Source organism: Thermobia domestica, chromosome 1, assembly GCF_964235325.1.
Source record: "Thermobia domestica chromosome 1, izTheDome1.hap1.1, whole genome shotgun sequence".
NCBI lineage: Eukaryota > Metazoa > Arthropoda > Insecta > Zygentoma > Lepismatidae > Thermobia > Thermobia domestica.
This window is the reverse complement of record NC_137454.1, coordinates 345,816,945-345,889,033: the sequence shown is the minus strand read 5'-3', so window position 1 is coordinate 345,889,033 and position 72,089 is coordinate 345,816,945. Positions and strand designations below refer to the sequence as shown.

Sequence of the window (72,089 nt, the reverse complement as noted above, 5' to 3'; positions counted from 1 at the left end):
TAAATAAGTATTTCATTAATAACCCTATATTTTATTATAAGTCATTTCTATGAAAAACAATTACAACGGATAGTTTATTTTTGGGGTCAAGGTTTTTTCCCCGACAATTTTCTCGAACGACAGGCGATTTTGTTCAAATTTCGCAAATAAATATTTCATTAATAACCAAAAGTATATCTTAACTCATTGTTCGAAACAATTCACAAGAAGTAGGTTACTGCTGACGTGTTCTTTTTGAACGACTTTCCCAAAGTGACTCATTTGATTTTTTTCATATTTCATAAACAATGATTGCATTAATTGGTCTATTATATGTCTAATGAAAATGTGCTCAAAGTGTGAGTTAGTTTTGTAGTATGGATTTTCTTCAATCGAAGTTTTTTATTCGATAATCTGACATTCGATGTATTTGAATAATACGATAATTTTATTCGTATTATCCAAATACACACTTCAGTAACAACTGCGGCCTAACACAGTTAAGAAATTGAATTGAAAAAGTTTAGTGCGGTGGCCCTGTAATTGAATATTTTTTGAGGAACTCCCTAGCTTTTTGTGGTAAACTCAGGCTTTTCTTTTTCGAGCGACAAAAGAGAGAAGAAAATATAGTGATTGTGAAAATAATATCAAATTCAGATTTCAACGGATTTACATGTTTCATGGCGTCTACATACCGAAAATGTGACTTTTCGACACCCGTCCTTCCGGTCCGTCCGTTCGGCACACTTTTATATGCACTCGCCTAGAGGCCATACCGTTCAACTTATCTACACCAAATTTTAAACTTAGGGTTTACTTAGTATTCTTACAGGAGCTTTTCCATTTTTTACTACCACCTAAAATAAGTGTGGTTTACAAACAGCCGAAAATCGAAAAACGCTATTTTCTCAAAAATGGTTTTAACAATTTTGTTTATTTTTCATTAATCAATATTTAATTAAGAACCCTATATTGCAGTATCAGATATTTCTCTTAGAAAAATTTACGAGGGGTAGTTTATTCTTGGAGGTGACTTTTTCTCGACGATTTTCTCAAAAAAGACCCTGGCGAATTTTGTACACACTTCATAAATAAATATTTGACCTTACAACATGGTATAAGTCAATTGACCTGAAAAATATATGAGTAGTAGTTTATTCTTGGACTTGAATTTATTTCCAGTGATTTTCACAAACACGACCAGTTGGCAACCCTGTATATCGACAACGAAGCTGAATTCGAAAACTGCAAGAGGACCATTTGTCTCCTTTTGATGTCACGAATCACCTCCCGAAGTTTGTGGACATCTTTCAGGTTCACCCTTAATGAAGCTTCTTTTCGAAAAGTTAACTATTAACTTTAGGCATTGTTTATCTTTTTTTTAAATCACAAATGTCGTTATTAATTTTAAATCAGAGAACTACTTCTGAGAGAATAGATCTTGAAAAATAATTTTAAAACTTAGACTTTTGTTTTCGAGACATTCCAGACAAGACGAGACATTTTACAAGCTATCTCGTGTCCAAAACATTTGCCTCGTATTATCTTGGATGTCACAAAGCGCGTCTTGTCTCTTTCTCGAGACATGTCTTATCTCGTCCGCATTCGTTAACACTTGGGAAGGATTATCTTTCTACTCAAAGCATTGTTTTTATAATGGTTGCATATTTATGATAATTGCTGTCCACATAAATTACAGTCCTTTCAGTTGAATTAATTTTTATTATTATTATTATTGAAATTGCAATATCTAGTTTAACGTTGGACGAATATGCACCTACGCTAAGGGAGAATGATGATGAATGAAATGGTGAAATGAAGAAAGTGGGAGGAAAATGGAAAATCTCAAGAAAACACATACCCATGCACACGGTATTTGTCCACCTCAAATTTCACTTGGCACGAAGTGGAAACGAGCCACGGACCCCCTGCACCAAAGGTTCCTGCAATGCTTTATTATTATTATTATTATTATTATTATTATTATTATTATTATTATTATTAATAATAATAATAATAATAATAATAATAATTGAAGCGAGCTTAACGAGTTTCAACCGTACGACTCAACCAACGTTTGGGTGCCTGTTCGTTCGTCTGCTCCTCTCATAAAAGACATTTCATTTTAATGAAACTAGTAAGTGCCTTCTTTTAGCTCTGCGAAGTAACTATTGCTTGGAATATGAATCTGCAAAACATAAGAGGTAAAATTAACCAAATGGTGCAAGTTTCCACTTATATATACAAAACAATTTTGCAATATCAACTACGTGAATCTTGTCCCATAAAGAAGCCGAAACCCCTACACCGAAGAGCCCTCCGAGATTTGATCATTGTCCACACGGACTGAAATTGTCATTTGAAGCCAAGACTTTAATATGAAGCCAATAATTTCTTTAAAATAGACGGAAAATTCGTAAGTTATAAGCATTTTCATATTTTTGCCTTTTCCCATAAGAGAGCCGTAGCCCCCTATACTGAAGACCCCCCCGGAGATTTGATCATTGTCCACTCGGACTGAGTTTGTCATTTGGAACCAATACTTTAATACGAAGCAAAATATTTCTTTAAAATAGACGAAAAATTCGAAAGTTATAAACATGTTAATAATTTTGCCTTTTCTCATAAGGGGGCCGTATTAGCCTACACTGAAGAGCCCCACGAGATTTGATCATTGACCACTTGGACTGAAATTCTCATTTGAAACCAAAACTTTAATATGAAGCCAAAAATTAAACTTTTACATCAATTTAAACTGACTGGGTTCCAGTTCCCCCCACTATTGTTTAGTTTAGTTAAGTGGTAATTTGTGACAGCTTCACATCATCAAAAGAATGTTTCACTTCCCCTCCCCTCCCCCAGGAGTTCGTGCTGGATCCAACACTGGAATCAATAGACACTCTTCCTATTCTTTTTGTCACCCTTGATTGTGTAGGGGCTCCCTCGTACAAATAAAGAAGCGGTAATATTACAATCAAGGGGCGCTATATATTAGGTATTTTTTTAGTTACCTACCCCTAACCGCACAGGGCCATCTTTCGTAGAATAAAAAATATTACGTGATATTCCAATCATGAAAGGGGAGAGGATGCTGTAAATATATTTCTTATTCATTTTGTCTGTCCTGCTTATCAAAAATTACTTTCTGTTGGAAGGCTACTGAAATGAGAGGGGCAAAATAAAAAGTCGTACCCCCTCCTACATGGTTGCTCAAATAAGTATTAAAGAAAGCATTTTAAACTAAGATATTTAAGATTTAAACTAGGAAACTAAGATATCCTACAATATGTAAGGATGGCATATTCAGGATTATTATTATTATTATAATTATTATTATTATTATTATTATTATTATTTGAATGTTTTTGGAGCACCGAAATTTTGTGAGACGAACAATGATATGTAGAGGTTTAAGATGGGTGGTCATAGAGAAGGAAAAACCAGGATTTTTCTCTCTCTGACTCACTAACGTAAAGATTATGTGCTGAAGGTAAGAAGTATCATCATTCTACAATAGGTTGCTTTTACGTAGAATATCAATTACTTGAGTTCTCCTCCTTCGGTCTACTTACCTTATGTAGTAAATTCAAAACAATTTCAATTCAATACAAATACATTGTAAAACGTTTCCGTGATTAAACATCTAGGGAAAATTAAACATTTAATAGGGAAATCTGTTATCAAAATATCCAAACACGTAGATAGAAGACTATTTAGTGAGAAATATTGTGAAACTTTATAAAATTCTCCAAATTAGAATTAACATTTACTGGGAAACATTCGTTATGCGCCAGCGAGCATATGGTGAGCAGTGATCATAGGGGAAATAATTACGAAACTGTTTGCAAACAAAATTAGGGACGCTAATGCAAGTGCGACAACAGCATTTTTTCTTTTTTTGGTATCGTCATGAGTTTTACACATACGTTACAATTTGATTCTTTCCCAAATAAAAAAATAAAAAAATAACCGTAGTGTAGTGATAAAAATGATAACGGCACTTCCACGGGATGGAACCCGCTACCTTCAGCATACAGACTCGTTGCTTTAACTAACTGAGCTATTTGTTTTTTTACGTGAACTGAGCCTGTTCCGGTAAAGACGATATTTCATTACGATCGTCCTACCAATTCGTCCTTTTCCATAGATAATTTCCACTATTTGCTCTATCTTTATGTTAATACTTAGCATATATTCATATATTTGGAGTTTGCAGATAATGCATATAATAAGACATACTAGAAATATTCGTTAAAAGTTTAGTTTGTAGATTTAATCCACATTTCTCTCAATGACATAGATGTCACTGCTTCGTGTTGAAATGCAGAATTCCCTCGTGTTCTTGAAAATTTCCCACTTTAGCAGAGTTGGTAATTCTAGAGATTTCTGTCGATTTAATGTTTTTTGCTTCTAATTGCTTTATTTTAAGCTAATATCTAACACAAATATTAAAAACGGGTTTGTTGTTAACCTGTCCTGCTGGGGAAACCTTCCGAAATTTCGAACATATAAAGAAAACGGAGATATTTTCAAAAAACTTCAAAATAAAGAGACGCGTCATTTATTTTGCTCATGGTAGTACATGTAAAATGTAGCTTTTGTGTTTATTAAATGCATGCCATCTACAAAGCTAATATTGAAACCGTAATTGAATAATTGATATGTGGTATTATAATCCACCAAGAAAGTACCTTCATTTCTATAGTACTATATTATGGGGTACATCTAATGATGTGAGGTGGAAAATATTCCACTATGTTTTTACAGAAAATTTACCGTTCTGAACAAATATCAATGATCAAGTAACAGTTCTCATTAACTATAAAGTTGATTGATTTCATGTATGGAAATATAGAAATGTTAAAAAGTGCAAGATCGTTTATTGAACCTGAAAATTTTCATGGCTCAGAAAATTTCCGGTACTATATAAGAATAAGTGAAACAATTTTTCATGAATCGAAAAATTTTGTCGTGTATGAGAAAATTTAAAAACCTATTATAAGTCAGAAAATTTCCATCATTTTAAAGCAAGAAGTAAAACAACTTTTTATGAATCGGAAAGTTATTTCTCTGTAGAAACAAGTGAAATGAATTTTCATGGATCGAAAAAGTTTCGTTACGATGTAGAAACAAGTGGAAATTTCTTCATAACCCGGACAGTTTTGAATACTATGTATAGTGATTTAGGTGGAAAATTTCTCACTATATTTAACTGCACATTGAGCTATAAAATGGAATTCTTGTAGACGAAAGATAGACAGGAACAAATTATAATTTTCCAATTAGCTTTCAGGAACCGGAAAATTTTCTATTATTTCCAATTGACAAGTAAACATTTACATAGTGTTTCTCTCTCTCTTTCTGTGTATATGTGTGTAAAGTGCAAGGAAAATTAATCGAGTTCGTAGATTACAAATACCCCATCCAATTGTTTAAATTGTAACAAGAAAACGAAAAGACTTCCTTTGTAAATTTATCAGTTATTTCGAAAACAGAAAACTTCACTATTTCTTTACATATACGCCTGCCTGCGTAATGAAATAACTATATGAAACATAAAAGTTTCAGTTCCTTATGAAGATTATTTTTGTGACAGAAAATAAGAAGAAATACTTTTATTGTATTGTATTTAAAGTTATGGAAAAACATAGTCTTAGGCGTATTAAATTAATAAATTATGATTTTGTAAGATCAAAAGTGAATTCTGATACAAGAATACATTGAAGTTTCTGAAACAATTTTGCAGAAATGAAGAATCGTTAGATTTACACTTCATGTAACTTTCTTCAGACAAAATTTATTAAAACAAATTTTACAGCTAAACAACGATGTAGGAATAAGTGGAGTATGTTTTATTTATCGGAACATCGGAAAATTTACATCACTGGCTACATCAATACTCTCTACATAGTCTCTTCTTACTTCGCGACCTCAAGAATTTACTTTATATTATCCTCCCGTGCAGTGATGATTTCAGGGCATGGTTCGGGATGAATTTCCTTTCCGGAGCCACGGTCACCAAACCTGGAAGGCCTGAATGTGTATGTTTACTTGGATCTTTGCTTGGATAAGTGAAAACGAAACATGCAAATCTGAACGCCTTTCCACAAACATATACCGCATTCAGTGCACAAGGAAGTCAAGTCCAGCTTTTGTCATTTTTAACATGGGTCATCTTTAACATCTACCACTGCCACTTTTTGAGATCTTCTATCGTCGTCTATGTGGATTACCAATATTTTAGCAGTACTACGTTTCACCTTCTGTGTATTGAATTTCCATGAGAGGAAACTTCTCAAATCACCACTGATTGAAAGTAACTCCGGTAGAAAATCTTCTAAAATCACCATTTTCTCCATAAAAATCAACGTAAGGGTCAGGATATCTCAAGTTTAAAAAAACTAGTATCTGGTACGAAGGCTAACAGATTCGATTCCATGATATCTGAGCTTGAAGAGGACAGCATGATGTTTGTAGGTTTCTACAAAGCTGCTCCGTTTCCTTCCACTATTTTATAATATTCCACAAAGTATTCACATTGATTTACAGTAGGAAATTATTCGTTTCTTTTAGAATAAAAGTCATAACCCTTAGAGCTTAACTTGAATATGTAAATTTTGTTTCTTTCTCGTCTTCTTGGGTAACCTTGGAAAGTATGACTGTATTATCCATCAGATTATCTATCCTGTCTTCCTGGAACATCATGATATTATCACTATGATATTGTGTGGTACAGACACATAGTAGCAGGGTTCGATATCCTGGAGGGAGGAGAGATCTCTCACTTAATAGTGAAGAATTCATTTAATGATGAATTTTACATCAAAAGTATTAATTTACAGGGGAATGAATAAAGTGGCAGTATTGTCAGAAATTTGAAAAGGAACAACAGTTATTTATTTATAGTTAACTTGTATTTCATATGTGACTAACCGGAGAGATACTATTATGGTGAGAAACAGTAAACAATTACTTAAACAAAATTGAAACGAACTATACGCTACTCTTTATAACATGCAGATCCTTATCATTTTATTGAAAAGCTCTGGAGTTCAAAACGTGTCACATATCTGAGGTGATAACGGTCTAGCGACGGCTAAAGCACCAAATGGTTGGTGTGTTAGCACAAACTCCGTACTACGTAAGGGATAGCAGAACGTAGTATGTAGCAAATTGAGCAGACGGCGATAGCGTCGTCTATGATTTCTAAAGAAGGCAAATCGTCGGCACTTTTCTATGTCAGCGTTGCGAAATTGGCAAGTGTGATGGGTATGTCCTGAGGCACTGTGTTCAAGGTAAAGTCTTAAAGAACTCATAGCAGAACCACTTCGAAGAAGACGAATAGGGATTGGAAGGACATCCAACAACCGCTATGATAGGTCCAGTAGAGTATTAAAGCGGTTTGTCACTCAGAACCGTCGTGCGACTGTGGTGCAAGTAACATAGGCACTTAAGCAGCACCTCTCACAACATGTGCTGACGAAAGAGTCCGCTGCGAGTTACATCATATGGAGAGCTCAACAACAATAAAACTTTAGCATAGCACAAAGTAACTGGTGCTGCAAATATAGAACATGGACCACTTGTGTCTATCTGGATATGTGTAATGTGATCGGATTAGTTGTCACCCATCTTAATATATTTCAAACCTCGGGTGGTGTTTATGCTTGGTAGATGCTAAATAAAGATTATGTTCAGTGGTGTCTCCGCCCAACCGACGGCTCTGTGATGCTGTGGGCCACACTATCCTGGTTTTCAGTGAGCTCTGTGGTAACGATTTCCGATAGCGTCATTACGAGTAGTTATATCACATTTTAAGGGACTTGGTACAGATTTGTTCCCGAGCAATAACGTCGTATTCAGGATGATAATGTGACAATTCTTACAGATAGAGCTGCTCTGTCATGGTTTGAGGAGAACTGAGATGAGCTTGAACCCCCTTCTTAAACCGTAACATAATTAAACATCTTATAGTGCATTTCGGTGACACGAGCATGGAGCAAATTTTCGCTTTCATCCTCTCTCTCTTACGAAACTGAATGATACACTGCACAGAATGGTGTAGTACATCTTCTAGTATTCACGACCCATATGTCTCCATTCCAAATCTCATCAGAGCTGTTGTGAGGGCTGAAGAGGGTCGAATGACATATAAATCTGCTAAGTTCAATTTTTTAAAAGTTTGATTAAATTGATATGGCTCTCTAAAATATATACAAAAATATGTCTTAAAAGAATATGAGATTAAATGCTTGAACCCCTTGATGAAATTCTGAAATTCTGCGTGCGCCACTGGGGACGATAGGTGGTACATGAGTTGAGTACAATTTACAGATAAATACGAACGTCCCCCTGTGTTTCAATGTTTTTCTCTTTACGGTAAAGTTCAATTCTGTGTTGTGATGAGCAGTAAATTCTTCACGAAACATCATACTTCCTTCATCATTCCTTGGTAGTTAATGAATCCACACCTCATCAAAGACATTACTGATGCACCAGCAAGCAATAATGATATGTGTTTTGATAGATTATTCATTATTGTGTCTCATAAACTTCTTCTACCTGACCAAACGACCAACGTAACTGCTTACGTAGAGCAATTAAAGCTTGAAGAAGAACCGAAGTCCATGAGAGATCATTTGATCCCCTCTAATTATGATTTGCTCCATTTTCTCGATGTTAACGATTTCAACTTTCGATATTTTGAATCGTGAACTGAACGAATTATTTGTTTCGAATGTTGTTAAGTTCTACTAGTGTGTCCTCCTTAATCTCTTCGAGGTTTAAAGATATGTTATCGTTGCCGACGGAGACTATTTCTAATTTTAACAGGTTTGTTTTAGTATGTATTATCACCTTCCCCATTGCAAGGTAAAAATTCGAGAAAACTTTCTTGTATATTTAATAATATTCTGATGTGGGAGCACGAGCTTAAAACACTCATCTGTGTCCCATCAAAAATAAAATCCATAATTCAATTACTATTGGTTGTTAAGGCCGTGTCTAACGTTTTCAGCTGAGATCATCAATCTCTATATAATAACATGGTGAACCTCTTTCCAAAATATTATGAAAACTATTTGCCTTATGCAATTCAAACTTTCTCCAGATGTTAGCCTACCCCAATACTAAATGTTCACTTTCTTATTTTTAATCTAGCTCTTATAGTTCATTAATATTACTTTTTACAAATAAATATGACAGCTTTGGAAAGCGGATTTCTTTCCTGTTCGTGAAGGTGCAGATACCTAATCCATTCACACCATTGTTCCTCAGTGATCTTCAAAAAGTTGGTAGGGGAGGGAAACAAGTTACGAAATGAGATAAGATCATTTACCTAAAAATGCGGAGAGTGCATATCTTCGAAGTTATGTTCGTTGACAACCTGATCATATGGTGGGAAGAACAAAAGGTTGCGGGAGGCAAGACTGGCTGCTGTCAGAAATGAGACAATCTTATCTATCTATATATTTTTCTAGTTGTATTTTGTAACAAGCCTTCTTGTCAAACAGTGTGCGCTTTCCCTATTTTCCTATTTCAACTATTTTTGATCCTAAATCTTGATTCTTGCGTGGTGGAGAAAGGAGACACGTCAGAGGAATCACAAAACTAAAAGCATTATCATAAATATTTTGCTTTCCAAAATAAGGAATATAACTTTAATAAAATAAAACTTTAAAAGAAATATCTGGGTAGATGAAAGAACAAATCATGGCATTTCATACGTGTGGATAACAGTAATAGACATATACAAAATAAATAAATAAATATTATAATATTTCTGAGGGTCTAGATTATTTGGATCCGATAGTGGTATTCCAAAGATAATCAAGTGAAACATATATATATTATCAACTCAATACCGTGTCGTGCCTTTATAGCTGGGATGTAGTAAACTGTTGACACGATATAAGCTGCTTCTGTCTATTATCCAGAATAGACAGGAATGCGATAATGATTATATCTCCACCAACCTACAATGTAGGATTTTATGCTTACCATGCGAGAGTAAAAAAATTATTAATATCTGAGCATTTAAACTACGCCATGTTAACTTATTACCGTTGGAGAGAGGTAATAATTAATCATGGTCTAGGCATTTAATTCGACATTTATTATCTGTAATTTATAGAGCTAAGTGTATTATGTTTGTGATGTTTAATTAAGTGAAATTGCTCGATCACATTCGTCAAACTGTTGGTGATTCAATCAGTTGAGAGTAACCAGAGATGCATTACAACATACCTTTGATGTTTTACTGGATTCGAACTCCTGGACTCGAAGTTCGTAGTCGATGTCAACCACAGTGGATGGGTTTCCACTGGAACTCGGTGTTGGTCTCCTACAGACTGGTTTCCCAGAACTAATCTCCATGTACGGATCCCTCGAACTGATCCTTGGCAACTGATCTCAGACAATGGATCATCCGCAACTCCTCCCTATTCAGTCCGACATAACCTTTTTATGTCAATTTGCTTCATGATGAATTTGTCGTTTCTTTCTTACCAAATTTCGTAGTTGATACATCTCTGTGCTGAAACCGTAGTTTCTGCATTTTCTCTCAGTGACCAAATCTCCAGACAGTTTACGTCTGCGATTTTCACAATTTTACCTAATTCTTAGAATGTGTTGTTGTGAACATACACCATACAAAAGTTTACATTTTCGTCTTGCTTCAGTGTTTGTTTATACTGTTATGACACGTGCAGACTCGTGTCTGTTACTTAATTAAAACAACAATCATAAGCACTATGTAACATTATGTGATACTATGTCTGTCTGCAAGATTACTAATTTCTGTCTGCAAGCCAATTCATAAACAATACTTTAATTTTCATCTTTTAGCCAAATTAATAAAATAAATGAATTTTGATATTGAATTTTATCTCTGAATTTGGAGTACCGTGACAATATATATATAAATGTGTGTGTAGGGCATAATGTCTTGAAACATAAATTACCACAACGGAACAATAAAATCTCGAGACAAGAGCGAAAGAAGTCTTCGAGGATCGGGACGTGACGAGACCTATTAAATTTAGGAGACGAGACAAGAAAACCTTACTTCTCGTCTCGTCTCATGGAACTATTTGAACGAAATAGATAGATTCTTGGTTGTAGTGATTACCTGGCAGATATTGGAGCAACATTTTTTTGACATGAATAATAATGGATTTTGTGGCATACCAATCTGCAAGTGTTTCATCAATCTGGTGCTATTGTTGGGGCATTAGCCAAAAACAGAATACTGTACAATGCATTAGGTTATTATTTAGAAAGAAGTGAAATCTTTGTGTTTTACGTCCCACGATTATGCCGACTAGGCTAAAGGAGACGGTGATGATGAGAATGAATGAAATGGTGGAATGAAGAAAGTGGAATAAAATAAGAAAACTCACGAACATGATGTTTGTCCACCACAAAGCCCACTTAGTGCGATCTGGGATCGAACCGGGAGCACACACACACACCAGGAGGTGAGCACTCTACCACTGAGCCACCGCGGTCGCCGTTATTCTTTAGGGCATAATAACTTGTGTAAATGAATCTTTGAAATTCCCATATTTTTAATCTGCACGAAAATAAATTTGATGAATAGTATTTCTTCTACCTGGGTGTTTTAAACTTCCAAACTATTCTATGCAAAGGTTTCGAAAGTATAATAGAACGGCTATGTCCGTCTGTCTGTTAACATGTATCACACCAAAAGCGGCAAGAGATATCGAGAAGGGTTTTCTGGAATCGATTTAGTGTCCGAAGAATAGGTTCCATCTCCTACGTCAATCTTCTATATAAATCGGAAATAATAGAGATGGACCACTTACGGGCCATAAATGAAAACTATATAACCTAGCAACAAGCGGTTTTAGGGAATTGATTCAACGGCTTTAGAAAATGTACCATCTCCAATCCTATCTCTCTATTGAAAACCGGAGATTTTCTGAAACTTTCATACGTCGTTAACTCCAATAGGCCTCTACAGGTAACTATTCCTGGAGATGTATATGTAGAATCAATGGAAACTTGAAAATATGTGAAGAAAGAGAAAACAGACTTTGTTCTTATCATCTGTCAATTTGCATTCCATTGGTTTCTTCATCTCCGGAGACAACCCAAAGTTCGCGCACGTGACCTAGCGGGGGAGAGAGAAACATGAAAGAAACCTACCTGCTTAGCCTCCTATCTGCTGTTGCAAAATGTAGCCATTATCTTACACAGCTTTTAAATGGAAGAAAATTAATTTTCAATTAGCGCGCTCTAATATTACCCTAGCAAGAAAAAGTAAAAGTGAACATGCAATATTAATACTAACAAACATTTGGACGAATTTTGAAATGTATAAAGTAAATAGTTTTCATAATATTTTGGAAAGAAATATGCCATGTTATTATATAGGGAAATCCCAACGCATTCCGAGGGTTGGACACAGCCTTAAGGCAGCTACACTGTGTTGTAAAATGCTTTAGCATTAGAACTTCAGAGCAAAGTACAATTAACACCAAACACAATAAACTGCTTACACATTATTTTCTTACTCTTTGTTATTTTATCAATGCCTATTCCCAGTGATTGAAACTTACCATTTCGCAATTGATTGCGTTCCATAGTTTTTGTCCTCACTACAGGGACAAGCAATGTGTACCATGAATAAATAAACTTTAATGTTGCCATCTACTGTTCGGAGAGCTACACCAATGTCCTGGAAGTATGAGGGACTAAGGATCTTCTCTTGAAGATTGCTTTGTCCGACATAATTGTAATAAAATCCTTATTGATGTCGTGTTAGAATATTTCGGGTAAAACTTAATGCCTGCCTCTCCGCCTTCTCAAATCCTTTTCATTGTTATTGTTATTATTGTTAGACATCCAGTATAAAATGACCTCTGAGCTGTATCTGTCGATTCTTAAATAAATAAATCGAGTCCACTGACTACACCTAAGATCAAATGGGTTTAAAATTTCTGTTCCCAGGAGTGTTCATTACTCGTTTTACTTTTCCCTTTTCCGTAAGGTAGCTGTATTACTAAGTCACAGTTCTGGTCACGTAAACCGAAATTTATTTTTCTTATTAAGGTAGTAAGTTATGGAGGATCACTATATTCACGTCGAGAAAACGGGCTTGCTTCGTAGTTTGGGTTATGATTTTTTTTATTTGAGATATATATGCTCTCAAAATACTCTAGTGAGCGTAATTAAAGACACACAAGATTCCAGGAAGTTCTGACTCACTTCATCACATAACCACAGCCATATTTCACCTTCAGACCGACTGCTCATTGACTAGAAGCAGGAGACACAAGCGAAAGGAGAGAAAGACAAGTGAATGCGGAGAGAGAGCCCCATGTGGATTAACCGTGTATCTGATTCGTAACAGTGGGTAGGCCTTTGCCTAGCACGTCTTCGAGTGAACACGCTATAAGAGGCTTTGTTGCTTTGCTCACCCTGCTGAATCTTGGCTCGCTATTCCACCTTCTGGTCAATGTGCTACCAGCCTAAGAAGGAGATACTTCTAACAATAACCTTCGATGGGCGTGATTCATATAAACATTCCGTGCTGTTTTAAATAAGTTTAAAAAAAACAGCTGTCGGATTATATTAACTATTCTAATAATAGCAACCCAGTTTCAGTGGCGGATCTAGAATGTAAAAACTAGGGGTACCCAGCCAGAACACAGACTATGATAGATATATCATAAGTTTACTGTAAACTATATAAATGATAGCTTCAATTATTTTTACACTCAAAAAACTGGGCGGTGGGCAGGCGCCCCCGGCCAGTGTCTAGATCAGACACTGCCCATTTTGAATGCTTTCAGCACCATTTTCGTCATATTAAAATATCGTTGGTGAGGATAAGCGCCTTAGCAATTACAACACGACCTCAAATGTTCAGGATATGTGACTTGTGTCAGTTTGTAGTTGTCGCAATAGACTATTATTCAAGTGTTATTTGAGTACCACAGTCACTTTTGCCGCATTCTGTCTTAGGTCAGAAGCGGTTCCTGTCTGTAATATTTAGTAATATTAGCATTTACATACCAATATTAATTTAATGCATCTATATTTTCATTACTTAATTAATGTTGAATCAATTTTAAAATAGTCTTTCATAAAATGTATTTTTTTTAAGGAATCACAACTCATTTCTACACACAAAGAGGGACGTTGCAAATCGCGTTCGTTTGTCTTTACATTGTAAATTAGAGCACTTTCCTCAGCCTTTAAGCAAGCAATGAAAGATTGTAGATATCTAAGGGGGAAAAAAAAAGAATAACGGGGGATACTATACACTTCGATGCAAACTAGTCGGATAGAGGAAGATTTTCAAATCCTCCCGCACTTACACAATTGAGCCTTTTGTGCAAAAACGACGGATTAAGGAAAGGCATTACATTTATTCTAAGTGTATGATGGCTTGGAACTTGCGTAAATTTGTCCTCACTACTATATTTATTTATTTTTATGATTTTGGTAACCTCCGGAACAAATAAAGTACAAACGATGTGTACAAATAAGAACTAACAAATTACAATATTTGTATCATTAGTACTTTATGCCAGCGTCAACGTTGCCCCCAATTAGTGTCTTGTTTATATCTCCGGATATAATGATGCACAACTGATTACGTTTCTTGCACAAATGATCACAAATAATGGACTAACGACCGGTATTATTTTCGGGAGTCAGAAGTCCACCGTGAATTTGCCCCCGTGCCTGTTTATGGAAATAATATAAAGTTTCATCTGAAAAGACACCACTTAAAATTTGAATGTAATTTTTAGCCCTACTTCCAGTTTTTGGTTTATATTTTCGAAATTATTAAAGCACAAACTAGAGTATCTTGTCAAAATAAGCACAAACGATGGAATAAGGAATGACACTATTTTCATTGATTGTGCTTGAAGTCGGGTGGCCAAGGTCACGCATCTTTCTTTCTCTAATATTTCTGGTGGCAGTGTTGCCAGGATGTATTGAATTTTGTATAGTGTGACAGCTGAAGAATGTATTATAATGAGCAGGGTTAGGATTTCTAGGTGCAATTTTCATGGCAAAAAGGGAGGGAAAATGTGCTAAAAAAGCCAAAAAAGGGGACAAAAAGGTGCTCTTTCTCTTTATAGCCCATAACTCATTATTTATTAAGAAATTGGAAGTTTAAAAAAGTAAAAACATGTTCGTATTTGTAACGCAATAGTGTAAATTAAAAACCTGTTTACATTCTAACTCTATCCATAATATTGCTTTATCACAACTAATAAACGTAAGATAGCCTTAAAAATGAACGACAAAAAGTTCTCTTTCTCCTACTTAAGATAATTGAAGTAAATTCATATGTTTTTCCACACCATTGTTAATTATTGATCAGAGGAAGAAAAGAACTTGAAGCTGTTGTACCTCAATACATTAAGCATCTGTATGTTCTTAAGGGTAAGTTTGATATTATCGGGAGATAAGACGTCTTTATAGATGCTAAAACTTCTTTCCACATTCACAGACACAAAGGGGGCAAACTTCGTGTTCACTCGGAATAGTAACTCTGTAGATGTAGCAAACTCCACAACATCCGGATTCTCCTTAAAAATTATACATGTAGTTTTCACGAGATGGATCCTTTGTTATTATATTATTTATTTTTCGTTACTATGACAACTAAACTCACATCGTCAAATCACTATCATAACAAAATATCATCGCATAACAACAGAAAAGAAATTACTTCTATTTCTCTTTTCATATTCTTCTTCATCCTTTCTTGAACACCTTGTGCATAATTTAAAAGTACATTTTGCCCATAAATACAAATCAACATATAATAAAGATGTTAAAATATAAATTATCGTTGTAAATGGTGCATTGCAGTGCATGTTAGTCCGGTGAGATGATGCTATTACGAAAAAAAAAAAGATCTTGATTATGTTGCTATAACAGGATATGAAACTACAGATACAGCTTTATGTTTAAAATGGTGATAGTATTCTGACGTGCGCAGGAGGATCCGTAGAATTATTTTGGACTTTCAAAAATCCAAACAGTAGAGGAACAGGTACAAATATGGAATAGGGGCACTAATGTGGAATACTATAATATCTCGTAAGGTAACATGAGTACTCTAGCGAACAAACTGTGAAACAATCCCTCCTTCCTTCCTTTCTTAACGAAAGTAGTCGTTGTTGAGCCGAAAGCAACGCGTCGGTTTCTTTTGATTGTTTTCCCGGTGAAGTGAAATTTTGTAGGTAAAGAGCATTTCGTCGTATATTTCTAATACACGTGCCTATTCAAATACACTTCTGTTCGTTTGGAAAGAGGACATTTGTAGCAACATTACCACATATCTAGTTTTTTTTCTATTGGTTGAACTGTGAGTGTTTTGACGTTTTGTTTCGCAAGACAGTTGTGGCTTGAATATGGAATACCTGGTGTTCCATATTTAGACCCTTACTCTAGAACCGTGTTTCAACTGTAGATATGGCGACAACATCGAAAGGTAGAAAATTGTCACCTGCTAGAAAAGTGTGGGATGAGGTTGCTATGCAGGAGGCAATAAAATCGGTGCGACAGAAAAAGATGGGCTATTTGAAAGCAGCCAAGACATTTAAGGTTCCATGCGCAACTATCTTCCGACTGGCTAAATCAGACGTGACAGTGAATGAAGCCACCAAAACCAAGCTTGGGAAGAAGACAGTTTTGCCGCAAGAAATTGAAGAACAACTACTTCAATATGCTCTAACAATGGAAAGTTAATTTTTTGGACTGACCAGACGAGACTTACAAACAATGGCCTTTCAGATAGGCAAAAGAAACGGGATTCCAAATCCATTTCTCGGAGACAGAGCTGGTAGATGATGGCTCAGCCTCTTCTTGAAAAGACATAAGGATAGATGCTCGTTTCGAAAGCCAACAGCAACTTCTTTCCAACGGGCCACGGGCTTCACAATGGAAAATGTCAACAAATTTTTCGACCTCCTAACTGAAGAAATGGAGAAGAAAAAATTCCCAGCAGACAGGATATTTAATGTTGACGAAACTGGATTGAGTGTGATGCAGAACAAAGTACCACGAGCTCTTGCAGTGAAGGGTAAGCGGCAGGTGGCAGCACTAAGTTCTGCTGAGAGAGGTTTTCTGGTGACAGTCGTAACTTGAATGAGTGCTAGTGGAGTATTCGTTCCACCCATGTTCATTTCCCCCCGCAAGAACATGAACAATCAGCTGATGAGAGGTGCCCCGCCTGGGTCTGTCACTGCTTGTCATCCCTCAGGGTGGATTCAGAATGATCTCTTTACTCAATGGTTCCTCCACTTCATCGACAAATTGAAACCGTCTCCTGAGTCACCTGTTCTCTTGATTTTGGATGGTCATTATAGCCACTCCAGAAATTTAGATGTCATTAACTTGGGTCGAGAGAATAATGTCTGCATTTTGTGCCTCTCCCCTCATGCTACTCACAAAATGCAGCCACTGGACAGAACGTTCATGAGTCCACTGAAGTCTTACTGTAGCGAGGAAGTGCAGATGTGGCTAAGGCTTCATGATAGGCCTCTGACTAACATGGACATTGCTGAACTCTTTGGTAAGGCCTATCTCAAATGCCAGAATGGTGAGATCGCCGTGAATGGCTTTCGAATTACAGGGCTCTATCCAGTAAATCGGAATGTTTTCACAGATGCAGATTTCAATGCATCTAGTGGAACAACGGACAGTGTCAATGAAGCTGAGCAGAAAGGAATTGGGCCAAGTAGTGGGAGTGTTTCTTGTGCCGATGAAGCAGGAGCATCTACCAGCGGTACAGTGATTACTCCATGGGACATATCGCCTGTGCCCAACGTAGGGAAGAAAAGGGGAAGCAGGGGAAGAAAATCAGGAACTGCCAATATTCTGACTTCATCACCATTTAAAGCGTCCATTGAAATGTCTCTGGTAGCAAGGAAGCAATGTGCCGAACGAAACAAGAGACAACGAAGACGAGCAAGATGTGAAACGTCTGACACTGCGAGTGATAGTGATAGTTCATTTAGTGTGAGAGACGACTCTTCTGATATTGATATTGGTAAAGGTGGAACACCCTATAGCGAGGACGCTGAATGCATCTTCTGCTCGGGCAAATTTTCATGTGATAAGGAAGGGGAAGAATGGGTTATGTGCCAGATGTGCTCTGAGTGGGCTCACACTGCTTGTGCAGGTTATGAACATGGTTATTACGTTTGTGACTTATGTAAGAGAACTGTATAATGACGTAATATGTCAGTGGTGTTCGTTTCTACTTTGTTCCTATAACTTGGTTTAATTTTCAACTTTTTTAGCTCACTAATTTTGCTTGTTGAAAGTGTTTGTTCGAAAATGTTCAAGGTATTCCATATTTGTACCCCATTTTCTAAAGTAAGAATTTTTGCAACTTTATTGGAAATTGCTGTTTATAAATATTTCCCATTCCTTTACGCAGCACAAAATTTGGATATTGTTTAAGGATATGTTACACAGTATTTATAGAGTTTTTTTTTGCAAATATATTGATTTCGTCAAACAAAAAGTAAATGGTATCCCATATTTGTACCTCTTCCTCTACAATCAGCTATACAATTGCCTACCATCGGACTTTCAAAGAAGTTCAGTTGTTCGAAATATATCAAAAGAAATGTATTAACACTGTAGTACAATATGGTATTAACACTGTAGTAGTATAGTATATTTACTCTAACGAAGTATGTCATATGTACCAAAGTATGAATACTTATGTGTTTGCGACTCAACTACTTTGTGTTTATTTTGACATCTCATGGAGAAAATTACTGCAGGCATTCCTGGTGACTGCGTATGTGTATTTGCGTATGAAAAAGAAGGAGGGTCCGGATCTAAATTAATGAGTGTTGCACAGCCGTCTGGCTGGGTCACAAGCCGCAACTGTTCTCGGTCCTTGATGTTGGTGACAACCATCTTCACTCGGTTGAAGTCTAAAAGATTTTTCCGACCAGCCATCTTGAATGAAGTTTTACTGACTTTTCATCATTTATACCAAGGCTCGTATCCTCAATTGTGTTAACTGCTTCCCGAATTCACCCGAATATTTACGTTTAGGGATAACATGTAAAGCTAAATGAATCCTAGCTATTACGGTCACAGGCCCGCAACCAGAGGGAGGCCTGCACCCCCAAAACTTTCCATGATTCCTCCAGACCTCAAAACAAAATTCTATTATTAATACAAAAATCACAATTTAGATATTTGTAAGAGAATGTTTAATGACTTGGAACCCGTATCTTATTCATGCCCCCCAAACTTCTGTGTCTGGTTGCGGGCCAGTATGGTCATAATATTTTTTCATCTTTTTGTCTGGATTAACCCGAAATATTACATCATGATAAAGGAAAGTACACGGAACAACTATTTACATGTGATTCATCCGTCTTTTCTTTTGGTTTCTTGATTTAACACCACTGGGCTGTTTATTACTCCCATAATAGTCACATATCTCTTTTAGTATTATCCTTGCAAGGGAGCAGTTTGCTAGTTTCTTTTCATTCCTTCTGAAGAAGTTTTGTATTTTGCAAACAATAAGTAGTGGTGATGCAGAAAATTTCATTATTGTTAGTGTAAATAAAAATAGTAGTAGTGACAGTGAATTCGCTGCAGATATTTTTTTTTATTGTAACATTTCCAATTTGTACAATCCGCGGCAAAAAACCTGCAACATGAGAATGTAAGTTTATCGTGAAACTACGCCTAACAGCACAGGGAATGAACATAACGTCTAAGTGGAACGAATCACGCCAGGATAAACCTCGGCCTCCTCCCGTGCACACTTATTTTGGAGCAAAAGACTTCGTCATTTCACAATAAACTTATATGCTCATGTTGCAGGTTTTTTGCCGCGGATTGTACAAGGGTAAATAAAAATGAAAACGCAATTTATAGGTCACAATTACGCTGAGGACGAAACACAGAGGAACTGGCACAATGAAAGTCAACATGAGATAGTGTTAATAGTTCTTTGGTGTGGTTACAGCATAATTCAAAAATTATCTTTCCTTCTTTGTTTGAATTCGTATTACTACTAACTTGTACATTGTATTTGCTTCTATTAAATAAAAATAACGTATATTATGATAATATAGCCATTATATTATGACATATGGAACAGTGTATGAATAAATATAGCGTATTGTCAATGTATATTTTATTTCATTATTACATTTTTTTCTATTTTTCAGTGCTCGAAATAATTCGGGATAATCCAGAAGAAATGTCGTAATTTTTTTTAGATAGTTGCATATTATTATTACACGTAACTTTTGCATTGTTTCTGTTCAGTAATAAGTAGATATGATGTTACTGAATAGAGCATATTCTTTTAGAGCGAGAATTCATTCTATTCTTATATTTCTTCTATTTTGAACTCTGCCCGAAATAACTCGAGATAATCCAGAAGGAGTTTTTTTTAGGAGCAATAACTTTAGAAATTTAGTTCGCAATGACAATTAACATAGATCATGAGAGGTTGCGTTTATGATAGATTTAAAATATGAAATAAAAAATATGACTTTTTGGACGTTTTTCTGCTAAAATCTAGACTAGGAAGCGGTTAATACATAGTGTACACTACGTTTCGCGAACTACAATTATTTCCGTTGTATTAATAATAGCTGAATGTATGTCCGAAAGACGAGGCATATATTAAATTCACCTGATTGAAGCAAGATGTGAATTTCAATTGAAATGATAACATCATAGAAAAGCTTTACAAGTTACAGTACAAAGAATTGTAAGGGTACATTTTCTGCCAAAAGAATACCCATTGAGTTTTCAACTAATGTTTATAATCCTTGACTATATTAAATTAACTTTCTGACAATATTGTTGCATTTAACCTCAAAAGATGTCACACCAAACGGCACAAGCATCATTGATGACTACAAGGAGCTTAGGGTGGATTCTTTTATCCCAATAAAAGAAACATTTTTCAATTTTCCATTACCAAGCATTCTATTAGTAAAGTTTACCCTATGTTCGAAATTAGCTGAAGTTATACACTTCGTCAAGCTACATTTGCAAACAGAAAATATAAACTAAATTATGATAATGCGATGCTGTCTTTGTGAGCACGTACACCAGGATGTAACGGTCTGTTCAAGACAGAAGAAAAATGCTTTCCAAAGAAAAAGGTATTTGAGCATTCAGTGCTGATTACAGATCTGTTCGTGGAAGGATATTCATGAGTTTCCAATAAGTAGGTTGGTCCTGATGCAGGGCGGTATTTGTCAAAGGTACTTGTCGGGTCCCCTAATCAGCCAGTTAGTTCGAAGTTATAACATTTCAAGCCTGATCACCTTATAAATGGGCAACCTTGAATTGGATTATACAATAGTTCTCCTGTTATTTCTACGGGTCCTTCTGGCCTCAGAGCCTCTTTATTGAGGAACGCGTACCCCTCTCCTTTTGAGGGTCATCAAAAGATGCACCCTTAGAATGAAACAAATCATCCTAGTATTTTTTTTTCAATTTCAACTAAGATATACTATACATAAAGTTTTGATAATAACCACAATGATATATTGGCGATCAACTTTGCTGTCGTCTCAGCTACTACGAATTTCGTATTCTGCATTCAAGATCTCACAAGGGAACATTCCGATTTGGTGAATTCAATTGCTGAAAATGATTGCTAGCACTAGATTCAGCACCAAAAGAAACAGACAAATAAGGGTGTTTTGTGGCAGACCGTATACAGGGTGGGAAAAAAGTGAGGGCAAATTCCTAAGATAGAACGCAGAAAATGTCTAGAAATGCCACGCTAATTTTGAAACGAGTAGAAGAATTGAGGTCATGTTGGATACGAGGAATGCATGTAGAGCTCCACTAAATAGGCGTACTGTGAATCACGGGGGACATCTGAAAAGCCGCCATGTTGAATTTAGCGTAAGAAGAACATACGAGAAAGGGGTCATGTGACATATGTTTCTTGCCGCATCCCATCTATTGAAATCAATAGGGGCCAATACAGTTTGAGACCTTTGTAACAGAAGGTGTTAAACGCTATGGAAATGTAGCAGTACTGCCGTAAAGATGACGTGAATGAGGAACAACCACAAACATGAATGAGGTCACTTTCCAGCCAACAAAAGTCCCGATCCACCCACGTGCTGGTGAAAGTGCAAAAATGACCAAGGGCAAAATTGACGTGTTAATGACGGACGTTTTCTGGCCTTCTATAGCCCAGATAAAACTGGTGCTCCTCGTTGATTCACAGAGAGCCGACAAAGATGAAGAGTTGGTGAAGAAACCAGATAATGTTGAACTTACGAGTCTTCTTATCTATGATGGTTGCATGTCACATACAACCGTTGGATGTGTTCTTTCGGCAGTATAAGAATTTCGTATAATATATAACATATACCGTTTCTCTGTCATCTGGCTTGAAAATATGACTAGGAACAATTTCATTAACTTGCCATCACTCACCCACTTCCAGTTTATAGCACCAGGGTTCAAAGTTATGATTAGATATGCTCAGTGGCGTATTTACGATTTTGTTTCGGGAGGGGCTTTACTAACTTTCGGGGGGGGGCTTTGTCTCAAAATGTGACAATTCTGCAAGATATTTCGTATACTTTAGTATAGTAAGTAAGATTTCGGGGGGGTCTTAAGCCCGGAAGCCCCCCCCCTAAATACGCCACTGGATATGCTTTCTACATAAATAACAGGATACATACCCATGGTATAGCAAGTCACAAAAGTATCTTTCCCCTCTAAGTGCTCTAATTCCGTTACTTTGGGTCCAGGTCTTTTGCAGTTGTGAGAACGCCTAGACAGATGGATTCCAACTTTCACGTAACTTTTCTGGGCACTGATAGCAGTTGGATAGAAGTTGGTAGCACTGAGTCAAGTCTGTATGGAAGTAAAATTGTGAGTAGATGACGCACGAAACATTTCTCCATTCTGAGATCAATCTCTCTGGTTCAGAGCGTGTTGTTCAATGAACATCATATGTTAATCTCAATATTGCTGTCTAGGTAATGTATTATTTCATTATATACTGTATATTCAAAGAAATAAAAAAAAAAAAAACACTGATAACACATGAATCAGAAAATGCTTGAAAGTAGCTGAAAATATCAAATCTAGAATAACTGCTGGAAATAGGATTGTAAATGAATGTCTCCATTGACAGAAACAGGAAAACTTGAAAAAGTATACGCCTGGCCAGGATTCGAACTCGTGTTTACCGAATAGAAGTTCAATGTGTTAACCACTCACCTACCGCGCAACTTAACCTTCCACTCAAACTAATACCTAGTTAAAATCGTTTCATGGAAAAATATAAACAAGATACTCAAATATAACAAAAACAAACAAATATAAACAAAATATAAATAAAATTATAAATAAGAAAATATAAGCAACTTGTGTGAGTGTCTTAATGACTTAGTCGAGATTTCCTTGTTTAACACAAAAACAAGTTATATAGAGGTTCCTCAATAAGGAAAATATCACGACATGTTCTTCAAGTTGAGGCTACGTCGTCTGTAGAACCGTAACTTATGTGGGTGTAGGAGGCAACTGCCACCCAGAGAAGCTCCCCGCCTTTCTAGGGGGCAATTTTCAGACAATTGTTTTCTCCATATACGATACGAACAGGAAATTAGAAATGAAGCATGAAATATGGTCGCTGCATTACATAAATAAAAAAGAAAACAAAAGGTAAATAGAACAAAAATGAGTCTTGCACCCATTTCAGTAAAAAAAGTCTACTATTACAGGCTCTAGAAATAATATTGATTCGTATGGCTTTGAGATTTATCGATATTGTTCCCTTAATGATTTTGTCATTGGTAACTAATGGAACCGCAGACCTTGCTGTACGGATGGGCCCACAGGCTCGGGGGGCGGGCATTAAGATTAAGAGGGGGTCCAAGAATTACGAAAATCTTCTCTAGGGGCCCACATAAGCTTATTAATGCTTACGCCTCAGAAAAAACTAAGTTACGACGCTGGTCATTGGTTGCAGGGATGGTCTCAATTTACATTATATTTCGTGTTTCCCATAACATCTAATTTTCAAAGAAGAAAAAACGACAGAAATTATTTTCACAATCTTTGAATTGTATCAACACATGTATAAATAGACAGTTCTATGTTTATTTTCCATAACTAATAGTTTATTTTCTTATATACATATGAGAAATTTGTGGAAAATTGAGCCGGTGGCACTAGCCGAGTGGTCTCGGGCGTTCGGCTTCTGATTACGAGGCACAATCCACTAGGGTTTCGAATTACTCTGAAGAGCAAGGTCGGAATTTTAATTGTCCTTAGTATTTCTATATTCGTACCCTTGTAGTGTTTGGAATACGTCGAAAGAACATGACATGCCAGTGGCGAATAATACTCCCGTTCGGGCGATTTGTTTAAAATAAATTGTGAAAGCAGGAAACTCCCATTGCAGTTACCTGGGTTCAAATCCCGTCGTGGCAATTATTAATTTCTCTGAATCGGAAGATAATGTTTATGTAATTGGTATTGTAATTAGTTTATTCCTTTATTATTATTATTATTATTATTATTATTATTATTATATTATTATTATTATTATTATTATTACCAGAGAAGGAAAGAAGAAGTAACATAGTCGAAGGTATTCATAGGAACAGAAAGGATATACAGTATGTAAAACGTTTCTTAGAGTTACACACGTACGAAATAATATTATTACGTTTATGGGTTTACAGATAGAATTATCATTTTATGACAACAAGTAATGGAATATGAATATTTGTTAGCTGATGATAACAGTAATACATTTTATTTCGCCCTTCTTCTAGGTAGAAAGGTGAGTTCACATCTTAAACAGGATAGTTCCCGTGACTAACGTTGTAAGTTCGATCACGATTTTCAATTTGTGCACAGATAGGAACAATTCCTTGGAACTCATTTTTAGCGCATACTACAGCAGTAAGGACGTGTTTAGCCCTTATGTGTTTATCAATTCTTGTCCAAATATGTTACTTGCCAGACAGTTACGAATGAAGTTGATAAGGATGACGTAATTTTGTGTTGTTAGCATTTCACCTTTGAAGGAAGTCGTCTCAACTCTTAGACCCAGAGAAATTGAATATTATTCATGTCACTATACATAAAAAGTATCAGTATTGCAAATTATAAAAATTTGCTGAATTGCCACAGCCGGTATCGAACTCGCGTCACCAACATTATGAATCTAACGCTTAAGCCACTCTTCTAAGACATCACTGCTCTGGGTGAAAGAAAAATGGAGCTGCAGTGAATTCAGTATTACATAATTTTACGATTCAAGTGTAATAATGCTGAAATTTTCTGATTTTAATGACGATAAAATAGTAAAGTATTATGCAGAAAGAATTATCTACTTTAAATTGACAACTCATATGTAGGGAGGCGCTGTAATATTCTCTCGCCTTGGGCCCTGATTTTTCACGGCACGGCATTGGACAGATACTCATATTGATTGGAATCTGGTGTTTCAAGGCACTGGATTATTTTTTTTAAATTAACTAATTTAACGAGCCTTCCTCAGTACCTTGTTTTCTATTTTTTTCGCGTTTTACTCACTTTTACATTTATTCCACTAACTCTTTAAGAACAGAGACAAAAACATAGAAACATTGAGGACAGTAAAAATCACAAACACTATTCGCACGTTCTTCTCTTGCCTGAAGTAAAACAATAAAATATGGTGAACATGCAATTTTTGGTCTTCCATCTTCTATGTGGTGTCAAATCCAGAGATGGATTTGGTCAGTGGGTCAAGTAGATCGAATTTTCTGAGTGGGTCAGTAGGTCGTGGGTCAACAGCGTTACTCACTGCGACCTACCACCCACCGTGACCCACTCTGACCCACGGACCCACTCAACTCATTGCACTGTAGACAGCATCTTTTGAACAGCATATTTTTTCACCCTCGACCCTAGCCATAGAAACTAAAAACACGTGTCTGACTTTTTGCATTTTACCATTGTCCAAACCTTCTGGTGGATGTATTGTGTATTATAGTAGTAATAAAAGAACATTGTCACATTGTTGGAATTGAAGAAGAATAAAATTGAAGATGCAGTTGTGGTTAAATTTACATCATGGCAGTCAAGGTGGAACAAAACGAGCCCTGCGGTGGTTCTATCTCGCTCATCCTCTTCCTACTACTACTACTACTACTTCTACTGTAGATTACAGCAAAACTGCACGCGTAAAGTAATCATTCTTTGAGTATTCTTTGCATCTTATTTTAATGAAAGAAAGTGTTTTGAAAATTTAAAAAATAAAATATTAAAATAAAAAAATTTCGTTGTCCCGGGTTTGAACCCACACCAAAAGCAATTATAAATACCAGCCCATTGTACTAGTGCTTTCGGCCAAGAAGACCGCCTGTTACATAAACTTCATTTTTGCTATATTTCTGCTACGTGGCGATCAATACTGCGTATTTATCTCCTATGAGTAGGATCGAGCTTGATTTAAAAATATGTTTCTGAACACTTGTCAATTTGTCTACGTCTTACTTTCAAGGCATCCGTTTCCCTTTTTCATTTGTTTCTGTTTACTTACCTAAGTTGACTATTTCTAAGTGAAAAAAGAAACAGGTATTTTTAGATATTGATATTTGTAATTGTAATAATAGCAATAGGACCTATACTACTACTTGGCTTTCGAGACAGAGCCTGTGAGTTTTAGAGGAGCTAGCTACTGGAAACAATACATTTTTGAATCACTGTAATATATAAATTATTATATAAAAGTAAATGAAACTATGTGTGCCTAATCATCATGGCCAAATTGCAGTCAAATAAAGTGACTTTAGATATATAGTTAGGCATTAATCCAAACTATGATGTTATCATATTGCGTTCATTGTAATAATATCCTAAGGGATAATGGGTTATCCGAATATTTGCGAAAAAAATGAGTATCTCACAAGCCTTTACACGTACGGAGTTGAAATTGAGTATATTAACTCTTTATTGAAAATGTACAGAACGTCTTCTGTGTTTCACTCTTCCTTATGGAAGTGCACTTTCTAGATATGGTAAATAGATAGTGGGTTAGTTTGTAAAAATTATCGAAAACGATTGATATTAGTTGATATACAAGTTGAGAAAGAAGAAATACAGCCGAGTTTGATTCCCGGCGGAAGCTCATGTGGTTCGGATTCACGTTAATCCGAACTTTATACCGTAAGTTTCGCTGGACCGCCGATGGGCAACTAGCGACATCTCGCCAAAAATTGGCGGCACCGCAGCGATGATCCGTGGTGGCCCCTCTTCCGTTTAAAAATTATACCACCAGCGGCCCTCCAGTGGCAGAGATGTGACAAAACGCCAGTGCACCACAAAATTACTCCCCTAAAATATGTTAAATCGCCTATATGCGTAATTTGTTTACATTAAGAAGAGTCTGGAAAACACTAAAGAAAGTTTTAAAAAAAGTGTCACGGACTGAGAACGAACCAGCAATCTTTGGATTACTTGGCGCGTGCTCTTCCGACTTGTCCACGGATTCGATGACAAAAAAGTCGCATGTAGAGGCATAACTCCTTGAGGCATTTTTAACTTGGCTAATCAGAGTGCTCCTGTAGCCATGTATATTCGATCATAACCGTTTGAGATCAGATAAACTCGGTTCGCCATGTAATTTTATAACAAAATGATGCGCGTCTATTTACTTTATTTCAAGGTTGCCCCATATTCACTTTCAAATGATCGGCTACAGTTGTCATCGAAATTCATACAATTACACGCACTCATCTCAAGGTTTTTCACTTCATGATGTAGAGACTGGGGTTATTCTTGACCCCCGTAGCTCACTTTAGGAACAATTCGTCAAGAAAAGTTAATATATAATAATAACTGCATACACATGACTGGCGATAGTTCGTGTTGGTTTCTTCGCTCTTCTCCGCGACAAATCGAAGAAGCGCGGTCTAAAATGAAGTCCTTGCTGCTATGCGGTGATAACTTCAATACCCCGACTCTAGATATATCTTTCGACTCGACGAAACCCTGCCGTCAGTGGCACACTAGTCCTTCGACGCGTCGCTATAGGGACGATCGACATTTACCGGCAAGTGGGCTACTAGGTGTTGGCGACGTTTACGTCATGGGGTTTCTATGCGAAATTCAAAATTCACATTTGAATTTGAATTTTTCAATTGTTACTTTATCTTTTGTAGGTTTTTCAATATAATACAACTTATAGAGCAATCTTTAAGCTTTCTAATGGTGTTTGTTCTACGTACATATTAACCAATTTTTGACATTTTTTAATAATCACTGTAAGTGAAAATAGTGTCCTTTTTGACATATTTGAACTCCCTGTATGGGGACTCTTTTAGGAGGAGAGAGGTAATATTTGGGATTTTTTCATCTCCTACTGTAATAAAGCTGTGCATTATTTTTTAAAGAAAAGTCTGAGATGATGAAGTCTGATGACTTGTTGATTTGACATGCAATGTTCATTTACTCACTTTTACAGTTTTCCCACTAACTCTTGAAGAAGAGGGACAAAACACAGAAACATTGATGTGAGTAAAAAGTAGAAACACTATTCGCGCGTTCTTCCCTTGCCTGAAATAAAACAATAAAATATGGAGAACATGCAATATTTGGTCTTGCATTTTCTATGTGTTGTCAAATCTGTAAAACCAAACCAAAGAGCAATATTAATACACAAAACGCTCAACATCTTAGCTATTCATGACATAACATAACTATTGCATGATACGAAAAACTCCAGTATGTCCACAAATCATCATTTGTCATATTTTACGAAATACGTCATTACTTTTCCGACAACCTGATGCTTTAAATGTTGTTAATACGCAAAGTTCATTATCTCATCACTTATTCACTTACTCTCTTATGATGATCAAAACCTTTAGGGTACTTGCCGTAGATATAGAAAGGTGAAATGTAGTATCCAGGCTTGGTGTAGCATACAAGTAAACAGGCAGATAAAACGCAACAGGATGATATTTTCCTCCGCCCAGTCGGCTTCAATGGAGTGTGTTGAATATTCAAGAAAAAGATGGGAAATCCAATCAGAAAATTCGTGAAATATAAAACATGTAGCCAAGTCTCAACTTTCCAGTAATAATAATAATAATAATAATAATAATAATAATAATAATAATAATAATAATAATAATAATAATAATAATAATAATAATAATAATAATAATAATAATAAATGAATAACATTACAATATCAATTACGTAAACAATACCTTCCAATAAAAAGAAAATAATAGATTCCATGCCGGAATTCGAACACGGATCATTGTAATGGCAGTTCTTTGCTCTCATACTGTCCCATCAATTCCTCACATAAAAACAAGAAAATAAACTAGTAGTTATGTTAGATAATCATAGCACATACTATTTCTAAACGCGCTGATATAATTCAAAGAATGTGAAAATAATTTCCATTATCTTTTCTTCTTTGGAAACCAGAAGGTAAAGAAGAATTGTAGGGATGGACATGAGCGAGTTTTCACTCAAACTCGACTCGACTCGACTCAAAACTGACATCTTTGAGCTCGTCTTGAAAACTCGACTCGAAAAGTTTCCTCCAACTCGACTCGAATTTAACTCGAGTTTCGATTCGTGTTGAGTCAAAACGAGGAAAATCGAGCCAAATGCTGTGTGTAGTTTCAAGTACTTTCTTGAAGTATCCTACATAAACAATATAAATATTATCAATGCTACTACTACTACTACTACTACTACTACTACTACTACTTATTATTATTATTATTATTATTATTATTATTATTATTATTATTATTATTATTATTATTATTATTATTATTATTATTAACACCATGTATAAACATGAAAGATAGGTGGTTTGTATCTGAATACTAAAAACTAGTTGACTGATGACCTCGGTAATCGTGAAGTCTAAGAGGGAAGGACATCTTTCACGAGGTTCTGCATGTGAGTTCCGGAGAAGTAAGCATCCGGGCTCAAACCAAAAATCGTTACAAAGTAGAAGGTGCCACCGAAACTTGTTCAAAACTGCTTTACCCGGGTTTAGGGTTCTCAACGGCTGGAACGGATCGGCTCAGAGCTCATTCCCTATCGAGCCGAGCCAATAGCTCACACACCCAAGCCGGTTCGAGCCGAACCAAACCGAGCTGATGGCTTACACCAACCAAGCTGACTCGAGCCGATGGCTCACACAAGCCGAGTAGGTGCCTCATCTCAACTGAGTCGGCTCGAGCTGTTCGCTCAGTTGAACCGAGCTGGGTCGGTTAACATCACTATCTAGGTTGGGCTGCTTCGGCTCAAATCTTCTACCGTGCAGGTCTTAGCCTTGGTGGTAAGAAATACAGTATATACTATGTTAGTACTTACGGCATTTGAGGCTGTCTTGTTATAAAAATCAATTATCGTCTTGTTCAACCAGACGAGACGGGATGCGAGCAATGTCCCATCTCATGAGCAACACTAAAAATACTCCACATTGCTGCTTACGTTTCTCATAGCTTTTTCTTTCCAGTCTAATCAGGTAATGATTTCAAAACGAGTTAAAACGAGCTAAACGAGCGAGCCAGTTATCAAACTTGACTCAACTGAAACTCGACCTCAGAGTAGTGACTCGAATTGAAACTCTTGCCCATGCCTAAAGAATTGTAATGTAAATAAGGACCATCATTGAAAACTATGATGTAGCCTTAACTTGAAGAACGTTTCATGATATGTTCCTCATTGAGGAACGTCTATATAAGTTTCTTTTCTGTTTGAAGTAAATTATTATGACACTCACATAAGCAACGTCTCCTTATAGAGGGATAAATCGTTGAGTCCTTTTAATTTGACCAACAGAGTGCTCCTTTAACCGTGTATATTCGACGATAACGGTTTGGGATGAGATAAAATGCGTTCGCCATATAATTTTATAATAAAATAACCCGCATCTATTTACTTTATTTCAGTGTTCCCCATATTCACTTTCTAATATTTGGCGACAGTTACCATCGAAATTCATACAATTATACACATAATAATAATAATTACGTAAACAATACGTTACAATAAAGAAAAATAAATGTCACGTCGGGATTCGAACGCGGGTCACTGAAATGGCAGTTCTCTGCTTTCACACTTTGCCATCAATCCCTCATACAAAGATAAGAAAATAAGCTAGTAGTTATGTTAGATAAACATAGCACACACTATTTATACACGTGTTGATGCAATTCAAAGAATGCGAAAATAATGTCTGTGAGCTTTTCTTCTTTATAATTGGAAGTTACGGTGAGGAAGAATTGCGGTAATGTAAATCGGGACCAGTTAAAAACGATCAGGTAGCCTCATCTTGAAGAACGTTTCGTGATATTTTTCTCATTGACGAAGGTCTATATCACTTGTTTTTGAGTTAAAGAAGGAAATCTCGAGTAAGTCATTGTGACACTCATAAGGAACGTCTCCTTATACGTGTATTAGTACGAATATTTTGTGTATAGTCTTACATGCAATGCTTTCAACTAGCTAATAGTTTAGATGGAAGATGAGTGACGCGGTAGGTTGTATAACACTCGGAGTATGTCTGTTTCATGTACACTATTTGTATAAAGACAAGCACATGAACAATAAAAACTAGTAGTAGGTAAGTGGTTAGCTCACTGAACTTGTCTTCGGTGGACCCGGCTTCAAATCCCCGTCAGGTTCTAACTTTTTCAAATGTTTCGATTTCAATACATACTCAGTGTGACAAAGATCCCTTCTCCAGAAAGAAAAAGATGTTGGAATGAGGAGAATTGGAGAAGGTCTCTCAATGAAGGCAATCATTTACGAACTTATTTCCAGCAGTTGTTCTAGACTTGATATTTTCAGCTACTTTCAAGCATTTTCTGATTCATGCGTGTTCAGTACTTTTATTTCTCTAAACATATAGTATATAAAGAAATAATACATTACATATACAGCAATATTAAGATAACTATATGATGTTCTTTGCAAAACACGATCCGAACCACAGAGATTCATCTTAGAATGCAGAACTGTTGCATTAGTCACCTACTTTACAATTTTACCTGGATAAACACCTGGATCAGGACTACCAACTGATGTCAGTGCCTAGAAAAGTTACGTGTAAGTTGGATTGCATCTGTCTAGGCGTTCTCACAACTGCAAATGACCTGAACCCCAGTAATGAAATTAGAGCACTTAGGGGGGAGATACTTTTGTGGATGGGTGTACATAGTACATAAAATGGGCACATAAAATAGGTAACAGGATAATCTAAATACTCCGTAAACAAGTAATACAGGTTCAAACAAAGTGCGGAGCCCCGGGGCATTGCACCTCAGATTGTTACGGCTCTGTGACAACCGCGTAAGATGGAACCCACTTACCCATGTGCAATGACCGCTTTCCCCAATTACACTTACCTGCTAGGAATAGATCTGTACGTCTTTATCAACAACAGATAAAGTTGATAAGCAATGGGACAAGTAGAAATATATCTGTTTTAGATGTCCATAAGATCATTTAGAAAATGATATTGTGCCATCGTTGTTGCACGTTTAAGATTACCTTTCAAAATACTGAAGTAGTAATACCAACAATAAAAAATAATGCAATAATGCTAATCACGTCCAAAACGAGGCAAGACTCCACTTCCTGCGCAACATCTTAAGCAGAACCATGATATCGATTTAGCTCCACTAAGTTTAATAACATATTGCCAAACTATAATATACTTGTGAACTATGTTACGCGATTTTATTTAATTTCATGGAAAAAAAAAAGAGAGGTTGAAAAGAACTGTTTAGTTAGCTTATGTTTCCATAGTTATCAGCCTTGACCTTGGCCTCCAGGCGGTCAGGTGGGTGGTAGTGGTAGTCCAATAGGTGCTGACATCTATAATGTATACTCTGGGGGGAGGAGGTATCGAAAACTTCATACTACGGAGGAACATCGAACCGACATGATCTAAATGAAACGCCTTTTGAAACTTTTGAAATTAACAATGTTAAAGTGGACTGTGTTAAATTGAACTCGTGTGTTCAGTGTTTGATATTATGTGCAAAATTATTTAATAATGGATCTATAGTCGGACAAAATCAAACAAATATTTCTTTGTAAAAAAGTGATTGAAATCAACTATGAACCTTTTGGAAAACGATCGAAAACGACAAGTGCTATAGTGTTGTGAAGTGGTGATTTGTTCTCTACATGACTATACAATGGAAAATTACAGCTTTTTGTTTGATTAGTGGCATTTGAAGAAATTACTAAATTAACGAGAAATATTTGTATAAATACTTAAATTAGCCACATTTACTTACATATGCGGATTCACATGTTTCGTTTGTATTTTTTTCTTTCTTTTTGATTAAAAACCTTGTTTTCATATACATGGCCATTTTAAATTTTGTATTTAATAGAGAAGCCACATCCGCAGTTGCAAATCGAATATATAATGCAACTATCTTGGAACATAATTAAAAATGTTCCTCCGTAGTATTCGTGCTTCTCAATATGGCCATAAATACGTGAGTTAATGGGAACAGTAATATTTAAAAGTGGAGTGTGAGAAATTATTGACTTGGCGTGTAACCCCTTTTGGACTTGTTAACCTACCAAATTAAAACCTCTGAATTATCATTTTGGACATTGAATAGTGAGAAGCATTGTGTTTTCAGGCCTAAGTATAGCTTTAAAAATGTCATTTAGCAGACCCATATTTAATCGGGGGATTGTAAATCCTAACCAGTCTTCTTTTTCTACTTTTGGCCGTGTTACGAGGGAAAGTACCGGTCAATTGATAGATTTGGGTCAGTGGGATAATGTTGAGGGGGGCGAGATCAATCAAATAAGACCAGTGGAAGATTTGCTTGATTTCGCTGGCGCCACAATTCCATGCGACTCTTATACTCAAACAAATAGGGGGCAAAGAGGTCCACGATTTAATTTTGAAACGCATATTTCAAATACTGCATTTAAGGCAATAGAGACTCAAGTGAACACTATCCCCATGTTAAATTCCGAAGATGGTTTTGCTGTGTGTGATTTCTTAATAAAGGCCAATATCATTATTGAACAAAACTTGGCACCTTTAGATGTCATTCTAACACTTTTGTTAAACCGTGTAACAGGAAAGGTATTCACAGACTTGCAACAGTTAGTAATATACGGTACAAGCTGGACCAATATTCTTGCCACGTTAGTTAACAAATATGTTAGTAGTGTGGTTAGAACGGAAATTATAAAACATAAACTATATCAAATGATGAACATTAAACAATCATTTACGGACTTTATACATGAGAAAAGTAGTGTAACAACCTTGTTCGGTATGGGAATGCCTGAAAATGAATTTTGTTCTTTGGTGATAAATTTAGTTACTCCAGAAATTAGACAATTATTAGTATTAACTGCTGTGCCTAACACAAAAAGAGAATTGTTAAATTTTGCAGAATCATATGACTCTAATCGGCAGTACCAAAGAGATTATCAGAAAATAATGCGTGAACCATCTGTGAGTGGCATAAGTAAACAAAAGCAAACTCAAAAAGTAAAACAGTGTTATAGATGTGGGTCGAAGGAACATTTATGGCGAAATTGTATAGTTCAACCTGAACAATCCTCTTTTCGTGCTAATAAATCGAGTTCGTTAGATAAGTGTTATGTGACATCTGATAATAGTAAAAGTAATATAATGCGTATTGTAGTTTCTGCTTGCCATATGCCTGTATCTTGTTATATCGATACAGCAAGTTCTTCGAACTTAATCGGAACTGAATATCTTGCGCGAATAAGTGAGAAGTGTAAACCCAAAACTAAATCTGTGAATGTCCAAGTAAAACTTTTGAATCAATGTAACATTTCGGTTACTCAATCAGTTCAACTTACATTTTTCATTAATAAGATAAAGTATACGGATTGGTTTTATGTAGTGAATATACCAGATGTGCAGTTATTACTAGGCGGTCAATTTTTGAGTGCGCATGAAGCATGTATCGATTATAAGAACCGAACAATCAACTTTATGAAAGAACAAAACATCGTTCGTGTGACAGTACAAAGTGATCAAAGTGAACCTAATACGTCTCAGCCTAATACAGTGATATTTAGTGGTTATCAGCCGTCACAAGGACCTATGGGGAAGAACAGCCATGGAATAGTCAGTAAACAGAAGAAAGAAGACGGAGGGAAAAAGTACAATCAGAGACACGATCGTGATAATGGTTCATCCTTCATGCGGACCCAAGGAACCGGTTCAGCTGTAGGTGTTCCAGAGGTGGTACCGAATCCAGTGTATGCAGAGCCATTTGATGATCCTGAAATTGAATCACCTTATAATTTAAAAGGTACAGTAGATATTCACACTAATATTTATGATGAAAACTTAAAAGATTATCTCTGCAAATTAATAAATAACTATGCTGACGTTATTAGCAATGAATTAGGAACTATAAAAAATTATGAATATGAAATTCAATTAACTGATGATAGTCCCTGCCTTCAGCAACCATACCCACTTCCAAAACATAAACTAAAAGAATTGGATTTATTTTTGGACGGATTAGTAGAAAAGGGTGTTATTAAACAAATAGATTCTTCACCGTACGTTTCCCCTTGTTTCTTAGTTGTAAACAAAGATAAATCTAAGCGCCTTGTAATCAATTACTCTAAACTGAACAGGAGGGTGTTAACGGGGGGATATCCAGCACCTAATGGGGAAACTATAATAGGAAACATAGGAAAAGATAAAATTTACACAGTTTTTGACGCCCGTCAAGCTTTTTTTCAAACAAAACTCAAAGAATCATGTAAGAAATATACCGCTTTTGCTACTCCCACACGTCTTTTTGCTTTTGAAAGACTTCCAATGGGTTATTGTGAAAGTAGTTTTGTCTTAGCTAATTTGTTTAATAAAATATTCCATGACCTCATTGGGGAACATTTTGATTTGTATTGGGACGATTTTATTATACACACTCCAGACGTAGAAACACATAAGTTATTATTAGAGAAAGTCCTACAGAGAATGAGAGAATGGGGGATAACGGTGTCTCCAAAAAAGGCTCAAATTTTTAAACGCAAAATTAAATTTTTGGGATATGAATTTTGTGATGGGAACATGAAAATAGATGATGAGAGGATAAAAGTAATAACTGAGCTACCTCAACCCAAGAATAGGCGTGGTTTGAACAAGCTGTTAGGTTTTCTGGGATATTACTTAAAATATTTAGATTCTTATGCTGAACTATTAGCACCGTTACAAAGATTACGTAGTAATAAAATACCATTTAAATGGACTCATATAGAGGATGAAGCTTTGAATAAAATTAAAGAAGCAATAATCAATCATGTTATCTTGAGGGTTCCAGATCTAAATGCACCTTTTGTAATTCATACAGATGCTTCAACAAAGATTTATAGTTCGATTTTAAGCCAATACGATGAAAAAGGAATTTTAAGACCTGTATATTTCTATTCTAAAGTTGTCCCAGAATCGGATTGGAGCAAAAATGTATACGAACTAGAGCTTAAATCATTATATCTTGCTATCTCTAAATTTGAACCATATTTGCATAATAAATTCACTGTGTACACCGATTCAAGAAGTTTAAGTTGGATATTACGTAACCACAAGAGACAAAGAAAGTATGGGACTATGATTGAAAAAATTAGTCGCTTCCAATTTGATATTATTCATTTAAAGGGGACAGTCAATACCCAGGCTGATTTTATCAGTCGGACCCTGGATAGTACTTGTTTTCGTCCTCACAATCAAAATTTACCGGTAATTACAAATGTAGATGGTAAATCCACTGAAGTAATTTTTCTAAATTTATGGACAATACCTGTTTTGAATGAGTCCTTACAAGAATTTCAGCGTAAAGATGAGGAATTGAAACCTATAATAGAAACTTTAGAAAAAGGTGAATCTGTACCTAACTATCAGTTAAGAAAAAATATATTATTAAAAACAACTAAAGGTAAATTACATGGAGGTCTTCGTATAGTAGTTCCTAAAGAGTTGAGAAAAACAATATTACAATATCATCACGATCAATTGGGATCAGGATCACATCAGGGGATTAAAAGAACTAGTTCATTAATAGCTTCGAAGTTTACCTGGCCTGGCTTATTTGATGAAATTAAAAAATATGTGGGTAGCTGTTTAATTTGTCAACAAAATAAAAGTAGAAATGTAAAACTATATGGAAACTATTATTCTGTAAGTAATACGAGACCTAATCAGGTTTGGCATCTTGATGTACAAGGCCCTTTGCCTTCAAGCAATGGTTATAAATATATATTGGTAGCCACAGATAATGCTAGTCGGTTTACAATCTTAGAACCTTTAAAACAATTAAATTCTCGGGTAATTATAAATAAGCTAGAGAATATGTTATACAGATATGGCTGGATCAATATTCTTCTGACGGACCGTGCGTCCTATTTCGTAGGGCATATGTTTGAAACATTTCTATTCAGTCAAGGCATTAAACATGTTACAACCTCCCCATACAATCCTTGCCCGAATTTAACGGAAAGACAAAATTATTTAATTAAGACAATATTAAAATGTTACGTTTCTGAGAATCAAACTAGATGGTCATACTTAATACCTAAAATTCAATTTAGTCTGAATTCAAATGTGATATCTGAAACGGGGTTAACTCCAGCTGAAAGCTTTATGGGGCGCAAATTCTATTCTCCCTTGGATTGTAAATGGGAAATTAATTTAGGTTTGTTAGGGGAAGAAAAAAGAAAAGAGGAATTAGGCCAAATAGCTGCTGAAAATATTTGTAAAGCTTGGATAAGGAAAGAAAAGGCTTATAAAAATAAGCGTATAGAACCACCTTTTAATGTTCATGATAAAGTAATGGTAAAAAGAATTGTAAAAGCTTCCTTATTTAAGAAAATAAACCCAAAGATATCAAAAACTTATTCTGGTCTATTCGAAATAATCAGTTTTGTAACACCCAATGTTGTTTGGGTACAACTAGTAGATAATCCAAATGTAAAATTGAAAAGACACGTTATGTATTTAAAAAGATATCGTGAACGTGATCAAAATGAATGAGAAAAGCACGTAAAATGTAAATATAATTATGTACAAATTCATTGTAAATATCATAGATCATCTAGAGAGAAAAAAAAAAGTTTAACAAATAGAAATTATATATGTATATAGATGTATGTTGTGTTATATTATACTTTTTGTAGTATTTTTTTTTCCACAGTAACTATCCCATCTTATCGAGAATAATTGGCATCTTTGATGATTAGAAAGAAAAGCTAAACCAGCCAATCCTACATAGTATTCTACAATGAGAAACGTAAGAGCTGTTCGATTCGTACGACTGGGCCCAGGAATCGACGTAAGGTTAGATAATACTATGGATGAGTGGTGAGTTCAAAATTTTCTTTATGTGGACAATATTCGAACAAATTTAAGAAAGATGGGAACTTGAGATAAAAGTGAATACTGTGGAATATTAAATTATGAACATTAAATAAAATGCTTTGATGTTTAATTATCTATAGAATGTCAGCCCCCCCCCCGAAAATTTATATGTTACGCGATTTTATTTAATTTCATGGAAAAAAAAAGAGAGGTTGAAAAGAACTGTTTAGTTAGCTTATGTTTCCATAGTTATCAGCCTTGACCTTGGCCTCCAGGCGGTCAGGTGGGTGGTAGTGGTAGTCCAATAGGTGCTGACATCTATAATGTATACTCTGGGGGGAGGAGGTATCGAAAACTTCATACTACGGAGGAACATCGAACCGACATGATCTAAATGAAACGCCTTTTGAAACTTTTGAAATTAACAATGTTAAAGTGGACTGTGTTAAATTGAACTCGTGTGTTCAGTGTTTGATATTATGTGCAAAATTATTTAATAATGGATCTATAGTCGGACAAAATCAAACAAATATTTCTTTGTAAAAAAGTGATTGAAATCAACTATGAACCTTTTGGAAAACGATCGAAAACGACAAGTGCTATAGTGTTGTGAAGTGGTGATTTGTTCTCTACATGACTATACAATGGAAAATTACAGCTTTTTGTTTGATTAGTGGCATTTGAAGAAATTACTAAATTAACGAGAAATATTTGTATAAATACTTAAATTAGCCACATTTACTTACATATGCGGATTCACATGTTTCGTTTGTATTTTTTTCTTTCTTTTTGATTAAAAACCTTGTTTTCATATACATGGCCATTTTAAATTTTGTATTTAATAGAGAAGCCACATCCGCAGTTGCAAATCGAATATATAACGCAACTATCTTGGAACAACTATAGGGGTCGAACATTCTAGATAGAAGTGACACATTAAATTACTCCATGTTTCAATAGACAGACCAGAAAAGAGATGTAATACTCCTGGGTCACTAAATCTATATACACATCGTCAAAAAAGTACACATATAACTGGAGCATACTTGAAACATGTAATTAGGGAAGGATCTATGCCAATGTCAACAATTGTATCAGCATCACCTTCCATAACACTAGCGTTGTCTTTCAATTTTCCCAAATCTGGATTAGCACTTACAACATGATCACACTTACGCCGAATGTACTCTCCCTTGTCACCAGGTACAACACTCAGATCGTTGAGAGTATCATTGAAGATTTCAGAGAACTAGCGAGAGTCTGTTTCTTTTTTATTCAAGCTTGGCAATAGGATCTGGTAACTTCGCAAAATGTGTTGCAATAAAGACTTAGTCCTTTTTCAAGGAATTCTTCTTAAGCATACTTTGAGCAACCTCAATTGAAGACGCATCATCCTCATCAAAAGTATCAATGATTCTTTTGATGGGTTCAAAGCTGTTAGCATAATAGAGAACAGCTGTAATCCATGTACCCCATCTCGTTAAGACAGGCTTTGGTGGAAGCCGAAGTTCAGGGGCTAATTCGCGAAACACACTTGTTCGCGAGGGAGCTTTCAGAAATACCTTTTTCACATTTGACACAAGATGGTCAACGTCAGAAAAATGAGAACGGACTTCAGCTGCAATTCTACGTAGCGCGTATGCCAGACAGGTGGCATGCAGCATACGTGGGAATACAACCTTAAGGGCTTTTGCTGTACTCTTCATGTATGCAGCTCTGTCTCTTTAAAAAAGAAGGACCTTCTCGTACTTTACACATTCTGGCCACCGAATACTCAGCGGTTTTGTAAAAATTTGTGCAAATGCCGTGCCATTTACGTTTTCCCAAACTTCTGATAAAATCAAAAATGTTTGTATGCCTTCTTCCCCTCCCAAAGTTCCAATTACAACGTTGGCAATGAAACGTTCTAGAATATCTCAAGTTTCATCAATTGAAATCCATATATTTTTGTCAGCAACACTTTTTACGGATATCGTCAATAGTTCTGCTGTACGCGCTATCTCTCAAAAATGATTCATTTGAAACTTCTTGTTTCTTGCATTTCTTGAGAAAGTTTCTAAAGGAAACATTTTCTAACTTCCATAAAGGAATGCCCTCGTTAATTACAGCTTCACACAGATCCTTCTCAAAACTGTTAGTACGCGAAGCGGGATTCGTGACTGTTCCAAGAAGATGCTGAACGTTTTCACCAGCTGATATTCGTGTCCTTCCAGAATTGTGTTTTGCAGTGCTAATATGGTGTGTTACAAAATAAGGTTTTTCAGCGGAAACCACAGTTTCACATAACTTACAAAACAATACAGAACCATCTGTTGGAATCACAGCACGCCCGAACTCACAAATTTTTCCGCCTAGAAAGACCAACTTTCGGCATCTTGAAATACTGAAACGCACATAGATACCAGTTCGGTATCACGCACATCTAAGATTCACAATACCTGCCTACTTCTAGAAAGTAAGCATTTTTGTTTGTAATTCCATGAACCGAACACTGCTTTAAAACACATCCCCGCCCCTCCACTTGTCACATTCCAACGGGAATAGACCATTCATTATCAGACACCGAGATTGCTTGGCAAGAAAAGAGCGATTCAGATTTGTGGCGACGGCCCCGGGTGCCTAAGTAAGGGGGCAAAAATTTGGGTGAAAAAAGGAAAAAGAGGAATATCTATATGGGGGCGTCGATTTTCTGTGGCACGGCACTGGGTGGGGGGACGCCTTCCCTCCACGTTCCCCCTCACTTTTATCCCTTGATGAATATCTTAAGAACAGTAGTTGATACAGATAACTTGTTTGCGTATTCGGAATCAGCATTTTCCAACTATTTTAAAACAGGTGTTTGGTACCAAAATTTCCGAGGAAATTTCGTTTTTATTTTTCAGTGTAATTATAAAATAAGTACAGTAATATAAAAAACTTCTGTTTCTTTTATGAATATTAATATGGCATTCTTTATCGAATTGTTTACAATCATTTTTCAACCGAACCGTTATAAGTTGTCACTTTCAATAACCTAAGTTCATGGTCATGTATTAAGCTATCTTTAAAATTTCAATAGCAGATTGTTAGATGTCTCTGTTTATATGTTTGGAAATATATATTCAAATTTAGAATACCATTATTATAAAACTATTTCTAACGTTCATTTGGGTATTGAGCTCTAAAAATAGGTTGAGTATCATTATTGGATGACTTACAAATGATCTCCATTTAACTCATCTCTAAAAATGCCTCACTTCGCCAAGTAGCAATATGTAATTAGTGTTCTTAAGTATACGTATTATTATGTACTTTTTATGAAGATATTACTAAATGAATATGTAACGAATTTTAGCAAACCAAAAAAGTTAATTGAGCAAACTAATAGTATTCAGATATTACTAAATGAATATGTAACGAATTTTAGCAAACCAAAAAAGTTAATTGAGCAAACTAATAGTATTCAGATATTACTAAATGAATATGTAACGAATTTTAGCAAACCAAAAAAGTTAATTGAGCAAACTAATAGTATTCAGATATTACTAAATGAATATGTAACCAATTTTAGCAAACTAATAGTATTCAGATATTACTAAATGACTATGTAACGAATTTTTGCGATTTGTAATGCAATCATTATGTATCCAAAAATATATTAGCACTAAATTTTAATGTACAATTAATTAATTACAGTCATTATCTATTCACAATTAAAACATCTTTTGTTGGTAGAAATACAGTATTTGATTTAATTTTATATATTTCCTATATTAATTAGTCCGATGTTTTTAAATGTTGAAAACGATCTTTCGTGAAAATGATTTTTACCTTCAATCGGCAGTAGAACGGAGAAAAAGTATGGCGATCGTGAAAAAATATATATCATGATAATAAATAAATTGCGAGATTTCAACGAATTTACATGTTCCGTAGGAAATTGTATCTGAAAAGTTACTTTTGCATGTTCTCCTGATTCCTCGTTCTGATATGGAAAAGGAGTATAAGAGGACGCGGTCGAACAAGTAGTGCTCTGAAACGGGTCGGGTTACGGGTTGGGTCGGGTTGGGTTGTCGGGTCAGCGCGGGTCGGGTTGTCGGATCGGGTTATCGGGTCGGGTCAGTCGGGTAAGTCCACTTTGGTGAACTGAGTTTAGGTTGAGCTTAAACTCGGCTGGAGTCGAAAGCTGCTGTTTTTCACTACCTACCTAATTAAAAATAGCAATTTTCAATTGATTTTGTAGAAGCCATAAATCTATGTTGAACACTTGCAGCTAGTGTTTTTATGGTAAATGCTTATTTTTGTAGACCTACTTGTGTGTACTTTATTGTTAAATATGGAAGATTGATTTTACGAATCGACTGTAATATTAATATCTATAGTCCAGTAAAGATAGCCCATTTATCTGCCAAGAAAGGAACAAATTAGTAACAAGCTGAAAATTGGTATGGTAGTAGGGGGATGTGTCAGGAATAACATACTAAAAGTCCCCTAAAATCCCTCTGTAGCTTTTCCCGCAATTTTGAAAAATGTCCGCCATCTTTAGATGACGACAAGGAATTTATGGAAATCGTCACCCTTAATGTTTATTCTTCTAGCCACCGTTCTAATTATCACAAAGCCATGAATCATATATGGTTGGAAAGCTTGAAAGACAGAGAATCTAAGTAAATAACATATATGCCCATCGTGCTAAATTTCTAGAAGAAGAGGAAGAAGAAAACAGCTTTCTTATTAAAAAAAAATCTTCAGAAATCATGAGAAGTTTGCAACACTGACAGTTATTGCACACCAACGAAACACCATCAACAAATACTCTTGATATTTATCTCATTCATAGCCAACAATGACACAAATCGATGCAATACAAGTCGAGAAAAAAATTTAACTTATGTTACTTTCTGACCTCTTTGTACAAAAGTGCATAAGGTAACGTACACTTTCACGGTTCTAGTCAGCTTCTTTTATCACATAGGACCAAGAGTTATATATCATTGGAAATCTTAAGAAACGTAAATTCGAACGAGGTAACACTTATACTAATCACCCCAATTTCTGGAAGAAGCGCAAAACAAAAATTTCGGGACAAAACGTGATTTTCGCATAAATTCTTTAAAACTTGCAACACTAACAATTATCGTATGTTAACAAAACTCAGCCACCGTTTTCACTATCATCATTATTAATTTACTTTTAAAATGGCCAACGTGTTTCCCAATGTAGTAGCTTTTATGATACATAGTTCTACATCACTTAAAAATAGCACAAAAATCATTTATTGACACCATTAGAAAGTACAGAAATTGGTAGTCTCCTATTCACAGGAAAATCGTAATTCACACACTTAAAATCACTCTCAACTACAGTAGTCATTTGAGTGTATTTTTTTAAAATGTCTTGTTCATAACTAGAATGCAATTTTCCTCCTAGTATCCTTCAAATCAACTTAGTATTTACATTAGACGTTAGTATGCACTTTAAGAACATTTTTGTAACTAGTCCATTCGGACTTATTTTATTAGAAATCAATGAGGTTATCATTATCTCGTTCATCTCCATGGTTTTCAACATTTGATTTTGCATTCACACATCCAATTCCTCGAGAATGACATAAATTAGAGCACACAATTTCTGCTTTCCGACAACCGTACATACTTTCACAGCCCTTTCTACAGTTACAGGATATTACACGGAGCGGGTTCCTTTGTCATTCTTGCTGGTGCGAGAATACCTCCTAATGTTGTCCATCCATATTCAGTCGCTCGCAAATCATTTCTACGGTACTATTGAACCTGATGATATGGTGTTTCGCAGCATCACCGGTGGGTGGCAGTTTTTCCAATTGCATTTCGTTCTGGATTGGGAGCGTCTTACTGCAAGGATGTATGAATGATACTGGAATTCATCCAATAAGGTTACTATTGCTGGATAATCGTAGTGTGTTAGTAGAAATGATGTCCTAGCTTCATAGATTGTACACAAGCATTATCATGGTTAAAAACTTCAAGTGATCGGCATAAATCTTCCTGTTTTTGAAGTAATCGCAATAGCTTTTTCTTTCCCTGTCGATACAAACCAGATGATGTGTCGCATCCAGTTAAAGCATGGTAACTGAGCAAAACAGTAATATATTTGTCTGTGTATCTTACAACTTCTTAGTACTAAATTCTTTACTCACGTCTTGTACACACCCAATGACGTACTGATTATTTCGAAATGTGATGTCTTACTGATTATTACCTTGTTCAAGCAAAATGATTAAAATGTCAACATCCTCGCCATTACTACGACGTGCCTACAAGGATTTAAAGACTTGGCTACAGCAGTTTTAGCTATAAGTGCGTAAGCATTACTCCTTGCTTGCTGGGTTTGAATTCCAGCTTGTGTCAAATGAACCATCAACTCACTGGCGAAACAATCCTTATTTTTGAAATTAACTAAGAATTTATCTTTTTTTGTTAATAATATGGTTTCATTTGTGAATAACACCAAAGCTGATTGAACCTTTGACTCACGTTGATTCCGCTCAGCGGCTTTTGTACAGTTTTCAGTGCACTACCCATAAAAAAATAATTGTTGCTTTCGTTCCTGAGTTTGTGAGTACATAGGACACATACGAGTTGTGCACGTCAAGGTATGTTCCATGTTGTGGCCAAACAACATGATGTAGAAGCCAGCCTCCATCTATAACGTACACAGTGGTTTTAATTTGAGTTTTAAAATTTGTCCGATATTCAAACATGTCGTACAAAGCGGACTTTTTTGTTTTTCTTATAGACATTTCTGTGAAGAAAGTGAATAGGGTGCAAGCTCGTAAGCAAAACACTGCTGGAGTTATTTTTCGGACTTGTACTCATATGATTCAGTTGAAGTATGGTGTTTACAGCCAGTAGCTCATCACGGATACGCACTACATTGTGCATTACGGATAGTGGGATGACTTTATCGTTTTGTTTAAGTTTCACATTTCCCAAAGTCTATCCAAACATTCCTTCCATAGCAGCCAATCCGATTTCCTTAGATTTATCAGTTGACCATTTCATTACCTACCGTGCCACTGTTTAGGGACGCGAGCTCCGGATATGAAGGGAATGGAGAATGCTGGCAAAACCAACGCAAGAACTTCTTTAGATGTAATATATCACGCGATTGACTGCTTTGGTACAGGTCCACATGCCGACCAGTGTGAAGTTCTTGCCTATCTTTGTTTAATAATTTTTGAAGACATTCTCGTAAGTGGCACGCTGCTGGCATACTTGACACACACTTAGATATTATCTTTTCAGTTATGCCTCTCCTATGGGTCAGTCCACCGCTGCTCTTCATTGCTCTCGCTAAAACCTGCTCAATCGTCATATCAAACCATATGCCACTCCAAAATATATCTTTTCTACGAATAGTGAAGTAACCGTCTCCTGCAAATAGCTGGAACTGATGAAGATCCATTTCATCCTCCAACCGCAACATTTCTTGTAAGTACAGATATGCGTATTTGGCATACAAAAGATGCTCAGCTGCATAGAAGTATGGTAACATTTCTTACATGCAGTGATGATTAAGATTCAAGTCTCCAGTTCTTTCGAATTAAAAGACGCATAATTTCTACAAGCTGAAAGTACAGAGCGAATAACTTAGAGATGCGGCTTGTTTCTGCAGCAGTGTCAATGAATAACTTCAGATCATTTGCAATCTTGATTGACTATGAATGTTGAACAACTACATCAGTATCGATATCTTCTTCAGTCATCAGAGGAATACAAACATCTCGCAATCGACGCACAAACTCCTCAGTGCCGTCTGATTCATTAATTAAACAGTATATATTGCAATTGCTAATGGCCGTGTTGTGTTTTAAAAAAAATGAGCTCGCAAAGCACGAGCAATAAGAATGACCTGGCTTCATCTGTGGCATGGAGTTACTAGAATACACACAAGACCAAAGTTCTTCAATGCCACTACCTTTCATTATATATGCAACTGTTTCCATAAATGACATTATAGAGTGAAAATCCCCGAAGTCTAACAACCACTGACGGTAATTCACCAGAATTACTACATGCTGTTACAATGTCACATGCTTTAGATTACAAAGGTTGATCCAACGTGACTAAGCACGCTTTTTTGCTTATTTCCTGCACATTCTTTGCTGGCAAACATAAGCTCCGAGTATACAGCATCTATGCTTATTGGTTGAAGATTGATGAGAGATTGAATTACTACTTAATATGTTTGATACTTGTGGTTGTTGCTTGTCACCAGCTGCATAACTCCATTCCAATTCGGGCAAGTTAGTGTCTTCAACCACTTGAGAATCATCCATGTTACATCGTACAGAAGGTGGATTTCAGTTTGGATATTCAGAACACGAAAGTATCTTATATCTTCAATGATTAAATCCGAAAGGCCATTACCTTTGCGTGTGTACGTTAAAAGTGGTATATTCCATTTATTCTTTGACAGTGTACGTTTTTTGAACCCAGGTATTGCTCAATGATATGCCAGCGACTGAATATGAATGGATAACATTAGGAGGTATCCTCGTACCAGCAAGAATGACCAAGGAACCCGCTCCGTGCTCCTGCTTTCCGCTCCGTGTAATATCCTGTAACTGTAGAAAGGGCTGTGAAAGTATGTACGGTTGTCGGAAAGCAGGAATTGTGTGCTCTAATTTATGTCATTCTCGAGGAATTGGATGTGTGAATGCAAAATCAAATGTTGAAAACCATGGAGATGAACGAGATAATGATAACCTCATTGATTTCTAATAAAATAAGTCCGAATGGACTAGTTACAAAAATGTTCTTAAAGTGCATACTAACGTCTAATGTAAATACTAAGTTGATTTGAAGGATACTAGGAGGAAAATTGCATTCTAGTTATGAACAAGACATTTTAAAAAAATACACTCAAATGACTACTGTAGTTGAGAGTGATTTTAAGTGTGTGAATTACGATTTTCCTATGAATAGGAGACTACCAATTTCTGTACTTTCTAATGGTGTCAATAAATGATTTTTGTGCTATTTTTAAGTGATGTAGAACTATGTATCATAAAAGCTTACTACATTGGGAAACACGTTGGCCATTTTAAAAGTAAATTAATAATGATGATAGTGAAAACGGTGGCTGAGTTTTGTTAACATACGATAATTGTTAGTGTTGCAAGTTTTAAAGAATTTATGCGAAAATCACGTTTTGTCCCGAAATTTTTGTTTTGCGCTTCTTCCAGAAATTGGGGTGATTAGTATAAGTGTTACCTCGTTCGAATTTACGTTTCTTAAGATTTCCAATGATATATAACTCTTGGTCCTATGTGATAAAAGAAGCTGACTAGAACCGTGAAAGTGTACGTTACCTTATGCACTTTTGTACAAAGAGGTCAGAAAGTAACATAAGTTAAATTTTTTTCTCGACTTGTATTGCACCAATTTGTGTCATTGTTGGCTATGAATGAGATAAATATCAAGAGTATTTGTTGATGGTGTTTCGTTGGTGTGCAATAACTGACAGTGTTGCAAACTTCTCATGATTTCTGAAGATTTTTTTAAAATAAGAAAGCTGTTTTCTTCTTCCTCTTCTTCTAGAAATTTAGCACGATGGGCATATATGTTATTTACTTAGATTCTCTGTCTTTCAAGCTTTCCAACCATATATGATTCATGGCTTTGTGATAATTAGAACGGTGGCTAGAAGAATAAACATTAAGGGTGACGATTTCCATAAATTCCTTGTCGTCATCTAAAGATGGCGGACATTTTTCAAAATTGCGGGAAAAGCTACAGAGGGATTTTAGGGGACTTTTAGTATGTTATTCCTGACACATCCCCCTACTACCATACCAATTTTCAGCTTGTTACTAATTTGTTCCTTTCTCAATCCTATCTTTACTGGACTACTACGCCAATATGGAGTCTGCATTTAGAACAAAACTAGAAGTTGTTTAAGCAAGGCCAAAAGAAAGATTGGATATGGACACCAAGCCATTTTCAATAGCAATTTTCAATTGATTTTGTAGAAGCCATAAATCTATGTTGAACACTTGCAGCTAGTGTTTTTATGGTAAATGCTTATTTTTGTAGACCTACTTGTGTGTACTTTAATTGTTAAATATGGAAGATTGATTTTACGAATCGACTGTAATATTAATATCTACGCCAATATGGAGTCTGCATTTAGAACAAAACCAGAAGTTGTTTAAGCAAGGCCAAAAGAAAGATTGAATATGGACACCAAGCCCAAGCAGGGCTGCGGTAGCTCAGTGGTAGAGAATTCATCTCTGGTGCATGGTATCCATGGTTCGAACCCAGCTTGTGCTCAGTGGGCTTTGTGGTGGAGAAATGCCATGTAGTGGGTTTTCTCGAGGTTTTCCTGTTTCCTCCCACTGTCTTCATTCCACCATTGCATTCATTTCTCATGGTCACCGTATCCCTTATCCTCGGTGCAGAATCGAGGGACCTTAAACTGAATATTTCCTTTTATTTTACCAAGCCCAAGAAAATCGATACAAGAATAAGATAAAGATTGGATATACAAGACAAAGTGCATAGTAATCTTGCTCTTGGCCTTATTTTGGTGATCACGAAGTAGCGATGAGCATATTTTATTGCTTTCCGTATAGTGTGAATGATCATAATCAAAATCAAACTTGGTCTTCATTTGTACCGATGAGGCGAGCATTCTTGGCTCTTGTATAGCATGAAACACCACCAAGACTTCGAAATGCAGGACCAAGACTTGACTGTGCAAGACAAAGAATAAGACGCAGTATTGATGTCCAAGACCCAGGGTGCGAATTGTTTGAATTTCATTTGTTGGGCTGAAAGTGATGAAATAAAATTAGTACTTTATAATTAATTATCATACTGTATTTTTAAATTTTAAATTACAAAATTCATATTATGTATCTTCTTACTTGCAACTATATATACTGTAAAATACGTTTTAATTACCGAGAAAGAAAAATCAAAATGGCGCGGGTCCCGGAATCATAAGAACCTATTTTGGAATGAAAGTTGAAGGGTTGGAAAAAATCACAGGTGTTCTCCCGTTTCCTCAACCCTTATCGTTGTAATTAAACGATTTCCTTTTGTCTCCGCCAAGAGACTCTTGCTACTGCTTTCTGAGAAGACCCCTGCCGTCCGAGCAGGTGAGAACACTGACCGTGAATAAAAATTTCTTCACATAGAACTAAAGCAAGAAAACAATAAATTTCTCCCACGTCGGACACTGGTATTAGTTATAAAAAGAAATAACCAAACCTCAAAAGTGCCAAATATTCATTAAGATGCATATACAAATCCCCCGCTTGATCTAGCTAGTGGTTAACGTGTAAGACTTCGGTACACGTGGTCCGGGTTTAATTCCCAATGGGAGTGCATTTTGGCGTTCACCCAGTGTGTTCACCATAGTGCTCTCAAACGGGTCGGGTCAGCTCGGGTTAGCTCGGGTCGGGTTGTCGATTTGGGTCGGGTTATTCGGGTCGGGTCAATCGGGTCATCACGGGTCGGGTTGTCGGGTGAGGTCAATCGGATCGGATCACGGGTCGGGTCGGGTCGGTCTTCAACCCGACCCGACCCGACTCGTTGAGAGCACTACGGACAAGTGTACGCAGTGGATTTTTCTGACAATTGGCGACATTGAGAGAAAAGGCACCAGTTGTGTACTCATTCGAACGTTGTACGGCTGCATTTCCTGAAGTTTGATGTTGGTCATTGAAATTTCACAAGAGCAAGAGGTAAGTTTGTATAATACGGTAACATGTCTTTAATTTTTTTGAGTTGTGTTATAAGCAATAACATTTACAAAGTTTCACATAGACTAGTTGTGTCTATTAGAAAACAAAGCTTATTACAGTAGTCAAATAGTGGCATGGGAGGTGGAAGGTTGTCTGTTCAGTGCTGACAGCTAGTAAAGTTAATATGAACGAAGATGGCGGGTAGGCAAGAACACGCAGAACAGAAGAGACTAAGAGTTAGTCTGTACTCCTGGCTTCTTAACTGTAAACTGTAGTCATAGTTATCATTTTTTGTTATTCTTTCTTCTTGCTGTAATTCCAGTCGTTTTAATTTTACTTTTCTTCAGTAGGGCTAATTTTTCATTATTGAAAATGTTGAAAATAGTCATTATTACTTAGTTTAGGTGTCTTATATTTTCCCTTTTTTCAAGTTGGATAACATGGGTAAATACAAAAGAAAAAGTGAAAGAATACTTGTCTTTGATAACCAAGGGAAATTAGAGAGATTTGATAATCTTCAGAAATGTTACAGTGAAAAAATAATCCCACTCCATAGAATATTCAGCATGGATGAATTTGGTCTTACTAACGCTTCTTCAAAATTTCTAAAGCTTATCAGTCCAACCGGAAAGAAAACCGTGCAAAATTTATTTTGAAGAATGAGGTGAGCTTCTAACCGTGATTAGCTACTGTAGTCCAACAAGGATCTATGTTCCTGCAGCAATGAATTTTCCAGGTAAAGAATGAAAGAGGAATTGTACGAAGACACTCTTTGTGGAATATTGAAGCTCATGACCGAGTGTGGATTATAAACACAGAAATTTTCGCATCTTTGCTTCAGCATTTTGTTAATCATGTAAAGCCTTCTGGTGAATGCAGACAATCATACTTCGCATTGTTAGTTTGCAGCTATCCAGTTCTGTAGAATAACCATATAACGTGTCTTTCCCTTCCGTCACACTCTAGTGACAAGATCCAGCCACTTGATTCATGTTTCGTTTGTCCCCTGAAAGCGGCTTATGGCTCAGAAGTTGAAACATAGATGACTGATAATGAAAATCAGCCTGACCCTGTTCAAAGAGACAAATTAAAAAAAAAAAAAAACTCTTCTGTGCCACATACTTACAAGTAGTTACTCTTCAAACAGTGCTACAGGATTCTCTTCTACGGGTATATATCCTTTCAGCTCTGTTGCCTTTTCTGAAGACAACCTTTTGCTTTCACAAGTAACACCAAGTGACTTTTATCCTACCGAAACAATGGACACTGGACATGCTCATCAAGAACTTTGTTCCGAGTTATCATAGTTGGAAGTGGCTGTAGAATGTAATGAAACTTCTGTTTCTCCTGTTCGAAATACGTCGGTCCAAAATGTTCGTAAACCAAGCAGCACTTCAGCAAACATAGCAGATCTAAGTATCCGTCCTTTACCAAAGCGCGCGAGAGACGTGCGAAAAGAAGGGATGCTTTAAGAAATCGGAGATTTTCTCTAGTTCCCCGGTGAAAGAACTCTTAGTAGAAGCAGAACAACTAATGAACAATAGAGAGAAAAGAAAGAAAGTCAATCAAAATACACATGCATTGAATTTGTATTACAACAGTTGTGTACTCTCAACATCTAGTGCAACCAACGAAGCCAACGAATCATACTGTCCAGGCCGTAGGAAGACATTAGAGGATGACTGGACTCCGGGTCTAACTTCTTCAATTCACAGACTACAGTAAAGATATAAACTGTAAAGATAACAAGAAAGTTCAGTCGCTTTATTCGGAGGTCTGTGTTCAATTGACTCTCACAACGTGAGTTGAATGCAAATGGAGATAAGCCGAAGCCAGTTGTTGATGTGGGTATATCCAATACACTATATGATTATGGCAGTTCAGTTTCACCGTTAACTTGCGTAAGGACAGAGTGAACACGGGGCCTCCACAGAGCGTCACAAGGGCGTGTGTGCTGTACGAGTTCAAACTGGGATCAAACGCCGCTGCAGCGGGGCGGAAGATATGACAAGCCTCTGGTGAGGGTGTCGTGACTACGCGGACAGTACTGCGGTGGTTTAAGAAGTTTAAGAACGGTGAGGAAACACTCGAAGACAACCACGTGCCGGAAGACCAACACATATAGAAAATGAAGATATTCAGACAGCAATTGAGGCGAACAGTGGCCAGACATATGTGGAACTGGTACTACAATTCAGTGTGAGTAGAGAAGTCATTCAACAGAACCTCCATCAACTTGGAAAACACCGTAAGTTGGGAAAATAGGTCCCAAATGATTTGACTCCGGGCCAGAAGGCAACGCGAACAGACACCTGTGTTTCTTTGCTGTCTCGCCTGAGAAAGGACCCATTTGTGCAAAGGGTGTTGACAATGTGATGAGAAGTGGTCGTGGTGGCGCCTTCATCATTGTTTAGCATTTCATGAACCGGTTCCAAAACAGCCGAAACGGGCACCACGTCAGGAGAAGGTCCTCCTGTGTGTTTGGGTGACTGCTCGCGGAATCGTGAATCGGGAACTGACAGTCGGTCAGAGCATCAATGCAACTGTGTACTGTCAGCAGTTGAGCCGTGTTCAAAACAACTCAGAACTCTGGAGCCAGCGCTTTTGAATCGCAAAGGGGTCCCTGTTACAGGACAACACTAAGCTCCACGTGGCTTAATGACCCGAGACACCATTCTATACCTTGGATAGGAAACACTATTGTATCCGCCATACTTCCTGGACGTTGCATCGTACGATTATCACTGTTACATTCCTTGGACAATCACCTTAGAGGACGCCAGTTCAAATCCATAGTAGAGGTGCAAAATTTACTTGATACTTTCTTCGCTTCACGGCCCACCAAATTCTACCGTGATGGAATCCATGGCCTTCCAGGACGTTGGCAGAAGGTCGTCTATGGTGATGGAGACTATTTTTGATCTTCCAGGTACGTCTTAGGTGATATATCGATGCTCGAGGGTGGTGGGTGAAAAAGCGTCAGAACTTTCTTGGTTACCTTTATAATTAATAAAATAAATATAATAATAAAATAGGGCAATTTTCATACTTTATCGCCTCGTTATGGTTACTGTTAAATTATCAGTACAAATATCATTCTCCTTGCTTTAGGGACGATTGAAATACATACAGAACAACTACTCACAGCTGTGATGTCCTACAAAACGCTAATCGTGGATTAATCTCCGCGAAATAATGGAAAAACAATGTTAGAGCAACATATTATCTTCAATTCGATTATTAACCTTGGCTATCTACAGATTAACTCTCGGTTGGTGCAACTGAGCATGTGTTAAGGCTTGTGAGTATCCTCCAGTCGGTCTACTGCCGATGGTCGGTACTGACGATGGAGTATAAGTGCTTCTAAGTTGTCACTCATTCGGTACTCTCGGTAAGCTCTACGTGACGCAGTTATTAATGAAAGGTATCGTGGCGTTAATGTGGGTTTATGAAGATGTGTGGTAGCAGTAGGAATGGAGCGTTCAGCCGCATTTTGAACTGCTTCAGTGAGTGTAGTGACTACTAAATCGAGGTTATGTTGTGAATTAGGCACAGTGAGTGGAATCATGGCATCGTCAAGTGCGGAGCGGTATTGATCCCAATCAGCCTGATTGTAACGGTAGATTTTCTTAGCTGGCAATGGATGTGAAGATTGTGCTGTGCAGCGTAGTTCTAACTTAATAGGAACATGATCACTTCCTATGGAGTCCAGTATCGAGATGGTGATAAACTGAGTCAGAGAAGATGAAGTAATAACAACATCAGGAGTACTGTTACTAGCTGGTCGTGTAGGCTTAGATAGGATATGAAATTCCCCAGTAGTAGTATTTTGAATAAAATCGAGAAAGTGCTGTTTGTCTCTCTGGGTACGACTATGAAAATTTAGATCTGCCATAATAATGTAATGCTTAGAGTGGGAGTCAATGAAGCGAAAGAAATCATAGTTGAGTTGTTTTCCTGGGCGAAAATAGATCGTAGCAAAGGTGACGGTACAGCTGCGAAAGTAGATAGTAGTTATGTTATGTTCAGGAAGAGTAATATTATGAGGTGCTGTTACGGATCGATATGGCAGGCGATTGCAAATACCGATAGCTGTGCCACCATAAAGACATGGTCCTGCAGGGGCATCGTGACGGAGTAGAGTATATTTCGGTATGTAGCAATTCAAGTAAGGAGCCAGATATGTTTCGTTCAACGCAAAAGCTGATATTCGTTCTTCTTGGAGTAACTGCCTGAAAAGCACCTTGTGGGTAAGTAATGAGCGGATGTTCATAAAGAGTAAGGTGTAAGCCATAATAAATACCCAGAAAAATTTGGAGATGAATTTCGCCATATTAGACATAAACTTCAAGGGGTTAGATTTGAAAGTGTACCGTGGGCCCAGAATAGGTGGCATGAAGCTGAATATTAAAGAGTATTTTAGCTGCATGAATGATTTGAGTAAGTATGTGAGTCCGAAGAAACGGATGGATATTTTTGTAAAGTAATGGTGAGAAAGCGTAGTAAGTCTTTAACAGTAACTGGATGAAGTAATGAGTTGGCAGGTGGAGTCGGCGGATCAACGGAGCGAATAGGAGCAACCAGTTCCGGCTTTGAATGTTCAGGTTGTGGTTTGGCTTTGCATTTGTAGCTGTATGTCGGATGTTTTTCATTACATGCACTACATTGCGGTGGTGCCTTTTGATTGAGGCATTCCCTGGTAGGATGTTGCAAGGAACAATAGCCACATTTAATGATATTAGTGCATTCTGACGTAGGATGTGAATTATACTGCTGGCATCGCTCACAGCGCAATGGAAGAGGTGCCGGTGTACGGGATGGCTCGACCTTATAGCGACTGCGATAAATATACGGTCCTTTAGACAGAAGTTGATCGATTAGTTGTGGTTGGTCTGTAAGCACTCGTACAAGAAAGGTTGCTACTAAGTTGTTCTTTATGCGAATGCAACGTTTTACAGGAAACCCTTCTTGATGCAGTTCCTCGTATATTTCTTCATCTGTGAGGTCTGGTTCTACTCCGCGGATTACCACCGATAACATTAGAGGACGTTTAGGAGGCGGAGGTGTTTTGCGTGTGGTAGGAGTTAAGGCAGAGAGTTTTGCTTTTGGCCCAAAGATTTCGAAAGTGACCTTATTCCGGACATGCGTCGCAAAATTAGACCTGGTTGATTTTAAGATAATGCCTTTACGTGTTTTGATTATTTCACGGATCTCAGGTCATGGTACAAATTTGACTAATTGTTGAAAGACGGCACGTACTGAATCGTATTTGGTGTCAAAATCGGTAAGTAAGAAGTTATAGATGATGCCTTGAGTAGAGGTTGCTGAGGTATCTGATCCATTAGTTGCTGAAGTCTAATCCATGTTGTTTGTTTCCTGGTTGTCGTCATTACTAGTGCGTGGCCGTTTTGGAGGATCAGAGGTAGAGTCACGTCCGTGAGGTGATCTAGAACGAGTTCGTTGATCTCGAGGTGCGCTGTCCCCAGTATCAGTGTTGTCCCCTGTTTGTGCATTACTGCTTCCCTTAGTGCCAGTAACAATACGGGGATGTTTTTTCTGACGTCCGCTTGGTTTTATATTAATAGGAATTTGTTGATCGAGATTATGCAGTGGTCGGAAGCGTTGCCAAGGTCCGTCATGATGAAAATGGAGCTTAGGGCCGAAGCCCAAAAGGAGAAATATGCGAAATGAAAGATGAATAAATGATGTTCAAAAAGCAAGCTTGCCCCCCGAAAGTGAAAACTTTCGTCAATCCTCTAAGTGCGTAAGTGTGCTGTGCTCACAAGTACGTTTTGCAATACTTGATCCTAGCTGGCACAGTAACTAACACAAGAGAGGCTAGGCTTCTTGGTAGAGTATGAACACCAAGCACATCGCTTTCAGAGCATATCAGAAATACCTCGTTACTGACTGTGAGTATTTACATTGTTTTTCATTGTTTGGTATAAGCAAAACTTTGCGAAATATATTTCGCATTTACAGCAAGTAACTAATAACATTCTATGTTTTCTGCAATCGATCACAATAATATTGTTGTAAACCTGAAAATCATCTCACAACAGTTTCACAGACAGCAGTGCTTTCATCTGTGTTCTTTATCTGCTATTCTTGTGTCTTAGCAAGTGTGAACAGAAGATGGCAGAGCTGTTGCCTGTGTAACAGTTGTCAGACGCTTCACAGGTTTACGACAGTTTTACAGGAACATTACAGAAAACAGAACGTTATTCGTCACTTCGCATAAGTGCCAAATATATTTTGCAAAGCTTTGCTTATATTAAACGATAAATGCCAATGCAAATTCTCTCAGGAAATAATGGGTTATTTCTGATATGCTCGGAAGTCGATGTGCTAGATGCTGAATTAACACACAAGTGACAAGCTAAAGTGGTAGTCATTTTGTGTTGCTTCAACACCTCACTTTTTACAGTGGAACAATAAAAACACATATAAAAATATAACAGTAATATTTTATGTATAATTGCCAAGATGACATTAATCTTAAACATATAAATAATGAGTTTGATCGGAGGGATATATCTTATGATAAATTTAAAGAGATTTGCTTTACTTGTGTCAAGCCATGTAGGGCCACGTTCCGTGTAGCCTCACTACTAAAGTCTAACCTAATTTAATATTACTGAATATTAAAAAATGATGACATTCCAACACGACGTTGTAATTTGTCCATCAAATTCGTTTTTGTTTTATTTTTTACTTGTTTTCTAGCAATGTTTCTTCCAAACATACTTTCAGGAAGGTTTGCCCCCTATAGTTTTGCAACCGACCCCTAGAGAAGATTACATATAGATTAAATATCACTTTCGATGTGAAGTTAAATAAAGTACATGGGCTCTCTGAAGACCAGGCATTACATTTGTCTCTCAATTTCACAATGTTTCTCGCTACACTTCGTTTAGCATATACTTCATTCTTACACGTAAAACAGTATGCTTTCTAAGAACAATGTCTAGTGGGCTGCAACCATTATCATAAATAATGATTCATTTTCCTCGTCAGTTATTATTTCTGGGTACAAATAGCTGGATTCATACTAAACTCCCATGCATCACTATTTTCTCAGGTATTTCAGCTTGAAATAGCTTCATAGGGCCTACTAATATGAAAACAATACACTCGTGAATCACTACAAATACAAAATACTATGCTTCAAAGAAAGCTTAAGCCAAGTGTTTTTTAAATTTCTCTTAACGCCTTTCTTCAGCAAGAGAGTCAGTTCTTTGTATTGAAAAGGAGGAAAGGGAGGAAGGCCAAATTTATATTTTATGAAGAAATAACACTGCAAGCAATATGCTGCTTCTGACACAACCTTGAAGCATTTCCTTTGGTTTATATTACTAGGTCTTCCCTAACTCTTCCTTTCTCCTTCCTTCTAAAGATGGAATGTAAGAAGATAGAAAAGTCAAAAATATCCGTGCGTTCGGGTTTCAGTTGACTTGGCAATAACAAACATAGTGAATAAATAAACAATCTTTTGTAGGGTCAGGTTTTACTTCTTGAATTTACAAACATTTCTGTGAATTGAACAATACAGCACAGCGGAAACACGGACTGGTTTACCCTTCTAAATCTGTCCCCCCACCTTCCGGTACAAACGATTTCCGCGTATCAATAAAAAGTACTTCGTTTGTACCGGCTTGTACCGCAAACATTTTCGTTCGTACTGTACTGCAGTATGAGAAATTGAGAAAATAAAGTTTGGGCCAAGTTCACGCAGCCCCCCACAATGTCCTAGGATCGATTTAATTGTCTCATTTGAAAGACCTTTGTTTGTACCGGATTGTACGGTAATTTGTTTCGTTTGTACCGTCCTGGATTATAAAAATTTAACGAAACAAAATGGGGGCCAAGGTCAAACAGGCCCTCAAATTACCACTTAATACACCGGGCACCATGACCTTTATATGTCATATGAAAGTACTTGGTTAGTACTGTATTGTACTAAAATGAGTTTTAGTTTAACCATAATATATTATGAAAAATTAAGAAAACAAAATTAGGGGTTGTGTGAAACTCCCCACCACCACCACCACCACGTTGTACAAACGATTTAATCGACTCATTTGAAAGATTTTCGTTTGTACCGGATTATACCGTGCTTTGTTTCATTTGTACCGTCTTAGATTATGATAAATGAATGGAACAAAGTGGGGGCTTAGTTCAAGCAGGCCCTCAACTCAAGACTTGGCACATCGGGTACACAAAATTTTTGTATATCATAATTATGAAAGTACTTGGTTAGTACCATATTGTACCACAATGTGTTTTAGTTTAACCATAATAGATTATTAAAAATTACGAAAAAAATTTGGTGTGTATGTGTGTGAATCTAGTCCCCCACCTCTCGTTACAAACAATTTAATCGGCTCATTTGAGAGCTATTCGTTTATACTGGATTGTACTGTAGTTTGTTTCCTTTGTACCGCCGTGGATTATGACAAATTAACGGAACAAACTGCAGGAACAATTCAAGCAAACACTCTAATCAAATTTTAAAACACAGGATACATATGACTTTCGAGAAATTTGAATGTCTCATGGAATGTCAATCTGGCCCATACATCTTAGTTTCCTTTCCAATTCGAATCAAAACATCACCAAAAATTTGTACCCAATATGTACCAATTTATAGCATCAAGGTTAGAATTTGTATCCCCATCAATTTCGAGAAATTTGAATTTTTGGCGACAAGTCAACTGAGAGACAAAACACATTTTTTTCAATTCGATTCAAAACGGTACCAAAAATTTGTACTCAATATATGCGAATTTGTACCACCAAAATAAGAATTTTTACCATTATCGGGTACTAGACGTTTAAATGTTTGTTGGCTGGTCAAGCTGGAATGCACATCCTTTTCTTTCCAGTTCGAACCGAAAGTTTGTACCCAACATATAACAATTTTTACCGCCAAAATTAAAATTTCTACCCCCACAATTTTCGAGAAGTATGAATTTTTCATGGCGTGCCAAGCTGGGCAGGACAACTTATTTTCCTTACAATTCGAACCAAAAAGGTACTAAAAACTTGTACCCAATATGCACCAATCTGTACCGCAAAAATTAGAAATTGTACCCCGAATAATTTTTGAGAAAATTGAAGTTTTGTTGGGAAGTCAATCTGCACAACACAACTCATTTTTCCCTGCAATTCCAATCAAACTGGTACTAAAATTTGTACCCAATATATACATATTTGTAGTACCAGAATTAGAATTTTTACCCCACCAATATCGAGAAATTTGAATTTTTGTTGGCGGTTCAAGCTGGCCTGCAAAATTTGTTTTTCTTTCCAATTCGAATCTGTACAGTATCAAAAATTTGTACTCAATATGTATCAATTTGTTCCACCCAAATTAAATGTTTACTCCACTTATTTCGAAAAATTTCGATTCTTGATGAGGAGTCAGCTTAAGGTCAAGTTGTCATGCAGAGCTCTTGTTTTCTTTCGAATTCGAATGAAAATTGTACCTAAATATTTTGCCAGTACGTACCAGTTTGTACCACTAAAATTAGAATTTGTACCCCCACCAATTTCGAGAAATTTGAATTTTTGGTGGCGACGTCAAGCTGGCACTCACAACTTATTTTCTTTCCAATTCGAATCGAAATGGTATCGAAAATATGTACCTAATATGTACCAATGTGTACCACAAAAATTAGAATTTGTGCAACTATCAATTTTGTGAAATTTGAATTCTCAATGCTCGAGCCAACTTGACGTCGAAATATGGTACGCGCAACACATTTCTTTTACCAATTCGAATCAAAATGTTACCAAAAATTTGAGCAAAATAAATATCAGTTTGTGCCATCTACAAACACCGAAGACAAAATTATTTTAATATTTTTTCACGTACCAAATATTAAAAAGGAATAAAGGAAAACATTACTACAAAACAACTTGTTGGGTAGGCGGCAGATTAAATTGATATCATTAGCATTTGTACAACTTGGTTGGGGAAAGAGAGAGTCAAACATCTACACATGTTGAGGACTCGAAACTATTTATGGGTGGGTGATTTTTTTCTCCAACCATTTGTGATCATGGCCAATATTAATTTTTATTACATAACTCATTCAGAGGATCAGTTTTGTGAAGTTGTCTCCATCCACTCATATCTCCGTTTCGATAACAGAGTCTAAATTCTAATTTTGCTTATAACAATTTTTACAAATTCAGTTACCATCAATAATAAACTCCACAGTTAAAATGTTTAATGGAATCAGTCAAAAATTCGTTTGTGAAGTGGTGATGTCGAATTTAAAAAATAGGATTCTGTTGTTTACCTTGAGGTCAAATAGATCCACATATTTGAGGAAGCATTTCAAATTTATTGAATTGGTGCAAGTACAATGTAATTTTTTTTGTTCCAAATTGTCTAAAAAATTTTTGGACAATTTTCATATGAATTTTGAATAAGCCTTTGGCTTGGAAGAGTTGACTTGGTGATAAATTGGCCGTTCGTTGAATAACAATTTCTAATCTTTATTTTGTACATGATTTCGCTCATGCAAGTTATAAGCAAATTTTTCGTTCCGTTTTGTGAATTGCGGGGAAATTTCGTTACATGTTCTCTTTCGAATCGAATACCATTTTGATTCAATAGAAAAGAAAGATTTGCCGTGCCCAGACTGATTGCAATGAAAAATCAAATTTCGAGAAACTGGTAGGGTTGGAAATTCTAATTTTGATAGTACAAGCTGTAACTTACTTGGCACAAACTTTTGGTAATATTTTAATCCGAATTCGTAAAAGAAATGTGTTGCTCAAGCCAAGTTTCGACGACAAGTTGACTTCAGAATTAAAAATGCGAATTTCTCCAAATCGGTGAGGGTACGAATTTAATTTTTTGTGGTAGAAATTGGTACAGTTTTTGGTACAGTTTGCATTCGAATTGCAAAGTAAAATAATTTATGCGGGCCAGTTTTCCGACAACAAAAATTATAATTTCTCGAAATTGGTGGAAGTACAAATTCTAACTTGGCGGTACAATTTGGTAAGTATGGGGTACCAATTTATGGTGCCATTTTGATTCGAATTGGAAAGAAAAAGAGTTGTGCGGCTCTGCTCCACCCGTTATCAAAAATTCAATCTTTTCGAAATTGATGATGGTACAAATTGGTACATATAGCTCAGAAATGTTTGGTACTTTTTTGATTCGAATTTAATGAAAAATAAGTTGTGCGGGCCAGTCTAATCCACCAAACTAAATCCAAATTTCTCGAAATTGGTGATTCTATATATATTATAATTTTGTTACTACAAATTTGTAAATATTGGCTACAAATTTTTGATACTGTTATGATTACTATTCGAAAGAAAATTACGTTATGCGTGACAGTTTGACCCACAATCAAGAATTCGAACTCCTAAATATTTTTGGGGGTGCTAATTCGATTTTTTCGTACAAATTAGTACATAACTGGTACAAATTTCTATTCCCTTTTCATTCGAATTGCAAAGAAATTGTCTGGGCTAGCTTGTTCTCAACAACGTTCAAGCAGTCCTCCAAAATTGTTTTACTTAATTTATCATAATCTCTTGTGGTTAAACTAAAATTCATCGTGGTGCAATACAGTATTAACGAAGTACTTTTATATGACAAACAAAATTTATATGTATCCGGTGTATTAAGTCATGATTTGAGGGCTTGCTTGTCATGGGCCCCATTTTGATTCGACAATTTTTCAAACTCCAGGACAGTACAAACAAAACAAACTACGGTACAATCCGGTACAAAACCTTTCAAATTAGTCGATTAAATCGTTTCTACAACGTGGTAGGGAGCCAGGTTCACAGGTCCCCCAATTTTGTTTTCTTAATTTTTCGTAATCTATTATGGTTAAACTAAAACTGATTTTGGTACAATACAGTACTAATCAAGTACAGTACTTTCTTATGGCATACAAAAGTTATGTGTATCCAGTGTACTAAGACGTGATTTGAGGGCCTGCTTGACCTGTGTCCCCATTTTGTTTCGTTAATTGTTCATAATCCAGGACGGTACAAACGAAACAAATTACGATACGATCCGGTACAAACAAAGATCTTTCAAATGAGCCAATAAATCGATCCTAGGACATTGTGGGGAGGGCTGCGTAAACTTGGCCCCCACTTCGTTTTCTTAATTTCTCATACTGCAGTACAGTAGAAGCAACAATATTTGCGGTAAAAGCCAGTGCAAACGAAGTACTCTTTATTGATATGCGGAAATCGCTTGTACTGATAGTACGGGGGGACGGCAGATTCACAAGAGTGACTGGTTTCATCACTCAAACTTTGCTATTATTCGAAAATGGTTGAACTGCCACTTTCGTTCTTTCCTTGTCCTCAAAATGAAAGAATGAAATTATGATAGATTTGCTTAAGATACTGAAGTCAATGTGCTAAATGCTAATGCCACATGAATTATGCAAGATTTAGCACCAAGATGCTAGATATGGCTTCACTTTAAGTACTTAGGTGCATAAGAGGAGTGGCGTCATTTGGGAAAGGCAGTATGTGTGGAGAAATTGTACCCATGAGTTTCAGAATGATTTAATCTACTATATATTAACGCACTAATAAAAAAATTGAACTTTTTCGCCGTTTGAGTTTACCTATCCCTCCTAAACCAAGTCTGAAATGATGCTGTTGTATGGGACATCATGTTAGAAGGACAGAAGCAAAAGTATGAGGAGGGAAAGGGCTTTCCTGTCCCAACCCATCTGACGTGATACTTTTCTCACAGACGAATATGCATTTACTTTATAAATATGATTTTAATGTGGGAACACAAGTTTATAACACTCATGTTTTGTCCCATTAAAAATTCACTTTTGTAGGTAATCTTACAGAACGTTTAAATTCATTTTTTTTCTTTTTTTAAAATTAGAAGTTTCGGGCTATTGCCCATGCCTTCTATGTGTGGTGTTGCTTGGCTTTGGTGTTGTAGACGTATTTGAGCTGAGGGATCGCCACTGTCGCTGATCCCTTGTTCTTCATCGTGGTGCTGGTTTCATTGTTGATTTCGGGGCATCCTGTACAGGTGCCGTGATGGTTCTCTCGTCCCTAAAGTGTTGACTGTCGGGTTTTGGGCATCTCTGACGTTCCTCCAGAATTTGGCGGAGTACTGTTGTCGTAGATCCTCTAACATTGGTAGTTCCAGATCTTCGTGGATTTGGGCAATCCTTGTGTCTCTGGAGTGCACTGTGATGGCTCGGGCTGCATTGTTTTGGACCACCTGGAGTCGGCGGAGGTATGTGGGGTAGGTGTGTTGCCATGCGGGATGGGCGTACATGAGGATAGGGAGGATGCACATCATGTATGTATGACGTCTTGTTTCTAGGGTCAGCTGTGGGCTGAGGAGAATGGGAAGTAGGTTCTTGAGTCGTATCGTGGCTCGTCTGGCTGTTGTTTCCAGGTGGTCTGCGAAGTTCAAACGGCGATCCAGGATGACTCCTAGGTACTTTGCCTTCAATTTTGGAGAAATGTCAGCTCCGTGGAGGGTGAAGTGGTACTCCTTTCCCTTGATGTTTTTGGTGAAGTCCACCAGCGTTGTCTTCTCGGTGTTCACCTTGATCTTCCAGTTGTTGGTCCAGGTCTCCAGAAGCTCGATGTGGCGTCGGAGATACAGTTCTGCATATCGGAAGTTGCGGTGGCTGGCGATGATCGCCGTGTCATCCGCAAAAGTGGCGGTGGTTGTGGTTCTGGTGGTAGGTAGATCGGCGGTGTAGATGTTGTAGAGTATCGGGGACAGACAGGGTTCCTGGGGTACTCCGGCTCTGATTCTTACTTGCTTTAGAACTTATAACCTTAAAGAATTCTATTAACATTGAGTACAGTTTATTACTTTAATGAAACTACCTAACCGTATGTTACACTATCACCAGCTATTTTTAAGGTATTGGAATATATAGTTTTAATTTTTCTTGCGTTTCACAGTTTTTGTTGTCACCACACCTAACGGAAAATTGTTGCATTAGTTTGTAGAATTTATTCCCGACATCTATCGGCTTAAAGAAGCTACACATGAAATTAAATCTGGGTTGGAGTTCCTTTATGTAGGTTTCATCATTGAGTTTTATTTTTTTGTTATTTTTACGTAAACAAGGCGAACATTGAACAATATCAGGAATTTAGAATAAAAAAAGATACCCAATATCTATAAAATAGTATCTAATACATTCTGCAGTACAACGAAGGCAATAAGCCGCATAACACCGGGAGTTACTTAGTTCTCAAATTGTCTACGAGCAGCAGTAGGTAACTACGTGAAACAATGCGTTATGCTATACATTGTGGTAATACGTGGTTTGTGGTTAACAGGTGGATCTTGGATAATACGTTGTAAGAAAAGATTTTAGAAAGGACTAACATGTATCCCCATGCGGGCTCTGTGTTCTTCCATCTAAACTCGAAGTCACGAACAAGTCGGATTTCGGAAAATAATAAAAAAACTGATACAGCAGGCAACAACGCAGCATTGGCAGATGTTCCAGTGGAGCACTCTCTCCTGTTGATAAGTCTCCACAGCTATTTCGTCCAACGGATGTGCTGTCACTGCAAGCAGCTTGGAATCAGCTAAATAACAATAAGTGTCACTCAGTAAAATCTATTTTGGACAATTGGCAGATGTCATCGAATACTAGCCGCCGAAATAAAGTGATCTAATTTGCTTACATGTAGGACACTCCCACTTAATACATTCTTATTTACTGCATGGCACTAATCTTCCTTATTGTGAGGACTCATTTTACGGTACATTTTACTGAATGCCCAGAGTACGCTGTCAGACCTCAGAGAACGCTCAATAATGCTTAGAAATTCTAGTTATGTTTAGAAAACTAATGTGGTCTTTCGCATACTTAGGGTTTTTCGGAAAATTTGAATAGTTAATGCACTCTAAGGCTTTCTTATTATATTTTTCGTCTTATAAGTTATAATTAATGTCATATTCTAAGTATTTCCTTGTTCTATTTTTATGGTTTACGACCTTGTTTTAATTTTTTTTTTTTTAATGTCTTATTTTGTAGTTCTTTGATTTGAATTACATTTTTTAAAAAAAGAAGTTTTATTATGAACGGAATATTAAATGTGTCGACCATTACCCTTCTCGTGACGGGTACAAATACTCTCACTTCTGGCGCCCCCATTGAATCATAATCATTAATTCATTCAATCGAAGTATCTCTTGAAATTCAAACGGTTCCTATGGCCGTAAGCTACTAAGATATCTTAGTGAACTATCCCGATTCGTTTTATTTCCATTTTAGTTCAAATACCTAAAAAGTCTGAAGACGTATTGAATTGCAAGTATTTTAAATGACAAATCCAAATACCAAATTTCATGTCTCTAATCAGAAGGAATTCCCAGATATGGTTTTTTTATTGTAATATAATAAATTATAATAAATTATAATTATAATAAATTATAATAAATTATAATATAATATATTCCACCTCCCACGCAGAATTCAGAAAAACAACTCCTTACTGTGCAGTTCAGATGTAAATCATCGCGGTCAATACCGAATGCTGTGCAATATTTTGCGCGGTGTTGCCAGATTGTGGACTCCCCTTTCCCTTCTCGCTCGCCTCTACGCAGATTTGTGACACTGTGGCTATTTATCTCGCAAGCTTAAGCTATTAAGCTTTGACAGTTTTGAAAGTTAAGTTTTTCTCTTTCTTCTGGTGACGAGTATTTCTTTAAAAAATTATAAACAAAAAAAATTCTTCGACCTTGACTTTGTAGCACTTTTTTTTTTTTTGAAAACTCCGCACGTGTTCTCGGTTTGCATAAAGACATTATCAACTATAATTTTGGAGAACACACGAACTACAACGAAAGAAAGCAACCCAACACTGATGAATTCTGTTTATGGTAGAATAGAGCTCTCACAAAAACAAACCATCTAATTTCTAAGCAACTTGCAACTTTGTTTTGGGTTACAATAATTTATAACCCAGCGGGTCAACAGCCGAAGGAGTTGTTCCATGGCGTCCCAGATGTGTTAGATCAGATTGAGTTCCGGTGACCGTGAATGGCAGGGAAGTGCTGCCAGATCAGAGGAGTCCTCATCAAACCAATTTGCTGCCATCCTAAAGGTGTGGGTCGGCGCATTGACCTGCTGGAGGATGAGGTCACCACATGGATGTAGCAACCGACGAAATGACATTACATGGTTGGCAAGAGAATTGCGGTAGGGTTTACCTGTGAGGGACTGTGTTACACGTGTTAGGGGACCCAATTTAGTCCACATAAACATGCTCCAGATGAGAATACCATCACTACCGGTCTGCACAGTTCCTTGCTGTAACGATGGATCCATTGCCTCGTGCGGTTGGCAACGGACTCATATCGGTCCATCGGCATATACCAATGAAACGTGACTCATTTGTCCAGGCAACCTTTTCCCACATTTTCACAGTCCAGTGGTGGTGTATCTTTGCCCACGCTAGACGTCGTTTCCTGTGTTGTGCTGTTAGAAGGAATACTCGCGTGTGCCATGACTTCTGTACCCCATGGCGAACAAGTGGTTGTGAATTGTGTAGCTGTTAACACGTCGTTGTTGTCTTGCATTGAAGCTCTCCGTGATATCACGCACTGTGGCCCGTCTATCGGCTGTTACAATGAAAGCCACTCGGCGTCTACCCCTGTCGTCGACGCCCCTGACGGCTGCAGTTTGCCCGGGTAGGTGCGGTTTCACCGGAAACCAGGTACCCATGATACAGCCTTGTCATAGTTTCATTTGAATATCCGAGTGCCGCAGCCACTTCTGACATCGGGCCACCCAGTCGCCTGGCCCCTAAGATTTGACCACGATCAAGAGCACTCAGGTCATTTGTCTTGCTCATCACCCACTGCACTGATCAAGATACCGAGAGAGGAAGTGCACGGTAGCAATACTCCCGCTATGCATTTCATTCACACGCACTGGTGTGTAAGATACAGAAATTTTCCATATGAAAATATTCTTTTTTTTGTCTTGGATGTAGCAAGGCAACAGGAGAGACGAACAGAAATAGCAAAGGCTCCCTTTCTTTTCCCCTTGCTCCCAACAAACCAACGGCTATGTTAGCTCATTTCTTTCACACGTTCCGTAAGAAGGAATCCAGGGTTGGATAGCCAACACGTTGCAACTGAACTTCTTAGCGCAATTAAAATTAATTGCACTGCCTGAAGAAAATTCTAAGACTAACCCCATTGTATACTCCGAGACAGATATAGTGTCTAAGGAACGGAAAGAACAATTGTGAACAATATTACGGAATAGTCAGCTTTTGGAGAACACACGAACTTATCTACTGTTATAAAAACAGATCTACAAACACATTAAATAGAAACCTTTCCCATAAGAAAGGACTTGTACATTAGATTTTGTGAACCCAAAACTGGAAGAAGCAGCTGTGAGTTAACGAAGGATTATTCCTGAGGTTTCTCAGATTTATCCTTATAGAGTGGGAAGAATGTAAAATGGCACTAGTTAACATTTATGTGTGATTCTAAGTGAAGAGATAGTAACTTTAGAGTAGAAGAAGAGAGCAACTGCTTCCTCTCACACTAAATGTTACGTATTTTGTGTAATACCATATATGGAAATATGTATAACCAAATTCCTCTCGTAATAGTATAGGAACGCTGTGCGCAAAACTAAAAACCCAGAAGAAGCGAACACACCCTTCTGAAATCCTCCTTTATTAGTTGAAATAACCATGACTCAATTTGTTATAACCTCTTTTGCTATGTTGTCCATATATTGACAAAGTTTCCAGGGTTAAAATTGTGTTTAACCTTTCTGAAGGTTAAAATTTTATGCCCAATTCATAATTGTTCTCGCTTTATAATTTTTGAACCACTTAACGTAGCGATGTGAAATAAACGTTTAGGTACGAAACTAAATTTTTCTCTAGTTTATAAAACCACATAAAGTGACGTACTTATTTTCAATATGAATCTGTGGACGGTAGTTTTTTCAACTAAAATTTGGTTGATCAATAACAGTTTAGTTCAGTCATTTGTTGCTACCCTTCAAATAAGCATTCTATAGAATCAACACCAGCAATAGCGTAAAAATTCTTGTCAAACTTAAGAAGCTTAATGCTCGGGGTTCCGAACACTATGTAACGCTTACTATTTCAAGTGCTGAGTTCAAATTTTCGTACTAGCGGAAGTTTTGATGTACACGCCGTGAAAGAAGTGCTCGGGAATTTTCCGAATTAAACTCAAAAGGATCGGAAATGAATACTTCAACAATAAAACTATTTATTTTACGCTTAAGTCTGCCATACGTCGGGACAGTCCCGTTTTTGAGCCTCGAGTGTCACGTATTTTAACTCTGTTCCATTTCTGCTATCAATATCAGCTTAATCGAAAAGTGAAAAACAAAAAATTCTGACATTGGCTGGGAATCCTGTAATTAGTGAATGAACAGAACGCTGTTGCATGTAACAGTTTGGAGGAAGTTATTACACCACCCTGTTCGACTTGATAGCGAGCGAAATTTGCAATGCTACTTTTTCCATTGAAATTGATGGAAACTCGGATACTCTCCGTATAAAAAAAAGGCTTTGAGTGTTTCTACATTTACAAACACAGGGAAGATGGCTGACCTTTTCTCCAGCAACACATTAGATAAGTTAACAAAAAATATAATCTTTTTCAGAGGCTAGGTGCACAGAATTGTGCTTTGTTCCAGGTTTTAGAAAAATGTAACTCTGGTCCTGACAATTACACACGACACAGGGTGAAAAAGCAGCTTCTCATCAGATTAAACTGACGAACGTAATTTTGGCAAATACAGCCATGTAAATAAATATTGCTAAACGCGCGAAGAATATTGAAGGTACAGCTGTGAGCAAAATAAATGACGCGTCTCTTTATTTTGAAGTTTTTTGAAAATATCTCCGTTTTCTTTATATGTTCGAAATTTCGGAAGGTTTCCCCAGTAGGAAACGTTAATAACAAACCCGTTTTTAATATTTGTGTTAGATATTAGCTTAAAATAAATAAATTAGAAGCAAAAAACATTAAATCGACCGAAATTACGAGAATTACCAACTCTGCTAAAGTGGGAAATTTTCAAGAACGCGAGGGAATTCTGCAGTTCAACACGAAGCAGCGACATCTATGTCATTGAGAGAAATGTGGATTAAATCTACAAACGAAAATTTTAACGAAATATTTCTAATATGCCCTATTACATGCATTATCTGCGAACTCCAAATATATGAATCTATGCCAACTATCAACGTATAGATAGAGCAAAAAGTGGAAATTAGCTATGGAGAAGGACGGGTTGGTAGCACGATCATAATAAAAGATCGTCTTTACCGTAGAACAGGTTCAGTTTACGTAATAAAACAAATAGCTCAGTTAGTTTAAGCAAGAAGTCTGTATACCGCAGATAGCTGGTTCGAATCCCATAGAAGGCAGTTGTCATTTTTGTTACTATGGTTATTTTTATTTATTGTTTTTTATGTGGGAAAGAATCAAATTGTAACATGTGTGTAAAACTCATGACGATACCAAAAAAAAAAGCCTTTGTCTCACTTACATTAGTGTCCCTAATTTTTGTTTGCAAACAGTTACGTAACTATTTCCCCTGTGCTCACTACTCACTACATGCTCACTGGTGCATAATGAATGTTTTCCAGTAAATGTTAATTCTAATTTGGAGAATTTTATAAAGTTTTACAATGTTTGTCACTAGATAGTCTTCTATCTACTTTTTTGGACACCTTGATAACAGATTTCCTTATTAAATGTTTAATTTTCCTTATATATATTTAATTACGGAAAAGTTTTACAATGTATTTGTTTTAAATTGAAATTGTTTTGAATTTACCACATGAGGTAAGTAGCCCGAAGGAGGAGAACTCAAGTAACTGATATTCTACGTAAAAGCAACCAATTGTAGAATGACGATGATTCTTACCTTCAGCACATAATCTTTACGTTAGAGAGTCAGATAGAGAAAAATCCTGTTTCTTCCTCTCCTATGACCACTCATCTTAAAGCTCTACATGTAATGATTCGTGTCACATAATTTCTGCTCCCCAAAGACATTCATATAATAATAATAATAATAATAATAATAATAATAATAATAATAATAATAATAATAATAATAATAATAATTATTATTATTATTATTATTATTATTATTATTATTATTATTATTCCTGAATATGCCACCCTTACATAATGTAGTAACCTTAGACATCTTAGATTAAAGTGCTTTCTTTAGTAATAATTTGAGCAACCACGTAACAAAATTTAAAATATAGGAGGGGCACTACGTCTTATTTTGCCCCTCTCTTTTCAGCACCCTCCCAAAAGAAAGTATTTAATTTCTGACAAGAAGGTCAGACAAAATGAATAAGAAATATATTTATAGCACCCTTTCTTCCGTGAATGGAATATCACGTAGCATTTTTTATTCTACCGAAGATGAGCCTAGGCGGTTATGGTTAGGTAACAAAAGAAACACGTAATATATTTGTAGCGCCCCTTGGCTTCTTTATTTGTTCGAGGGCGCCCTACACAACCAAGGGTGACAAAAAGAATAGGAAAAGTGTTTAAAGATTACAAAACACTTTATATTTTGTCAGAAGCATGGCAGTGTATACACAGCATTGCTTTCGTTAACAAGTGTTTCACCCTTGAGTCGCTTATAAAATTAGGCAGAATGAACTTTTGCCGATCATTGCTCTAGAGGGATTTGTCCAGGATGTTTTGGTGTCGAGCTAATAACGATGAGTATGTTTATTTATATTACCGTTAAAGAAATGGCAAACTTTCTGAAAGGAACTTACTTAGGAAACATCAGATCCTCCTTATACTTAGCCAGAGCCCATTCTGAAATATTGCATCTGGTGTTCTGGGTGAAAGTTCTGTGGGACTATTAGAAAAATATATATTCCCGTTTCCACGCTGATGGCAGAATTTCTGAAACAGTTATTGAATTACGTTCGAAGCATAGGCGTAAATAGCGCCCCTACAACCCTGTGGCGTGGGAACCACACAAGCTGCAAAGCCAAAAAATATATAGAAAGTACGCAGGGGCGGACCAGGCCAAATTTTCATCCGCGAAAAGTGACTTTTTGGCGACCACCCCCCTAGTACTAGCCTATATTTTACATTTTATCATAGTGTTTTTAATATTAATAGTTTAAACCGATTTTTCAAAAAGACATTCATTACCTAGGAAATCTTCACAAAGAATATGGCCTGCTATATACAATATGAACACCGTCCCCACCCCATGCTTGGTCTAGTGGCTAGCACGCCTGCCTTCTGTGGTCCTGGGTCCAATTCCCGGTGGGTTACTGTTGAACGATAAACGTGGTTCGGATTTCACTATAATCAGTATCCACATCTCCTTTGGCCATTATGGCATAACCGTGGAACGCTAAACTCAAGCAAACAAACAAACAATACTTTCTCCCCCTCCACTCTTTATTCTACATGACATCTCTACATTTGTCGATACAGTCCCTTTAGTACTATGAAACTCTCTTCTTCCATGGTGAAATGGAAAAAGATTATGTAATTGCCGCTACTTTACAAGAATATAAAAGTCAGTAGAAAACACATTATAAAATTTACTTTTTGAGGCTCGTTTTGCCGCCTCTCTGACTGGCACCTCGGGCAGTCGCCCGAATGACCCGGCCCTTGGTCCGCCCCTGAAAGTACGGACTAAGGGCTGCGGACGAGAGGTTAACTTTCATGTTATGCCACTGGTTTGACGTGTTTGAAATGTTCAGTAACTGATCGGTTAGTGAAATAATTTCGACGGTTACTGATATTTAAAGTTTAGCTAAGATAAAGTTACCTAACCAAATACATTTGATATCGCGATGTCACAATTTGATTTCTCCTCACATAAAAAAGAGAAAAACAATAGTAATAAAAACCCTTACTCGTATTAGACTCGAAGTAACAACATAATTCGTACAGGCTAGTTGCTCTGACCAACTGAGTTTCGATTTCTTACGCGAAAAAGTCTG

At 36.6% G+C, this 72,089-nt stretch overlaps 1 protein-coding gene across 1 annotated transcript; it reads left to right on the top strand.

Annotated features, from left to right (window-relative positions):
- The first annotated feature begins 33,296 nt into the window (after nucleotides 1-33,296).
- Nucleotides 33,297-38,537, top strand: LOC145663995 (uncharacterized). Its single transcript, XM_081730280.1, has 2 exons — nucleotides 33,297-35,312; nucleotides 38,202-38,537. Exons 1-2 carry the CDS (start codon nucleotides 33,665-33,667, stop codon nucleotides 38,225-38,227), a joined length of 1,674 nt encoding a protein of 557 aa, XP_081586406.1. The 5' UTR covers nucleotides 33,297-33,664; the 3' UTR covers nucleotides 38,228-38,537.
- The last annotated feature ends 33,552 nt before the right edge of the window (nucleotides 38,538-72,089 follow it).

Coding starts and splice junctions, on each gene's coding strand:
- LOC145663995 (XM_081730280.1), top strand. CDS start 33,665: ATGTCATTTAGCAGACCCATATTTAATCGGGGGATTGTAAATCCTAAC. Junction 35,313..38,201: donor ATCACCTTATAATTTAAAAG/GTACAGTAGATA, acceptor TTTTTTCCACAG/TAACTATCCCATCTTATCGA.